Here is a 72,089-nt window from a genome sequence, read left to right on the forward strand (position 1 = left end):
TTCAACAGACCTATTTAATGGACAACAACGTCAGAGGGCTACGTCTGTGTTCGAATTTAGTACATTGCCTCAGCGGACCTACGTAATGAATAAAAACGATATAGGAAAACGTATGTGTTCGGATTCAGTACATTGCCTCAGCGGACCTATGTAATGAACAACAATGATAGTGGACTACGTCTGTGTTCGGATTCAGTACAATGATTCAGCGGACCTATGTAATGAACAACAATGATAGTGGACTACGTCTGTGTTCGGATTCAGTACAATGATTCAGCGGACCTATGTAATGAACAACAATGATAGTGGACTACGTCTGTGTTCGGATTCAGTACAATGATTCAGCGGACCTATGTAATGAACAACAATGATAGTGGACTACGTCTGTTTTCGGATTCAGTACAATGATTCAGCGGACCTATGTAATGAACAACAATGATAGTGGACTACGTCTGTTTTCGGATTCAGTACAATGATTCAGCGGACCTATGTAATGAACAACAATGATAGTGGACTACGTATGTGTTCGGATTTTGTACATTGCCTCAGCGGACCTATTTAATGGACTACTTTAGGGCACATTGTATTCAATACATTGATTCAGTAGACCTGTTATATGAACTACAATATAGTACCACCTCTTGGTTCGGATTAAGTAATTGACTCGGTGAACCTGTTGAATGGACAACAACGTCAGAGGACTAGGTCTGTGTTCGAATTCAGTACATTGCCTCAGCAGACCTATGACTACGTCTTTGTTCGGATTCAGAACATTGATTCTGCGGACCTACTTAAAGGACTACTTTGGAGCACTGTATCTCTGTTTGGGTTCAGTGGAATGATACAGAGGACCTGTTAATGGTACTGATTCGGTAGATTGGGTTAATCAACAGTAGGTAACTTTGCAGGAGAAAATAAATGCATTTATCGCATGTGATGTTTTCTCTTGATTATTTTTCGAAGCAATTCTCTTTTGACACATTGTGATATAAGTGAAATTCATTCAGCTAATGATGCCGTCATTCGTTCTTAACACTGTGAAAAATGCATCAAGCGATTCGAGCGACAGATTTGACATGACAAAAACGTATCAAAGTTGGTTAGTTATCTATCATCAATAAATAACAACATTATTTACTGTAATCGTATTTACAATGTCAGTAATATGAGAGTACAAGAAAGTTAACGCAAAAATATATAGGTTTTGCATTTCATTCCATCGCATTGAACAGCCTATCCTCAATTCAAGAGACATAATTATTCTAGTCACTGTTCAGACAGATCAACGCAGAAAATGTTGAAACACCATTAAGACCAAATGTTTGACTATTATATGCAATGCAAATTCATGACCGAGCGTTCGAGCGTTCATTAAGAATGTATAAACTGACGAGCAAACGAAACTATACTCTCAGTTAATTTTATCATGTGTGTGATTTTGAACTAAACATATCATTAGTTAGCGATATCTTATCCAATAAATATACTGTACTGGTGCTTAGTCAGGATTCAAAGAATACTTCCACATGCCTATATTGTTTGAAATATAACTTGATATAAAACTTTTAAAGATTAAAAAAAAATACTTTGCATAATATACAACTGCTGATGGGTATCTTAGACATCTTATCTTTGAAAATCAATAAACTTGTTTTTTCGGCACAAATGTTCTTTTCAAACACGGCAAGGGTATGTATGCATGTGTACGTGCGTGTATATGCACTTCACAAGAGACGTTTTTACTTAGTCTAGCTTACTTTCCACAAAGATTGTATTTAATGTTTAATGCCCATTGGTAGCCTCTCTCTAACAGATCACAATGGTAGCCTCTCCAACAGATCACAATGGTAGTCTCTCTAACAGATCATAATGGTAGCCTCTCTAACAGATCACAATGGTAGTCTCTCTAACAGATCACAATGGTAGCCTCTCTAACAGATCACAATGGTAGCCTCTCTAACAGATCACAATGGTAGTCACTCTAACAGATCACAATGGTAGCCTCTCTAACAGATCACAATGGTAGTCACTCTAACAGATCACAATGGTAGCCTCTCTAACAGATCACAATGGTAGTCACTCTAACAGATCACAATGGTAGCCTCTCTATAAGATCACAATGGTAGCCTCTCTAACAGTTCACAATGGTAGTCTCTCTAACAGATCACAATGGTAGCCTCTCTAACAGATCACAATGGTAGCCTCTCTAACAGATCACAATGGTAGTCACTCTAACAGATCACAATGGTAGTCTCTCTAACAGATCACAATGGTAGTCACTCTAACAGATCACAATGGCAGTCTCTCTAACAGATGACAATGGTAGTCTCTCTAACAGTTCACAATGGTAGTCTCTCTAACAGATCACAATGGTAGCCTCTCTAACAGATCACAATGGTAGCCTCTCTAACAGATCACAATGGTAGTCACTCTAACAGATCACAATGGTAGTCTCTCTAACAGATCACAATGGTAGTCACTCTAACAGATCACAATGGTAGTCACTCTAACAGATCACAATGGTAGCCTCTCTAACAGATCACAATGGTAGTCTCTCTAGCAGATCACAATGGTAGCCTCTCTAACAGATCACAATGGTAGCCTCTCTAACATATCACAATGGTAGTCACTCTAACAGATCACAATGGTAGCCTCTCTAACAGATCACAATGGTAGTCACTCTAACAGATCACAATGGTAGCCTCTCTATAAGATCACAATGGTAGTCACTCTAACAGATCACAATGGTAGTCTCTCTAACAGATGACAATGGTAGTCTCTCTATAAGATCACAATGGTAGTCTCTCTAACAAATCACAATGGTAGTCTCTCTAACAGATCACAATGGTAGTCTCTCTAAGATCACAATGGTAGTCACTCTAACAGATCACAATGGTAGGCACTCTAACAGATCACAATGGTAGTCTCTCTAACAGATCACAATGGTAGTCACTCTAACAGATCACAATGGTAGCCTCTCTATAAGATCACAATGGTAGCCTCTCTAACAGATCACAAAGGTAGTCTCTCTAACAGATCACAATGGTATTCACTCTAACAGATCACAATGGTAGCCTCTCTAACAGATCACAATGGTAGCCTCTCCAACAGATCACAATGGTAGCCTCTCTAACAGATCACAATTGTAGTCTCTCTAACAGATCACAATGGTAGTCTCTCTAACAGATCACAAAGCGTATATTTTCTAAAACATCCACCATTCCATTCTCCTCCCCTACTCAACTGTGACAGTCTAAACTCATCCTCTTTCAGCTGTAGCAGTCTAAACTCATCCTCTTTCAGCTGTAGCAGTCTTAACTCATCCCCTTCTCAGCTGTAGCAGTCTAAACTCATCCTCTTTCAGCTGTGACAGTCTAAACTCATCCTCTTTCAGCTGTATCAGTCTAAACTCATCCTCTTTCAGCTGTGGCAGTCTAAACTCATCCTCTTTCAACTGTACCTGTCTAAACTCATCCACTTTCAGCTCTACGAATCAAGAGACCTGAGGGTTCCTCTATAGATTTACTGTTTTTTAACCTTTTACAAAACTTTATATCAGGGAGTGACTTAGTCTAGACAGGGGCATTCAACGGTTTACTTTAACAGTTAATAAAAAATAAATTGATTCGGTTATTATTTCTAAATCAAATTAAACAAATCAAACGGCGCGTCTCTATTTGCTTCTATCACGAAGCTATTAAACTATAGTCGTAATGTAAGACCAAGGTAGTTTGCCCGTGTAATATGCTCAGTGATTATTCGTTTCCCATTACAAGAACATCGCGACGTTTACCCTTGTTGATAAGCTGCCGTTCCTTGGATTGATGTCACAAAGTCAGGGTAAATACAAGCCATACATTGAACTTTATGACATGCGTATCCAGTCGTGCATGTCACATCCGATAATAGAAGGGATATGGGACAATTACTAGCCATTACATAGCTCTTGTTGCACTTTCTTTTTAAACATGCCCTCCGCATACGAGTTAGTCGCCTGAGATGACAAGCTGCTCGTGTTGTGCATCGTTGTGTTGTCACCGACATCCTCGCGAGTATATGTCTACAAACCTACCTCCCGTCGCACGCAACCCTTTGTTGTCACTCCCCAATTAAACACCATGGACATCGATGGCAGAGATAACGACCGAGCTTCACGCCAGATCAATTTGCACCTATTAATGGCCACTCATGGGGAGAAGATTGCAATTACCTTGTAAAGCCCTCGATCGATTTATGACTTTGATCATTGGTGCATTTCGCGCGTTAACAAAGACAACAGTCAATATTTGATTAATCGTAATCCGCCATATTGATCAAATATCATGCTTGTATGATCTAAGAACGATGGGATGTGCTCATCGTGTAGTTCCTCGCTCTGCGGAGGGTCTTTGGCGGCGTAGTGATACCCGACCGTTCCTTCCGGCCTCGGACCATATTTGGGGACGACATAGATGGCGCTATCAAAACCATACTGACTCCCACACGACTGGCATTTACTGAATACATAATTCGGCTACATGGAGCGGTAAAATTAGTTTTTCCCATAAAGTTAATGAACGATAGAGCAATTTTTTAAAAGGACACGTTTCTTATTTTCATGGCAGTGATGATATCTTTATTTACGACTCGTCTTTATTTACTGTTATATGAGTTCTATTAACTGTTGAATCAAATACTCATTTACTCTGTGATTCAGAGTTGAATCTTCGATTTATCCTCGGCAGCAGAAACCATGCTCGATAATATAGAGGTCTTTTTTCAGTAACTATGTCGACCAATCAATTTTATTTTGTTTCCATTCGACTTGTCTCAGCAAGATATCCGCTTTTAAAAACAATAAATCCGTCTAGTTTTTTTTATTATAACGATTGGATATCCACTTTTATCCGTATTTATGAAGGAATACACTATAATGAACTATGGCATAGCTGAGAAAAAACATGATTGATTTTACACAATCATGAAAGTTACACATATTTACCGTCCATTGTAACAACCCAAGTTCCAGTTACCTTTCAGTTACTTAAGTGAGCGGATATCTCTGTTTAAGACATACAATTCTTTTCTCAGAAAGGGGGAGTCAAACAAATTTTTACACATTTTATTTTAGAACATCCTACATACATTTTGTTTCCTAATGTTTTCCAAACAGTTTTCACTGAGTACAGTGTATGTGAATATAGTTCACCAATGAGTTGTGTAATTCCATTTTGTGAGATGTTCACAAATTAGTTTTTACCGGTAACAATGTGCGCTGGAGGACCCCAAATAAACACAAGGGTACACAGACACGGTTCACCCACGCACTTACATGCCCATGTGTGCACATACATACACAGACACATGCACACAGACACAAGGGTTAACAGACAGGGTTCACCCACGCACTTACATGCCCATGTGTGCACATACATACACAGACACATGCACACAGACACAAGCATACACAGACACGGTTCACCCAAGCACTTACATGCCCATGTGTGCACATACATACACAGACACATGCACACAGACACAAGGGTTAACAGACACGGTTCGCCCACGCACTTACATGCCCATGTGTGCACATACATACACAGACACATGCACACAGACACAAGGGTACACACAACACGGCACTAACATACACATACATACAAAGCCTCACAAACACATGTACAAGGGTACACACAAAACGGAACTAACATACACATACATACAAAGGCTCACAAACACATGTGCAAGGGTTCACACAAAACGGTACTAACATACACATACATACAAAGGCTCACAAACTTCATAGCCGGAGAATAAGCAGGGTTGATTATCTGCCGAAACAGATTCCAGTTTGCGTAAAAACTAAATTGATGGTGAAAATTATATGAATCAATCACTGAAAACACTCTTAAATTGGGCAGTCGAATCGTTCTCTCACCCACTAATGACCACCCAGCAACGACCAAAGTCATCCATCCACTCGCTCACTCGCCACCCGCACATCCACTCAAACTCACACTTACACTCTCACACACACTCACACTCATACTCACTCGCTAACACTCACACTCGCCACCCTCACACACACACTCATACTCACTCGCTCACACCCACACACACACTCACTCATACTCACTCGCTCACACTCACACTCGCCACCCTCACACACACACACACTCACACACACACTTATACTCACTCGCTCACACTCTCACACACACTCATACTCACACACACACTCACACCCACCAACACACTCACACATTCACCCATCCACACACTCATACTCACACACACAAACATTCACACTCACCCACCCACACACACACTCATACTCACTCGCTCACACCCCCACACACACTCACTTGCTCACACTCACACTCGCCACCCTCACACACACACACTCACACTCGCCACCCTCACACACACACTCATACTCACTCGCTGACACCTACACACACACTCACTCTCACACACCCTCACACTCACTCGCTCACACTCACACTCGCCACCCTCACACACACACTCATACTCACTCGCTCACATTCACACTCACACACCCTCACACCCACACACTTATACTCACTCGCTCACATTCACACTCACACACCCTCACATCCACAAACTTATACTCACTCGCTCACACTCACACACACACACTCATACTCAAACATACTCACACATTCACCCATCCACACACTCATACTCACACACACAAACATTCACACTCACCCACCCCCCCCCCACACACACTCATACTCTCTCGCTCACACACACACTCATACTCACACACACACTCACACGGTCACACACACACACACAAACACACACACACACACACACACACACACACATACATTCACACTCACCCACCCTCACGCACTCACTCACATACACTCACTCTCATATACTCACACACAAACTCACTCACAGTCACACGCTGTCGTTGTTAAGGTCAAACACAGCTGGTTCGCGATGACATGGTCTGTATATATAACCTCCATCAGGACAATCCCGCCAAGCCTCTGTATTATCGTGGAGCATCCGGGGTCTAGTCTGCTGCCGCGACATCGCTCATGATTACAGTACGTGTAAATACCCTGCAGTGGTCGGTGACAGCAGAGGGCAGGATGGGTTCAGCACATTGAGCTACAGAGGACCGATTTGGAGGCTACTTTCTCCATTTAATGTAATCTTAACTATATCAACGTATAAAGAAGGAAAGTGATTGGTAATTAATGGTAAACAGCAAACTCTCGTTAAACCGATAACCACGGCCGCAGAACAGAGTGTGTTGGGCGTATTTTATTTTGGATCAGCTGGAAACACAACTTTAAAGTCATTGCCAACCCGAGGTGACTTCTTTAGCGTGTACACTTATTGGACAACTTTCGTCAGCTATTTAATATATCGTGACCAATCTGCTACCAATTGGGATCTTAAACTTAAATAATGGATGTTCTTGAAGAATATGCAAACAAATGGGCCAAAAGAGAAGATGACCCTGGTGAATGTATTTGCAGAGTAGGTTAAGTCACTGCGTGATGCTGTCATAGGTTGAGTGCACAAACTGAAAAAAAGGAAACCAGTGTATGTAAGCATCACTACATTAATAGTGAGTGAGTTGGGTTTAACTCCGCTTTTAACTGTATTCCAGTTATATCGCGGCGTGTCAGCTTAATGTGGGAGGAAAGCCCGAAGTGATGCAGGTCTCAGGCGTTTACCATTTCGGTGAAACCCACGAGCACGGGTATGGTGCTGACAAACCTAGAAACATAATCGGGGCGAACCGGGATTCGAACCCACAATCATAGGTTTCTGGCGTGCCTTAGGCGTGCGAATCGCGGTGCCTTAGACGACTAGGCCACCCGTGCCCCCCACTACATTAATAGCTTTATCAAAGAACTTGGTACAAATGACATATCAAATAATGCCACATTTAAGGCCAGTATGTTAACTGAGGAAGAAAGCATCAGCCATGCAAAGATATATATATTATTTTATTATTTTATATATAGATTTATTTAGCAGATACGTTGTCGGCAGACGCTTTCTTCCTCCCTTAGAATAGGCAGAATTTCCCTCTCGCTAAATTCCATAGTAAAACTGATGGAGCGTATCAATAATATCCAGAAAAGTGTCCAAATTTTCACGAGTTGAGAGCCAAACTAAAAAATAATCGTCTAAGCATTGCTTCCAAGTTTCGCGCACATGTTTGGCGATGGATTCTGACATGGAATATTGTACCTTCCTGTAAAGAATATCTTCTATATAACTCATCACAAGTGTAGCGTATGTTGGAGCGACTTTCGTTCCCATGGTCGTTCCCTTTCTTTGATGATGGAATTTTCCGTTGAAACAGAAGGTATTATTTTCTAAGTCTAATTTAAAAGCTTCCATGATGAAGCTTTCCGAAAATTCAGTGTCAATAGCCTCAGGATGTTTTTTTCCAGCAAATACACAAACAAATCCTCGTCTCGAAGATTAACCATAACAGAATCAAGGAAAGCATTCTTTATATTCACAGAAAGTATTTCAGACAAATGAAATTAATACCACCTGGATCCCCAAGAACTGTAAGCATTTGCTTGAATTTTTGCAGCCTCAGAATAGAACCAAGACAATTATGTCAAAACATTTGATTTTTCAACTTTGTACATCTATATCACACACCACAAACTTCAGGGGAAACTACATTGCTTGGCCCATGTTGCGTTTGTCACGAAACATGGAAACCATAGATATAGTTACATCTCTATCTTAGACCCGTGAAGATCGGGGGTAGAATAGGTCTTCATGCTTGCCGTTAAAGGCGACCAACGGGATCGGGTGGTCAGGCTCGCTGACTTGGTTGAAGCATTTCATCGATCCCAATTGCGTGGATCGATGCTCGTGATATCAATCACTGGATTGTCTGGTCCAGGTTCGATTATTTACAGACCGCCGTCAAAAAAGCTTGAATGTTGCCGAGTGCGGCGTTAAACAACAAACAAAGAAACAAACAAACAACATCTCTATCTTCAAAGGTTCAGGACAATTTGTCAAAAAATTGAAAGGAAATGTCATCTGAAGTTTCCGGAAAAAGCAATATGTGAAATGCTAGACATCCTCAAAGTGAATTATATGTGGAATTTGGGGATAGGACATTTAGGAAAGAAGTAAGCATCCCATTTGTGCTCCAGGTGGAGAAGCTATATCAATGATCGTATATCAATAATCTGATATCTTTCAATAATTTCAAATACACAATGCCCTTCCGCTGATTTATCCACCTGAGTTTGAAATAAAATAGAACGATGAAATCAACCCGTCTGATATTTTGATCTATGCATAAAGATTCAGAGTGATAAACACTATCTACATGACCGTATGACAAGAGGGGTGACTTCAACGTTCCAACTGTCAACTTTCTATGCAGAGCAATCTTCCAGCAGCTTTGGTGTCTACATTTCACAGCGTTTGAGGTACATGGAGCATGCTGTTACTTCCAAGATTTCAAGGACTGCTGAAAAGTAGTTAGTTTGTTGGTTGGTTGTTTAACGCCGCACTCAGCAATATTCCAGCTATATGACGGCGGTCTGTAAATAATCGAGTCTGGACCAGACAATTCAGTGATTAATATCATGAGCATCGATCCACGCAATTGGGATTGATGACATGCACCAACCAAGTCAGCAAGCCTGACCACCCGATCCCGTTAGTTGCCTTTTACGACAAGCATAGACATTTTTTACGGCAAGCATGGGTTGCTGAAGACCTAGTCTACCCCGGAATCTTCACGGGCCCTGCTGAAAAGTAGTGTGATCAGAGACACACTATTCAAGGCCTTAGTTAGACTTTCAAAAGGCTTTATGGTGGAGGGCATTTCCACATTTGACGATTCGGGGGCGTAATGATGGACTATGCAATTCCCTATTTTAACTTGTACCATATGTTTACGAGGATTCAGGTGATTAATCGCACGTGTGTTTGCGTATGTTTGTGACAGATGCCACCAGGGGACAGGATACGCTTACCATGATGCACATGATATCATCACTATATAATACAATGATTCATACTCACATGCGTATAATGCAATTGGAATCATACAATGGATTTCTCATGATTATTGAAAGGGGTTTATTTGTCAGGAAGTATACGCTGAAACGACCAAGAACGGCGTTTCTTTGGCAGAGTTTCTGCCAGTAAATATAAGCAATGTCGTGAACATTTGTGTTACTCACACTATACAACATAGACGTTAAATATATCATAAACTTACCGCCGTTTATCTGAGCCAGGTTAGTTTCACATTCGTGTGTGTGTGTGTGTGTGTGTGGGGGGGGGGGGGGGGGGGGGGGGGGGGCGTTTACCGTTAACAGTAAATCTATCAATCTTAACCTGACAAGCGTCACCTGTCAATTTCACTTCGACAGTCAAACTTCATCCGTCGATCCGTCATCTTTCAACCTGTCAACTTCAACAGTCAAACCTCATCCGTCGATCCGTCATCTTTCCACCTGTCAACTTCGACAGTCAAACCTCATCCGTCGATCCGTCATCTTTCCACCTGTCAACTTCGACAGTCAAACCTCATCCGTCGATCCGTCATCTTTCCACCTGTCAACTTCGACAGTCAAACTTCATCCGTCGATCCGTCATCTTTCCACCTGTCAACTTCGACAGTCAAACTTCATCCGTCGATCCGTCATTTTCCACCTGTCAACTTCGACAGTCAAACTTCATCCGTCGATCCGTCACCTTTCAACCTGTCAATTCGACAGTCAAACCTCATACGTCGATCCGTCATCTTTCAACCTGTCAACTTCGAAAGTCAAACTTCATCCGTCGATCATTGTTTCATTGTAACATTGTTTCTGCTGAGATTCGGTAGACGCTCATTGCTTTGAATTTGGGCAGTGATTAGTGGTCAGGAATGTAGAACTGTTTAGGGTAATTAGTTTTGAGGAGGTTACTTAACTGACGGCCAAAAGAAACTTTACCAACGATATTTCTAGGATAAAATATGACCAACACAATTTGAAGCAGCAATAACAATTGTATTGTAGAAATTCATCATTTAGAACAGTAAAATGCGAATTTACTAATTCAACAACAAAGTCCTTGACCTCCAACAGGGACATTTCTTGACAAGGGGTCATTCGTCCAGTATTCGATCAACAACATTGGTTTCAACTTTAAGGTGACGACGGCCCAGACCGTTCAATACGGAATATGACCTCCATGAGCGGCAATGCATCTTCGAATGCGGCGTCGAACTGAGAAGACAAGCGTCCTCACATCGACTGCAGGTATCCGATTCCATTCCTCACGGTGGGCAACGATCAACGCTTGTTTCGTGAAGGGAGGATGTTGACGTTTCCGAAGACGACGCCCCAGCTGGTCCCAGAGATGTTCTATGGGTGACAGAGCTGGTGATCGAGCTGGCCACGGCATGACAGGCACGTTGTTGGCGTTGAGGAAGTCTCTAGTAATACGGGCTTTATGGGGTGTGGCGTTATCTTGTTGGAACACCGTCCGTTGTTGACGCTGGATGAAAGGAAGAACCACTGGCCGTAAGATATTGTCAATGTAGCGTTGTGCCGTCAGATTGCCTTCGATGATGACAAGTTCCGTCTTCTCGTCCCCGCAAATGCCGCCCCAGACCATCACATTTCCGCCCCCGTAAGGTTCCACCTCCTGGACACAACAAGGTGCCGTACGATTACCACGTCGTCGATAAACTCGCGTCCGCCCATCAGGTTTGAAGAGTTGGAACCTGCTCTCGTCACTAAACAGCACTCGCCGCCTTTCCCTCTGTTGCCATCGCTGAGTTTGCCTGCACCACGTCAATCTGGCACGTCGATGTTCACGGGTCAAGGTCATGCCCTTGAAAGGGCGAAAAGCCCGGAGACCATAATGTCGTAGTCGTCTGGTCACTGTTTGTCTGCTGACCGGATGTCCTAAGCTGTTTGCAGCTGATGACGTCACAGTAAGAAATCTGTTCCTCAGATGAAGTACCCCTAAAAAGCGGTCATCCTGCGGGGTCGTGACCTTTGGTCTGCCGCTCCGTGGTCTGTCTGCGGTTCTGCCAGTCTGTCGGAGACGTGCGACCAGTCTGGTAATGGTCATCTTGGAGCAGTTCATGTTAATGGCAACCGCTCTCTGTGTCGCTCCAATCTGCAGCATACCTATGGCTCTCTCCCTCTAGACAGCGGTCAGTCTTGGCATGTTCGTTGGTGTTAATCATCGCAATTAATGATAGGGAACAGATCCGTGCGTAATTTATACCCGGAAATTGCACGATAATTTGGGAAAGAATGTTTTAAAAAATTGCTGACAAACACCAATATCTCCCAAAATCCACAAAGCACGTGCAAAGAACGACAGAGAACATAAAGGCTTTATTCGTGAGATGTGTTCTTTACTGTTTTTGAACAGGTTGGCATCTTTGTTTCAAAGTGGCAAATCAGTTAATGTTGGTAACGTTTCTTTTGGCCCTCAGTTTACATTTAAATGCTAGTGTCATGTGTATACCTCCGGTATACCATGCCGGGGCCATCTCGGAAGCTTGACCACTGTCGCCACTGGGTGACTTTTGCTATCACCACTGTATTTTGTATTTGATACTAACCACTGCAATCATATTATGTACAGTCACTGAATAGTGTTCTACCACTCTTTTGTGTACTGCCATTGTAATTGCTGTGCAGTAACTTGCATTGATTTGTAAACCAGGTTAATTTTGTAATACATTTGTTGATTGTATACCACTTATAGGCTGTTTGTTGGTTTCACGATAAGTTATGTTATGTACAGATTTCTGGGTTAACATATTATTTCAATTTGGGAATGGATACGAAACAATTGTACCTGAGTATATTACCCCAAACACAAAGTAGTTTGTGAGGTGATATGTTGATCTTCTGAAAACTCCCCTTGTATTCATACTTCGCAAACTCGTGAAAATAAGACACCATATTAGGATCTAAAGCAGTCTGATAATATCCCTCAGGGCATCGAAAAGTAGGCACCAGCTATTGTCTCCTGAATATATATTATTCGATGGAATGAAAAACATCACCATCATAAAATAACAGAGCTCTGATATCAAGAACTTATCACAATTTCAAAGTGCGTTCGACAATATAAGTGCACATTAGTTTCAGGTAGATGTACATCATTATAGATCTAGGCAGGGAATTGCAAAACCTTGCTATCAGGTTCAACATTGGCTCTGTGGGTTGAAGGGAATGGAGAGCAATCATTCACAACAAGAGTATAAACATCACGACAGAGGCATAAACAATGCACCAATATCTCAGACAAAGGGGTTCACGACACAGTGAGTCGCCTTTAAACCGGATGGCAGCGATTCCAGTTGAATCGGATAAATACATTTCCGGATGAACGACTCAATGATTCAATTGTTTTCGTCTCTGTTTTTGCCTTTTGCGCCAATATGGTCTATATCGGCGGATGAGCGAGACTGGTTATTCTCTGGCGTTGAAGTTTCGAATTTACTAAAGTGGCTTCGCTGTACATGGCAAACATAAATAACTCATTATGACAAATAATTGACTGGATAAACCTCCACTCCCAGATACTGTATATGCGTTGTGTTACTATCGTGAACGCCCGTTACGCCTGGTTGCCGTATATAGCAACGCCAGACCTAGACATGCCTTTGCTAATACTTGTCAAAGTTTGGGGTCATTAAGTGGATACACTTCATTTCTTTCCTTTGATCGTGTCATAATGATTTTTATTGACAAATAATTGATTTCGCTGCCCTGAAGTTCTCGCGATCTGAAGCGTGTCTGGGTCAATATGACCCAAGTTTTTATATATTTTTATAAGAAATGTTTGTTTCATTTCGTCCTAAATTAGATCAATCAATTTCAGAGAACGTATTTGCTCTCTGGTACTTTTACATAGGTCTAGGTGTTTACATGGTCGTGCTTTTATTGATGTAACTATATACAGTACGTTTGTCGACTATTACAATGAGCTCCCATGGGAATTCCGAGTTAGAATCGGTCGCCAGCTCTCTGTCTTTGTCATGCGAGGCGGCTAAATGGACTGGGTGGTCAGACTCGATGACACGGTTGATGGCGTGTCGTCCTGCTGTGGGGGCGTAGGCCTTGCCCACGATGCTCATGTCAAGCACTGTTTTGTTTTATTTTGTTTTTTTATTCAATTATTCATATGCCCTGTCATTTAGTTGGAAGAATGTGGTGTTAAACAGCAAACAATTTACTTAGCAATTGTGTTAGACCAACAATGTGTGACTTCAAAGGTTAAGTATATTCGATATAGACGCTTCAGATTCCACGTTCGACTACGATCATATTGAGCAAGTTATTCCAGGAAGCTTAACAGAGCCATTCTCTGAGACATATATGTTATCTTGTTAAATAAACGTTTAAAAGTACATTATGCTGAAGACACGATTATGTGCGAAAAGGCCAACTGACAATACTTTTCCTCGCAAAATCGAATGTACATTGCAGAGATTTCCTTCTGTGTAGGCCTTACGTGACATACATTTTATATTTGGAAATTGTGAGTGCCTGATGCTCCCGAAAAGGCAGGACTGGTGTCATCAATGCTTTTCAATTTTCCATTCATATAATTTTCGCCGCTATTTTGCCTTTTACGCCCAATGGAATCTGTTTGGTAGAATAATCGAGACTGGTTTTATATCTAAACACAAAAGCAGTTGTTAGGAAAACATAAGTATGTTTCTTAATATTCTGCGGGCCGCATTTTTTCAGAGTGGGCCCTTTGAAGTCGCCAGTGAAAACTGAACAAAACACTCTCTACTCCAGATATTTTATTTCAGATGATGTATGTTTCTTCTAAAACTGTTTCAGATGTGAGGTCTGAAAGTACACTATCTTATTTCAATGACGTCAATATGTGAATATGTGAGTGAGTATTGTTTTATGCTCCTTTCCCGCAATTTTCCAGTAACATCATGGCGGAGGTCACCAGAAATGGGCTTCACACATTGTACCCATGTGGGGAATCGAACAATGGGTTTTGGCGTGACGAGCTAACGCTGTTATGACCAGGCTACCCTAACGCTCAGACGAGGATATGTACACAATTTTCTCAATAGAACTTCTCTTAACTCGATACTCTCTGTATATCTTTTAGTTCGGTAATTTTCATTAAATCATTGTCGATACGGGTACATGACTAAACTGAGGGACAAAAGAAAGTATATAAAGATAGTCTATTGAGTAGTATATCTTTTACTTTTAGCTTTTCAAATGACGTTTCGCAACAATGCAAAGGTTTAAGACATATAAGCTTTTAATGCAAAGGAAGAAGGTTGCAGCACACGTGTTCGAGTGAGTCAGTGGGTTTGTTTAACGCCGCTATAAACCTGACTTCAGTTACATGCCGACATGTCGGCTTTGTGTGGGAGGATGGCTCAAACTGACACCGTGGGGGGAGGCGAAATGGGGTTTAACGTCTAGTTCACAATTGTTGCACTTATTCAGAAATGTGCATGTCGTAGGCGTGTACCACATTAAATTCACGTGCACGATCGGGTACCAGTGATGACAGTTCAGGGATCATAATCAGGACAACTCTAGATTCGAACATACGATCAACGTATCCTGGCACGCCTAAGGGAGGTAAGTCGAAACTGTTCGATTTCTCACATGGGTACAATGTTTGAAGTCCATCGTGTCCTCCGCTGCCATATAGCTGGAATAATACTTAATTTTAAAGGTTAACGCCAGAAAATAGTTAGTCTCGAATATTAACCGAAACAGATTCCATAATGCACAAAACGCAAAATTGTTGGAAATGTATATGAACGGATCACTGTCATCAGAGATGACGCCAGATGATCGCCAATAGGGACACCATGTCCTTCCCGACCAAAAGCTCTTCCCACTTTTGCATAAATAAGTTAGTGTGTGTTGCCTGACGCTGCACAGTAGTATTCCTGCAATGCGACGGCGGCCTGTAACACAAACAAGTTCGATGATCGATAGATCAGAAAATCCAGTGACACCACAGCGTATTTACTGATTAAACTAAAAACGCTATGTTATTTTGAATTGCGTTTGATGCACTCACTCCCTATGCAAATACAGTTTTTAAAATTAATATCAAGGCGTTAACTCGTGTAGATTTTGTAATTTCAGATACCCTAACTCTTATGTACATATAGATTCCCGACACGGAGATGCAGATACAGCGAAACACCATTAGTCCGGAAACATCTGATCCGGACCATTACTGTAAAGTGGAGTCCATGTAATTAACGGATCGTTTTCTGGCCATGATCCTTTAATACGGAAAACTTAATGTGGACGATTTGACTGGCAACCACTGCGCAGATTTATGGGGTTGATCTGTAGCACAAAATACACAATCATGTAAGTACAAAGCCGTGCAAAACATGTGTCGTACCATTGTAACGTCATTAATCAACACGCCCCTTGTACGTCAATACATAAACTGATACAACTGATAATACAAACATGCAGCATCTTCTTTTAATGTCATCTCTTGCATGGTTTTGTCTATTTCTGATATGTTTAATCTGTTTCGGTAGATAATCGAGAATGATTATTCTCTGGCGTTGACGTTGTGTTATTTTGTATATATCTGTGATGTGTATTCTCCTAACTTTGTTTACCTTTGTTAATAGACCTGGCAGATCAATGGGCAGGTATCAACGTCATTTGTAGGACAACTCGCCTTGGGAACTTACTTTCAAACAATCCGTGACGCACATGATGGCGTACTCGGGCCACATGCAACGCCTCCTTGACCAATCAGCTTGCTAGTAAACCAGTGACGTGTCACGTGCGTGACAGGAACAATTAGTGGAATCTCCAGGTGCGGCTGACAAAATCAACAAACATGACACTGGAATGTTGCATGCTAATGGCGTAGTGGTCACTGGTGCTTTCCAGTACAGCTAATGAACAGAGACGTGTTTCTAGGGTTTCAATTAAATATTAAACATTAACATTTATAACTACGTCGGATGCAAGTATTGCAATCATCATAAACATTTTGGGTTTCTTTTAAATTCGATCCTTTCCTTAGGAATCATCCAGAAAGTAATTTTGATGTATTGTTGACAAAACGAAATATTTTTCAGAAACAAATGCGTAATGCGTAGAAAAATTAATTCTCTCATATTTTAAGCTGGAAATAAACAAATATACGATGTACATATTATTTTTCAGCTATAGAAGTGAAATTGTAAAATTGTGTACGTTTAGCAATATGAAACGTCAACGTACGAGAATAACCTAGACTAGAAATGTTTGCGAAAAGACATTTCCAAACTACGATCTTTCGAATAAGCTGTGAATTCAAGGCGTGTTGATCTCTTTTATACAAAACTGTTTCATACAAACCAATTTTGACATTCGGGCGACACGCTGTACTGTGAATCTAGATCTGATGGCTCGCATGCATACCAACCACCTCCGGAAACCATATTTGGAGACACCCTGAACAAACGTCATTCTTAATGTCTTCTAATTCTTGTGAAAGAGGGGTGAAACAATATATGAAACATGCTTCGGTACACTAAGAACGTAAAAACAAAAGGGATGTTTTCTTTATCTCTACCCCAAAGACGTAAAAAGTGGGTTATTTTTAATTGACAAAGGTCAAGGTCACGTCACAGGAGTTTCAGAAGCAATGAAGAAAATAGTTTTCTTCTCGCGGTTAAGTCTGTAAAGTCCGTTCTAAGTGCCCCCTGCTATTGATAAATTAATAAAAGCGGCCTAATTATAAACCCCCCTAACTCAATGTAAACCTGATGCAAATTCGGATCCATCATCATCCTGATATTTAATTATCATTCAATATAGATATGTTGAGTGTTCAAATCAAAACATAGCAAATTGAAACCCACAACCAAGCATTGTTTCTACTTAATGTACTTGTTTCAATAAAACGTCAGTGATCATGGGCATTTTATGATGCTTTGGAATCGGACACAGCCTTTTGCATGCAGATATGGTTTTGAACAACTCAACGTAAATGTGTCTTATTCGCAGAGAGGTCATCCCCTGGGTCTATATCGTGTTCTAGCATGACGTTATAATCACAGTGCTTGTGTTTCTTCATTTCGATAGAAAGCATGACGGATAAAGGTTGATAAATTTGTGATAAAAGTGTCACCAAATGCGAGTCAGCCGTCTCCATTTCTTGGATACATGTGTATCTTGAAGACCCTAACGACTTTACGATGTCTTTATGGCTTCCGTTGAAGTTCTTTGAAATCCCCGTCGTCTCTACGTCTACACCGTCATCTCCTTCTTCATCAGGTACATTGTCTACGTCCCGCGGATTGAACACGTTTAACGCATGCGCTGTATGTTTCAATATATTCTTTTAAATCCTTGCAAGATATAACCTGTTTTTTTAATGAACGTACAGTAGTATCATGAAATATTAACGATGTCATCATATATGCTTGAAGCATACTTTGTTGTAATGTTTCTGAGTGAGAGACTGCCTCTTTGGCCTAGTGGATAGAGCGTTTGCCCCGGAAAGCTGAAGGTCGGTGGTTCGATCCCCTAACCGCGTCATACTAAAAAGACTTAACAGATTGTTACTTGTTGTTGCCCTGTCTGGCTCTCAGTATAAAGGGGATAAATAAAATGAGACATATTCCAGTGGGCAAGCACTATAAAACTGGCACCAGTCCGGACTATTACAAACAGCCACACACATACACATGTGCATGAACGTCGCTTTATAAGTGTAACAATCTTGACCGCAACATTAGATCATTTGGTGAGAGTGACGACATCATGTCATCTCTGTGTTTATTTTAACGAACAGTGTTTGGGTACATTCAACCAGGAATATTTCCTTTCAGGTATCATTGAATTTACCTGCTAGAAGAACTGTTCCTAATCTTTCCCATATTTGTAATGATAATATCGGAGATATATTTCAATACCATTAATGTCGAAAGAGGAAATATCGCATAGTATTTCTTTTAATTTCTTAAATATCTGTTAGCAAATTGACCAAAGACTGCCCATTTGTAAATATTTTATCTCAATTTCAAAAGAGGAAATATCGCATAGTATTTCTTTTTATTTCTTTACCTCGTGTTAAATATACCCAACTTATGGAACACTTTACAAGAGAAGGGATATCGTATATTTAAAAATAATGTATTGAACATTTTACGAGATATGTGATATGGTGTTAAATATACCCAACCTATTGAACAAGTCACTGGAGAAGGGATATCGTGTTAAATATACTCAACTTATTGAATGTTGAACTATGAAGGTGATATCTTGTTAAATATACCCAATTTATTTAACAATTCAGTGAAGAATTGATATAGTGATACATGTACCCAACTTATTCAACGCTTTATTAGAGAAATAATACCGTGTTAAATATTTCTCTACCCAACTCTTGAATAATTTACCAGAAGGATGATATCGTGTTACATAAACCTAACTTTTTACTTGCGAAGTCAAATCGTAAAATCGACATTGGTACCCTCCTTGTTGATCTGTTTCTTTATGCATGTCGAGTGGAATGCTCGGATGGGTAAAATCAAAAGAATGGATTTGGCTGAGACGTGTTTCAGGATACTTGCACTTTTAACTTCAGGTATATTGATCATCTGATATTGTTCAATAATAGTCAAATAACCAATTACCTTCTACTGATTTACAAAGAGTTCAATGAAGGTCACACGAAGGCTCAAAGGCTATGTCATCAGGTTTATAATATCACAGGCCTTAATAAAGCTTTCAAAATGTTATAAGGTAAACATGTGGATAACATTTCCTAATTTCAAATCAATAATAAGAATTGACTTGCCTTTGCATGTGTTTGTCATAGGTGACATCTGTGGGTCAGAATATTCGTACTTCTTCGCCAACACCTTGTATTGTCACTATTTGTATCGTACAGTGAGAATCGCACAATGGGTTTAAGCAGAGATTACTTTATGCACCAAACTTATTCCAGTTTTTATCAGAGAAGTGAAATCATGTGGTGTATGAATCGTGTTATATACTCGAATGCTAAACTCTCCTAGAAGGGTGATATCGTGTTATGTATGCCAGACTCGCCTGGAGAGGTGAAATCGTGTTATGTATGCCAGACTCTCCTGGAGAGGTGACATCGTGTTATGTATGCCAGACTCTCCTAGAGGGGTGAAATCGTGTTATGTATGCCAGACTCGCCTGGAGAGGTGACATCGTGTTATGTATGCCAGACTCTCCTGGAGAGGTGACATCGTGTTATGTATGCCAGACTCGCCTGGAGAGGTGAAATCGTGTTATGTATGCCAGACTCTCCTAGAGGGGTGATATCGTGTTATGTATGCCAGACTCGCCTGGAGAGGTGAAATCGTGTTATGTATGCCAAACTCTTCTGGAGAGGTGAAATCGTGTTATGTATGCCAGACTCTCCTAGAGAAGTGAAATCATGTTATATATCTCCCATCTCTTTACGATGATTTGTTCATGACGAGAGCCCTCATTTGGTAAATGCAGTCTGGGGTGTTAGGGATCACGATAACAACACAATCATCAGACTAAACATTTTCCAAACCAGACTGCATCGGAAACACAAATTTCATAACAGAGTCCCATCTACTCAGACTGAATGGACATCAAATGAATTTAAATAATTCACTGCCATCATTTTGTTATAGTAACCAAACCAATGGAAACCAAATCGAATGGTAAAGTGATCGGTGTGTATTGAAACACCTTTCCAACGCAATGGGACACATTCAAATTAAAACATCACAATGAGACCAATGGTGCGGCAGACCCTCTGAAACCCTTCCCGTGTCGCAATCGACCTTGCTGGTGGCCCGTGTTTAAATGTTCAAGCCAGGTCGTACATATCACCGTAAATCAACGCAAACGACCTCTGTATGACAGCATCCAACTGCTACTTTAGCAGTCCCAGGTGTTGCCTGAAGCTGTACAAACGTTCCCTAGGGCGCGGCACTGGAGAAGCATTGTCGACGGTCCACTTAACCCTAGGAGGACCTATCTGGCACTCCTCAACATCCTGAATGGGGAAATGAAACAGCTCCCGAGTGCTATGAGGCGTCGAATTTGTGATACAAATGTTCTCGAATCCGATTCGACAGGGTGTGATACAAACTTTAGGAACGTATATTGGTTGTAAATGCTGGTACCAATGGTCTATTGTGAGACTTAGAGGACTATTAAACCCAAAAAGCAATGATTGAACACATTCCAACTTAATAATCTTATATTATTTTTTATAATGATTAGTGTGACTGGAAATGAATAAATGTCACATTCTAAGGCATCTATATGTAACCATACCCTGTGGGACAGAGAAGAATAATTGATTTCCTCTATGAGTAACAATGTCTATTTAAAGACAGTATGTCTACATCAGATTTTACAATGCAGCAGTTACGCTGACGCTGCAGCCTCACATAAATTGTATTTTCTTTCTTCAGATTGAGTTTAATGTGTGTAAACTGGGTTGAAAGGTCGATAATAAATAGGACCAGGCTTACAATCAGAACTTTCAATTATATAGAAATTTGCAGTGGTCAAGTTGTTGGAACAGAGGGTCGTCGAGCCGAAAACCTGATGCGATCAAGACTAACCTCACCTGGTCGGTAAAAGCGTTGGCTCGTCATACCAAAAAGCCGCTTTCGAATTCCATTTTTAGTACCCCATACCTTTCATATTGTGAAAACGATTTAATACTCAACTCATTCCAGGTCTTGTTTCCCATCCTATGGGTGATACTCATTCTTTGTGTCTTTCGTTTTAATATGGCTGCAATATTGCTAAAAGCGGTGCAAAACTCAAATCACTCACTTTTTATGCATATTGGTTTTGTGTAGCCTTGTGGTAAAAGCGAACTTAAAACAGAACTTATTCACTTGCTCACTTCATTTCCTGGCCGTATGCGGCATATTTCTCTTTTTCATACCCAACAGTGGGGTAGTGGTTAAAGCGTTCGCTCCTCACGCCGAAGACCCGGGTTCCATTCCCCACATAGGTACAATGTGTGAAGCCCATTTCTGATGTCCCCCGCCGTGATATTGCTAGAATATTGATAAAAGTGGCGTAAAACCAAACTCACTCACTCATTTCAAAAGACGTTTGTCTCATTTCAGGAACCTGTGCGATCGGCGCCATTTTTGCTTTGTAAGAGTTGTTATCGTCTTGTTCAAGATCGTCTAGTGTACTGTATGCCGTATGTGATGTGAGGTAAAATGAGGTTTTACGTCTAGTTCGAGAATATTGCACTTGTATAGAGACGTGTATGTCGTATGTAATGTGAGGTGAAATGTGGTTTAAGGTATCGTTTAAGATTATTGCAGATTCATAGATACGTGCATGATGGTATGTGAGGTGAGGTGAAATGGGGTTTAACGTCTAGTTCAAGATTATTCCACTTATGTAGAGACGTCCATGGTGTAGACGTCAACCATTGAAACTCACCAGCACGAACAGGGTGCGAGTGCTGGCACTTCAAGGATCATAATCAGGACGACTGTAGAATCGAACACACGATCAACGTATCCCGGAACGACAAACGGAGGTAAGTCTACACTGCGAACCATGACACTTTAGACCATCTGAGTCTCAAGTTCGATTTCCCACATTAAAGTGTCCTCCGCTGCCATGTAGCTGGACTATTACAAAATCTAAAACATCAACACCAGAAAATGAATCAGTTTCGAATATTTTCCAAAGCAGATTCCATTCTGCACAAAAGGCAAAATAGTAGGTAAATTTTATGAATGGATCACTGAAATCAGTGATGACGCCAGGTGATCGCGAAAGGGGACACCATGTCCTACCCTACCAAAAGCACTTCCCACTTGCACAATTTGCATAAATAAGTTAGTGTGTGTTGCCTGACGCCACACAGTAGTATTCCTGTAATGCGACGGAGGCCTGTAACACAAACAAGTTAGATGATCGATGGATCAGAAAATCCAGTGACACGAGACCGAATTTACTGATTTTGTTGAAACTAAAAACGCTTTGTTCATTTTGAATTGCGTTTGATACATTCACTCCCTATGCAAATGCAGTTTATAAACGCGAATATCAAAGTTAATATCCAGGCGTTAACTCGTGTAGATTTTGTAGTTTCAAAAACCCTAACTCTTATGTACATATAGATTCCCAACACGGAGATGCAGATACAGCGAAACACCATTAGTCCGGAAACATCTTAACCGGACCATTACTGTAAGGGGAGTCCATGTAATTAACGGGACGTTTCCTAGCCCTGATCCTTTAACATGGAAAACTGTTAATGTGGACGATTTGACTGGTAACCACTGCGCGGATTAATTGGATTGATCTGTAGCACAAAATACACAATCATGTAAGTACAAAGCCGTGCAAAACATGTGTCGTATCATTGTAAAGTCATTGATCAACACGCCTCTTGTACGTCAATACATAAGCACCGACTTCATACAGGCCGAGACTGTTAGTTCTTTAGCCCTTTAAGTTTACAACTGATAATACAAACATGCAGCATCTTCTTTAAATGTCATCTCTTGCATGGTTTTGTCTATTTCTGATTTGTTTAATCTGTTTCGGTAGATAATCGAGAATGATTATTCTCTAGCGTTGACGTTTTGTTATTTTGTATATATCTGTGATGTGTATTCACCTAACTTTGTTTACCTTTGTTAATAGACCTGGCAGATCAATGGGCAGGTATCAACGTCATTAGTGGGACAACTCGCCTTGGGAACTTGCTTTCAAACAATCCGTGACGCACATGATTGCGTACTCGGGCCACATGCAACGCCTCGTTGACCAATCAGCTTGCTAGTAAACCAGTGACGTGTCACGTGCGTGACAGGAACAATTAGTGGAATCTCCAGGTGCGGCTGACAAAATCAACAAACATGACACTGGAATGTTGCATACTAATTGCGTAGTGGTCACTGGTGCTTTTCAGCTAAGGAACAGACGTGTTTCTAGGATTTCAATTAAATATTAAACATTAACATTTATAACTACGTCAGATGTAGGTATTACAATCATCATAAACAGTTTGGGTTTTCTTTTAAATCCGATCCTTTCCTCAGGATTCATCCGGAAAGTAATTTTGATGTATTGTTGACGGAAAAAAATATTTTTCAGAAACAAATGCGTAATGCGTAAAAAAATTAATTGTCTCATATTTTAAGCTAGAAATAAACAAATATACGATGTACATATTATTTTTCAGCTCTGTTCAGCTATGGAAGTAAAATTGTGTACGTTTGGCAATTTAAAACGTCAACGTACGAGAATAACCAGTCTAGACTAAAAATGTTTGCGAAAAGACATTCCCAACAACGATCTTTCGAATAAGCTGTGAATTCCTGGCGTGTTGATCTCTTTCATACAAAACTATCTGTTTCATACAAACCAATTTTGACATTCGGGCGACACGCTGTACTGAGAGTCTAGATCTGATTTATGTCAAGATGGCTCGCATGCATACCAACAACTTCCGGAAACCATATTTGGAGACACCCTGAACAAACGTCATACTTTATGTCTTCTTATTCTTGTACAAGAGGGGTGAAACAATTTATAAAACACGCGCTTCGGTAAACAAAGAACGTTAAAACAAAAGGGGTGTTTTCTTTACCCCTGTGCCAAAGACAAAACAAGTTGTGTTTTTTTAAATTGACAAAGGTCAAGGTCACGTCACAGGAGTTTCAGAAGAAATGAAGGAAAATAGTTTTTTTTCTCGCGGCTAAGTCTGTAAAGTCCGTTCTAAATGCCCCCTGCTATTACTAAATTAATATAAAAAAACACCTTAAACCCCCCTAACTCAATGTTAAACCTGATGCGAAATCGGATCCACCATCATCCTAATGTTTAATTATCATTCAATATAGATATGTTGAGTGTTCAAATCAGAACATGGCGAAATTGATACTCGCACCATAGCATTGTTTCTACTTAATGTTCTTGTTTTCAATAAAACGTCATTTATCATGGGCATTTTATGTTGTTTGGAATCGGACACAGCCTTTTGCATGCAGATATGGTTTTGAACAACTCCACGTAAATGGGGTTTATTCGCAGAGAGGTCATCCCCTGGGTCTATATCGTGTTCTAGCATGACGTTATAATCACAGTGCTTGTGTTTCTTCATTTCGATAGAAAGCATGACGGATAAAGGTTGATCAATTTGTGATAAAAGTGTCACCAAATGCGAGTCAGCCGTCTCCATTTCTTGGATACATGCGTATCTTGAAGACCCTAACGACTTTACGATGTCTTTATGGCTTCCGTTGAAGTTTTTTGAAATCCCCGTCGTCTCTACGTCTACATCGACATCTCCTTCTTTATCAGCTACATTGTCTACGTAGTGGACAATTTAGGTAATGTAATTACAAGGCGATGTCAGCATTAACTTATTTCCCGCGGATAGAACACGTATAGCGCATGCGCTGTATGTTTCAATATATTCTTTTAAATCCTTGCAAGATATAACCTGTTTTTTAATGAACGAACAGTAGTATCATGAAATATTAACAATGTCATCTTATATGCTCGAAACATACTTTGTTGTAAGGTATCTGAGTGAGAGACTGCCTCTTTGGCCCAGTGGATAGAGCGTTTCCCCCGGAAAGCTGAAGGTCGGTGGTTCGATCCCCTAACCGCGTCATACTAAAAAGACTTAACAGATTGTTACTTGTTGTTGCCCTGTCTGGCTCTCAGTATAAAGGGGATAAATAAAGTGAGGCATATTCCAGTGGGCAAGCACTATAAAACCGGCACCAGTCCGGACTATTACAAACAGCCACACACATACACACGTGCATGAACGTCGCTTTATTAGTGTAACAATCTTGACGGCGACATTAGATCATTTGGTGAGAGTGACGATATCATGTCATCTCTGTGTTTATTTTAACGAACAGTGTTTGGGTACATTCAACCAGGAATATTTCCTTTCAGGTATCATTGAATTTACCTGCTAGAAGAACTGTTCCTAATCGTTCCCATATTTGTAATGATAATATCGGAGATATATTTCCATACCATTAATGTCGAAAGAGGAAATATCGCATAGTATTTCTTTTTATTTCTTTACCTCGTGTTAAATATACCCAACTTATGGAACACTTTACAAGAGAAGGGATATCGTATATTTAAAAATAATTTATTGAACATTTTACTAGAGAGGGGACATCGTGTTAACTGCACCCAAATTACTGAACATTTTACTAGTGAGGGGATATCAAATATATCTAAAAACAATTTATTGAACATTTAACTACAGAGGGGATATCGTGTTAAAAATTACCAACTTATTGAACATTTTACTAGAATAATGATATCTTGTTAAGTATATAAAACTAATTATAGATTTTACGAGATATGTGATATGGTGTTAAATATACCCAACCTATTGAACAAGTCACTGGAGAAGGGATATCGTGTTAAATATACTCAACTTATTGAATGTTGAACTATAAAGGTGATATCTTGTTAAATATACCCAATTTATTGAACAATTCAGTGGAGAATTGATATAGTGATACATGTACCCAAATTATTCAACGCTTTATTAGAGAAATAATACCGTGTTAAATATTTCTCTACCCAACTCTTGAATAATTTACCAGAAAGATGAAATCGTGTTACATAAACCTAACTTTTTACTTGCGAAGTCAAATCGTAATATCGACATTGGTACCCTCCTTGTTGATCTGTTTCTTTATGCATGTCGAGTGGGATGCTCGGATAGGTAAAATCAAAAGAATGAATTTGGCTGAGACGTGTTTCAGGATACTTGCACTTTTTACTTGAGGTATATTGATCATCTGATATCGTTCAATAATAGTCAAATAACCAATTCCCTTCTACTGATTTACAAAGAGTTCAATGAAGGTCACACGAAGGCTCAAAGGCTATGTCATCAGGTTTATAATATTACATGCCTTAGTAAAGCTTTCAAAATGTTATAAGGTAAACATTTGGATAACATTTCCTCATTTCAAATCAATGATAAGAATTGACTTGCCTTTGCATGTGTTTGTCATAGGTGACATCTGTGGGTCAGAATACGCGTACGTTTTCGCCAACACCTTGTATCGTCACAATGTGTATTGTACAGTGAGAATCGCACAATGGGTTTAAGCAGAAATTACTTTATGCACCAAACTTATTCCAGTTTTTTATCAGAGAAGTGAAATCATGTGGTGTATGAATCGTGTTATAAACTCGAATGCTAAACTCTCCTAGAGGGGTGATATCGTGTTATATATGCCAGACTCGCCTGGAGAGGTGACATCGTGTTATGTATGCCAGACTCGCCTGGAGAGGTGAAATCGTGTTATGTATGCCAGACTCTCCTAGAGAAGTGAAATCATGTTATATATCTCCCATCTCTTTACGATGATTTGTTCATGACGAGAGCCCTCATTTGGTAAATACAGTCTGAGGTGTTAGGGATCACGATAACAACACAATCATCAGACTAAACATTTCCCAAACCAAACTGCATAGGAAACACAAATTTCATAACAGAGTACCATCTACACAGACTGACTTGCACATCAAATGAATTTAAATAATTCACTGCCATCATTTTGTTATAGTAACCAAACCAATGGAAACCAAATCGAATGGTAAAGTGATCGGTGTGTATTGAAACACCTTTCCAACGCCATGGGACACATTCAAATTAAAACATCACAACGAGACCAATGGTGCGGCAGACCCTCTGAAACCCTTCCCGTGTCGCAATCGACCTTGCTGGTGGCCCGTGTTTAAATGTTCAAGCCAGGTCGTACATATCACCGTAAATCAACGCAAACGACCTCTGTATGACAGCATACAACTGCTACTTTAGGAGTCCCAGGTGTTGCCTGAAGCTGTACAAACTTTCCCTAGGGCGCGGCACTGGAGAAGCATTGTCGACGGTCCACTTAACCCTAGGAGGACCTATCTGGCACTCCTCAACATCCTGTGAAGGAACTCGCCAGGCAGGGAGGTATTTGTGCTCACTGCTGGAGTGCGTGTTGTTTGACTGAAACTGAGATGCTGCACGCCGAAGCAGCACTTTACTTCATCGGCCGTCACTGAATGGGGAAATGAAACAGCTCCCGAGTGCTATGAGGCGTCGAATTTGTGATACCAATGTTCTCGAATCCGATTCGACAGGGTGTGATACAAACTTTAGGAACGTATATTGGTTGTAAATGCTGGTACCAATGGTCTATTGTGAGACTTAGAGGACTATTAAACCCAAAAAGCAATGATTGAACACATTCCAACTTAATAATCTTATATTATTTTTTATAATGATTAGTGTGACTGGAAATGAATAAATGTCACATTCTAAGGCATCTATAGGTAACCATAGCCTGTGGGACAGAGAAGAATAATTGATTTCCTCTATGAGTAACAATGTCTATTTAAAGACAGTATGTCTACATCAGATTTTACAATGCAGCAGTTAAGCTGACGCTGCAGCCTCACATAAATTGTATTTTCTTTCTTCATATTGGGTTTAATGTGTGTAAACTGGGTTGAAAGGTCGATAATAAATAGGACCAGGCTTAAATTCAGAACTTTCCATTATATAGAAATGGCGGTGGTCAAGTTGTTGGAACAGAGGGTCGTCGAGCCGAAAACCTGATGCGATCAAGACGAACCTCACCTTTATTTATAAAGAAAATGTCTTGTGTCTGGTAAAAGCGTTGGCTCGTCATACCAAAAAGCCACCTTCGAATTCCCTTTTAGTATCCCATTCCTTTCATATTGTGAAAACAATTTAAAACTCAACTCATTCAAGGTCTTGTTTCCCATCCTATGGGTGATACTCATTCTTTGTGTCTTTCGTTTTAATATGGCTGCAATATTGCTAAAAGCGGTGCAAAACTCAAATCACTCACTTTTTATGCATATTGGTTTTGTGTAGCCTTGTGATAAACGCGAGGTCCCTTAAAACAGAACTTATTCACTTGCTCACTTCATTTCCTGGCCGTATGCGGCATATTTCTCTTTTTCATACCCAACAGTGGGGTAGTGGTTAAAGCGTTCGCTCGTCACGCCGAAGACACGGGTTCCATTCCCCACATAGGTACAATGTGTGAAGCCCATTTCTGATGTCCCCCGCCGTGATATTGTTAGAATATTGATAAAAGTGGCGTAAAACCAAACTCACTCACTCATTTCAAAAGACGTTTGTCTCATTTCAGGAACTTGTGCGATCGGCGCCATTTTTGCTTTGTAAGAGTTGTTATCGTCTTGTTCAAGATCGTCTAGTGTACTTATATAGAGACTGTATGCCGTATGTGATGTGAGGTAAAATGAGGTTTTACGTCTAGTTCGAGAATATTGCACTTGTATAGAGACGTGTATGTCGTATGTAATGTGAGGTAAAATGTGGTTTAACGTATCGTTTAAGATTATTGCAGATTCATAGATACGTGCATGATGGTATGTGAGGTGAGGTGAAATGGGGTTTTACGTCTAGTTCAAGATTATTCCACTTATGTAGAGACGTCCATGGTGTAGACGTCAACCATTGAAACTCACCAGCACGAACAGGGTGCGAGTGCTGGCACTTCAGGGATCATAATCAGGACCACTGTAGATTCGAACACACGATCAACGTATCCCGGAACGACAAACGGAGGTAAGTCTACACTGCGAACCATGACACTTTAGACCATCTGAGTCTCAAGTTCGATGTCCCACATTAAAGTGTCCTCCGCTGCCATGTAGCTGGACTATTACAAAATCTAAAACATCAACGCCAGAAAATGAATCAGTTTCGAATATTATCCAAAGCAGATTCCATTCTGCACAAAAGGCAAAATAGTAGGTAAATGTTATGAATGGATCACTGAAATCAGTGATGACGCAAGGTGATCGCGAAAAGGGACACCATGTCCTACCCTACCAAAAGCACTTCCCACATGCACAATTTGCATAAATAAGTTAGTGTGTGTTGCCTGACGCTGCACAGCAGTATTCCTGCAATGCGACGGCGGCCTGTAACACAAACAAGTTAGATGATCGATGGATCAGAAAATCCAGTGACACGAGACCGAGTTTACTGATTTTGTTGAAACTAAAAACGCTTTGTTCATTGTGAATTGCGTTTGATGCACTCACTCCCTATGCAAATGCAGTTTATAAACGCGAATATCAAAGTTAATATCCAGGCGTTAACTCGTGTAGATTTTGTAGTTTCAAAAACCCTAACTCTTATGTACATATAGATTCCCGACACGGAGATGCAGATACAGCGAAACACCATTAGTCCGGAAACATCTGATCCGGACCATTACTGTAAGGGGATGTCTATGTAATTAACGGAACGTTTCCTAGCCATGATCCTTTAACATGGAAAACAGTTAATGTGGACGATTTGACTGGTAACCACTGCGCGGATTAATTGGGTTGATCTGTAGCACAAAATACACAATCATGTAAGTACAAAGCCGTGCAAAACATGTGTCGTACCATTGTAAAGTAATTGATCAACACGCCTCTTGTACGTCAATACATAAGCACCGACTTCATACAGGCCGAGACTGTTAGTTCTTCAGCCCTTTAAGTTTACAACTGATAATACAAACATGCAGCATCTTCTTTTAATGTCATCTATTGCATAGTTTTGTCTATTTCTGATTTGTTTAATCTGTTTCGGTAGATGATCGAGAATGATTATTCTCTGACGTTGACGTTTTGTTATTTTGTATATAACTGTGACGTGTATTCACCTAACTTTGTTTACCTTTGTTAATAGACCTGGCAGATCAATGGGCAGGTATCAACGTCATTAGTGGGACAACTCGCCTTGGGAACTTACTTTCAAACAATCCGTGACGCACATGATGGCGTACTCGGGCCACATGCAACGCCTCGTTGACCAATCAGCTTGCTAGTAAACCAGTGACGTGTCACGTGCGTTACAGGAACAATTAGTGGAATCTCCAGGTGTGGCTGACAAAATCAACATACATGACACTGGAACGTTGCATACTAATGGCGTAGTGGTCACTGGTGCTTTTCAGTACAGCTAATGAACAGAGACGTGTTACTAGGGTTTCCATAAAACATTAAACATTTACATTTATAACTACTGGGGATGTAACTATTACAATCATCATAAAAAGTTTGGATTTTCTTTTAAATTCGATCCTTTCCTTAGGAATCATCCGGAAAGTAATTTTGATGTATTGTTGACAAAACAAAATATTTTTCAGAAACAAATGCGTAATGCGTAAAAAAATTAATTGTCTCATATTTTAAGCAAGAAATATAAACAAATAAACGATGTACATATTATTTTTCAGCATTGTTCAGCTATGGAAGTAAAATTGTGTACGTTTTGGCAAGATAAAACGTCAACGTACGAGAATAACCAGTCTAGACTAAAAATGTTTGCGAAAAGACATTCCCAACTGCGATCTTTCGAATAAGCTGTAGAATTCCTGGTGTGTTGATCTCTTTCATACAAAACTATCTGTTTCATACAAACCAATTTTGACATTCGGGCGACACGCTGTACTGAGAGTCTAGATCTGATTTATGTCAAGATGGCGCGCATGCATACCAACCACTACCGGAAACCATATTTGGAGACACCCTGAACAAACGTCATTCTTAATGTCTATTTATTCTTGCACACAGAGGGGTTGAACAATTCATCAAACAACACGCGCTTCGGTAAACAAAGAACGTTAAAACAAAAGGGGTGTAATTTTTTTCTCTGCCCCAAAGACGATAAAAGTTTGGGGGGGGGAGTAAATTAACATAGGTCAAGGTCACGTCACAGGAGTTTCAGAGGCAATGAAGAAAATAGTTTTTTTCTCGCGGTTAAGTCTGTGAAGTCCGTTCTTAATGCCCCCTGCTATTGCCAAATAAGTAAAAGCCATCTTAAACCCCCCTAACTCAATGTAAACCTGATGCGAAATCGGATCCATCATCATCCCAATGTTTAATTATCATTCAATATAGATATGTTGAGTGTTCAAATCAGAACATAACAAATTGATACGCGCAACATAGCATTGTTTCTACTTAAGGTACTTACTTTCAATAAAACGTCGGTGATCATGGGCATTTTAGGTTGCTTTGGAATCGGACACAGCCTTTTGCATGCAGATATGGTTTTGAACAACTCCACGTAAATGGGGTTTATTCGCAGAGAGGTCATCCCCTGGGTCTATATCGTGTTCTAGCATGACGTTATAATCACAGTGCTTGTGTTTCTTCATTTCGATAGAAAGCATGTCGGATAAAGGTTGATCAATTTGGGATAAAAGTGTCACCCAATGCGAGTCAGCCGTCTCCATTTCTTGGATACATGCGTATCTTGATGACCCTAACGACTTTACGATGTCTTTATGGCTTCCGATGACGTTCTTTGAAATCCCCGTCGTCTCTACGTCTACATCGACATCTCCTTCTTCATCAGGTACATTGTCTACGTAGTGGACAATTTGGGTAATGTAATTACAAGGCGATGTCAGCATTAACTTATTTCCCGCGGATTGAACACGTATAGCGCATGCGCTGTATGTTTCAATATATTCTTTTTAATCCTTGCAAGATATAACCTGTTTTATATGAACGAACAGTAGTATCATGAAATATTTACGATGTCATCATTTATGCTCGTAGCATACTTTGTTGTAAGGTTTCTGAGTGAGAGACTGCCTCTTTGGCCCAGAGGATACAGCGTGTGCCCCGGAAAGCTGAAGGTCGTTGGTTCGATCCCCTAACCGCGTCATACTAAAAAGACTTGAAAGATTGCTGCTTGTTGTTGCCCTGTCTGGCTCTCAGTATAAAAGGGATAAATATATAAATATAAAGTGCGGCATATTGCAGAGGGCTAGCACTATAAAACTGGCATCAGTCTGGACTATTACAAAGAGTTACACACATACACATGTGCATGAACGTCGCTATATAAGTGTAACAATCTTGACCGCGACATTAGATCATTGGGTGAGAGTGACGATATCATGTCATCTCTGTGTTTATTTTAACGAATAGTGTTAGGGTACATTCAACCAGGAATATTTCCTTCCAGGTATCATTGAATTTACCTGCAAGAAGAGCTGTTCGTAATCATTCCCACTGAGACCATTAATATTTGTAATGATACCATCGGAGATATATTTCACTACCATTAATGTCGAAAGAGGAAATATCGCATAGTATTTCTTTTAATTTCTTAAATATCTGTTAGCAAACTGACCAAAGACTGCCCATTTGTAAATATTTTATCTCAATTTCGAAAGAGGAAACATCGCTTAGTATTTCTTTTAATTTCTTAACCGAGATATCGTGTTAAAAATACCCAACTTTTGGAACACTTTACAAGAGAAGGGATATCGTATATTTAAACACAATTTATTGAACAGTTTACTAGAGAAGGGACATCGTGTTAAATACACGTGAGTGAGGGGATATCAAATATATCTAAAAACAATTTATTGAACTTTTTACTAGTGAGGGGATATCATGTTACAAAATACCAATTTATTGAACATTTTACTAGAATGATGATTTCTTGTTAAGTATATAAAACTAATTAAGATTTTACGAGATATGTGATATGGTGTTACATATACCCAACTTATTGAACAAGTCACTGGAGAATGGATATTCTGTTAAATATAGCCAATTTATTGAACAATTCAGTGGAGAATTGATATCGTGATACATGTAGAGAAAAAATACCGTGTTAAATATACCCAACTCTTGAATAATTTACCAGATATCGTGTTACATAAACCTAACTTTTTACTTGCGAAGTTAAATCGTGATATCAACATTGGTACCCTCCTTGTTGATCTGTTTCTTTATGCATGTCGAGTGGGATGCTCGGATGGGTAAAATCAAAAGAATGGGTTTGGCTGAGACGTGTTTCAGGATACTTGCACTTTTAACTTCAGGTATATTGATCATCTGATATTGTTCAATAATAGTCAAATAACCAATTCCCTTCTACTGATTTACAAAGAGTTCAATGAAGGTCACACGAAGGCTCAAAGGCTATGTCATCAGGTTTATAATATTACAGGCCTTAGTAAAGCTTTCAAAATGTTATAAGGTAAACATATGGATAACATTTCGTAATTTCAAATCAATAATAAGAATTGACTTGCCTTTGCATAGGTGCCATATGTGGGTCAGAATGCGCGTACTTCTTCGCGAACACCTTGTATCGTCACTATTTGTATGGTACAGTGAGAATCGCACAATGGATTTAGCAGAGATTATTTTATGCACCAAACTTATTCCAGTTTATTATCAGAGAAATGAAATCATGTGGTGTATGAATCGTGTTATAGACTCGAATGCTAAACTCTCTTCGAGGGGTGATATCGTGTTATATATGCCAGACTCGCCTGGAGAGGTGACATCGTGTTATGTATGGCAGACTCGCCTGGAGAAATGAAATCGTGTTATGTATGCCAGACTCTCCTAGAGAAGTGAAATCATGTTATATATCTCCCATCTCTTTACGATGATTTGTTCATGACGAGAGCCCTCATTTGGTAAATGCAGTCTGAGGTGTTAGGGATCACGATAACAACACAATCATCAGACTAAACATTTTCCAAACCAAACTGCATCGGAAACACAAATTTCATAACAGAGTACCATCTACCCAGACTGACTTGCACATCAAATGAATTTAAATAATTCACTGCAATCATTTTGTTATAGTAACCAAACCAATGGAAACCAAATCGAATGGTAAAGTGATCGGTGTGTATTGAAACACCTTTCCAACGCCATGGGACACATTCAAATTAAAACATCACAATGAGACCAATGGTGCGGCAGACCCTCTGAAACCCTTCCCGTGTCGCAATCGACCTTGCTGGTGGCCGGTGTTTAAATGTTCAAGCCAGGTCGTACATATCACCGTAAATCAACGCAAACGACCTCTGTATGACAGCATCCAACTGCTACTTTAGGAGTCCCAGGTGTTGCCTGAAGCTGTACAAACGTTCCCTAGGGCGCGGCTCTGGAGAAGCATTGTCGACGGTCCACTTAACCCTAGGAGGACCTATCTGGCACTCCTCAACATCCTGTGAAGGAACTCGCCAGGCAGGGAGGTATTTGTGCTCACTGCTGGAGTGCGTGTTGTTTGACTGAAACTGAGATGCTGCACGCCGAAGCAGCACTTTACTTCATCGGCCGCCACTGAATGGGGAAATGTGCTATGAGCTATGAGGCGTCGGATTTGTGATACAAATGTACTTGATTCCGATTCGACAGGGTGTGATACAACTTTAGGAACGTATATTGGTTGTAAATGCTGGTACGAATGGTCTATTGTGATACTTAGAGGACTATTAAACCCTGAACGCAATGATTAAACACATTCCAACTTAATCATCTTATATTATATTTTATTTATTATACGACTGGAAATGAACTTGAAATATATGTCAGATTCTAAGATGACTACAGCCATGTGTATCTGATCATCCCCTGTAAGAAACAGAAGTATAATTCATTTCCTCAGGGAGTAACAATGTCTATGTAAAGACACAATGTCTACATCAGATTTCACAATGCAGCAGTTAAGCTGACGCTGAAGCCTCACATAATTATTTTCTTTCTTCATATTGAGGTTAATGTGTGTAAACTGGATCGAAAGGTCGATAAGAAATAGGACAAGGCTTAAAATCAGAACTTTCCATTATATAGAAATGGCGGTGGTCAAGTTGTTGGAACAGAGGGTCGTCGAGCCGAAAACCTGATGCGATCAAGACTAACCTCGAGCTCACCTGTATTTATAAAGAAAATGTCTTGTGTCTGGTAAAAGCGTTGGCTCGTCATACCAAAAAGCCGCCTTCGAATTCCATTTTAAGTACCCCATTCCTTTCATATTGTGAAACCGATTTAAAACTCAACTCATTCAAGGTCTTGCTTCCCATACTATGTGTGATACTCATTCTTTGTGTCTTTCGTTATGATATGGCTGCAATATTGCTAAAAGCGGTGCAAAACTCAAATCACTCACTTTTTATGCATATTGGTTTTGTGTAGCCTTATGGTAAACGCGAGTTCCCTTAAAACAGAACTTATTCACTTGCTCACTTCATTTCCTGGCGTCATATTTCTCCTTTTCATACCCAACAGGTGGGTAGTGGTTAAAGCGTTCGCTCCTCACGCCGAAGATCCGGGTTCCATTAGCCACATAGGTACAATGTGTGAAGCCCATTTCTGGTGTCCCCCGGCGTGATATTGTTAGAATATTGATAAAAGCGGTGTAAAACCAAACTCACTCACTCATTTCAACAGACGTTTCTCTTATTTCAGGAACCTGTGCGATCGGCGCCATATTTGCTTTGTAAGAGTTGTTATCGGAGGTAAAATGAGGTTTAACGTCTAGTTCAAGGTATGCACTTATATAGATACGTGCATGTCGTATGTGATGTGAATGAGGTTTTACGTCTAGTTGGAGAATATTGCGCTTGTATAGAGACGTGTATGTAGTTTGTGATGTGAGGTGAAATGTTGTTTTACGTCTAGTTCAAAATATGCACTTATGTAGATCCGTGTATGATGGTATGTGATGTGAGGTGAAATGAGGTTTTACGTCTAGTTCAAGAATATTGCACTTTTATAGAGAAGTGTATGTCATGTGTACTAATATACAGACGTGTATGCCGTATGTGATGTGAGGTAAAATAAGGTTTTACGTCCAGTTCGAGAATATTGCACTTGTATAGAGACGTGCATGGCGTATGTAATGTGAGGTGAAATGAGGTTTAACGTCTAGTTCAAGATATGCACCTTTATAGATACGTGCATGTCGTATGTGATGTGAATGAGGTTTTACGTCTAGTTGGAGAATATTGCACTTGTAAAGAGACGTGCCTGTCGTATGTGATGTGAGGTGAAATGTTGTTTAACGTCTAGTTCAAGATATGCACTTATGTAGATCCGTGTATGATGGTATGTGATGTGAGGTGAAATGAGGTTTTACGTCCAGTTCGAGAATATTGCACTTGTATAGAGACGTGCATGTCGTGTGTTTTGTGAGGTGAATGAGGTTTAACGTCCAGTTCGAGAATATTGCACTTGTATAGAGAAGTGTATGTCGTGTGTTTTGTGAGGTGAATGAGGTTTTACGTCCAGTTCGAGAATATTGCACTTGTATAGAGACGTGTATGTAGTTTGTGATGTGAGGTGAAATGAAGTTTTAAGTCTTGTTCGAGAATATTGCACTTGTATAGAGACGTGTATGTCGTGTGTGATGTGAGGTGAAATGGGGTTTAACGTCTAGTTCAAGATTATTGCACTTATGTTGAGACGTCCATGGTGTAGATGTGTACCATTTGAAACTCACGAGAACGAACAGGGTGCCGGTGCTGGCAGTTCAGGGATCATAATCAGGACCATTGTAGATTCGAACACACGATTAACGTATCCCGGCACGTCTAACGGAGGTAAGTCTACACTTCAAACCATGACACTTTAGACCATCTGAGTCTCAAGTTCGATTTCCCACATTAAAGTGTCCAACGTGTCCTCCGCTGCCATGTAGCTGGACTATTACAAAATTTAAAACATCAACGCCAGAAAATAATCAGTCTCGAATATTAACCGAAGCAGAATCCATTATGCACAAATGGCAAAATAGTGGGGAAATTTTATGAATGGATCATTGAAATCAGTGATGACGCCAGGTGATCGCGAAAAGGGACACCATGTCCTACCTTATCAAAAGCACTTCCCACTTGCACAATTTGCATAAATAAGTTAGTGTGTGTTGCCTGACGCCACACAGTAGTATTCCTGCAATGCGACGGCGGCCTGTAACACAAACAAGTTAGATGATCGATGGATCAGAAAGTCCAGTGACACCACAGCATGTTTACTGATTTTGTTGAAACTAAAACGCTTTGTTCATTTCGAATTGCGTTTGAAGCACTCACTCCCTATGCAAATACAGTTTATAAACGCGAATACCAAAGTTAATATCGAGGCGTTAACTCGTGTAGATTTTATAGTTTCAGATACTCTAACTCTTATGTACATATAGATTCCCGACACGGAGATGCAGATACAGCGAAACACCATTAGTCCGGAAACATCTGATCCGGACCATTACTGTAAGGGGGAGTCCATGTAATTAACGGGACCTTCCTGGCAATGATCCTTTAACATGGAAAACTTAATGTGGACGATTTGACTGGTAACCACTGCGCGGATTAATTGGGTTGATCTGTAGCACAAAATACACAATCATGTAAGTACAAACCCGTGCAAAACATGTATCGTACCATTGTAAAATCATTACTCAACACGCACCTTGTACGTCAATACATAAGCACCGACTTCATACAGGCCGAGATTGTTAGTTATTTAGCCCTTTAAATTTACAACTGATATTATATACATGTATCTTCTTTTAGTGTCATCTCTTGCAAATTTTGTCTATTTCTGATTTATTTAATCTGTTTCGGTAGATAATCGAGAATGATTATTCTCTGTCGTTGAGGTTTTACTTTATTTGGTATATATCTATCAATGGGCAGGTAAGAATGTCATACGTGGGACAACTCGCCTTGGGAACTTGCTTCCAAACAATCCGTGACGCACATGATGGCGTACACTGGCCACATGCAAAGCCTCGTTGACCAGTGACGTGTCATGTTCGATAAGTGGAATCTCCAAATGTGGCTGACAAAATCAACAAACTTGACACTGGTATGTAGTACATTAATGGAGTAGTGGTCACTGGTGCTTTTAAGTACAGTTAAGGTACAGACGTGTTGCTTGGTTTCAAATCAATGTTAAAAATAAAACTTCATAACAACGTGGGATGTAAGTATTATAATAATCATTAACAGTTAGGGTTTTTTCTTTAATTCAATCTTTTTTTCAGGATTCATCTGGAAAGTAATTTTGATGTATTGTTGACGAATATATTTTTTTTTCAGAAACAAAGGCTTAGATAAATTAATTGTCTTGATTAATTAATTGATGTTTTAAGCTAGAAATAAACAAATATACGATGTACATATTATTTGTCAAAGCTCTCTCTCTCTCCCTCTTAATATAAAACGTAAACGTCAGAGAATAACCAAAAATGTTCGCGAAAAGTGTAAGCATGCCCTGTCCTACAGACAGCACACACCATTTTGCATAATAAGACATTTCCAATTATGATCTTTCGAATATGCTGTGAATTCCCGACGTGTAGATCTGTATCAAACAAAACTATCTTTTTGATATTTTTATATTTGTTGCATGTCACAGTGTTTTCACAAAACAGAAAACAGTGACTTCCATGTTACAAAACAAGTGAATGGCATGATGACCAATATTTATAGAATCTGTCCAAATTTCCATTCATAAGTGCTGTACATTCAGAGATGAAGTAATAGTGCTTCAGTTCATTCTGGAAGATCTGGAACAATGGAATATGCTTTGTGTCTTCAAGAGAAAATAAGGTTTTTGCAAAGAATAATTATAAGATTTAATGGATCATTACTTCGAAACAAAACGTTTCGTTTGATGATATTTGATTTGATTTGAGAGCTGATATGTAACCAAAGTTCCAGTGCTGTCCAGATCGTTTTTACTTTGCTGCAATCTCAAAACAAATGTTCAGTCGTTCCTATGTGTGTGTCACAAAGGCTACGTGTATTGCTGTCTACATATCTTATTTTGTATAATACATTATTAGTAGGTTTGTTTGTTCGTTTGTTGTTTAACGCCGTACTCAACAACATTCCAGCTATATGACGGCGGTCTGAAAATAATCGAGTCTGCACAGACAATCCAGTGATTAATATCATGAGCATCGATCAACGCAATTTGGATCGATGACATGCATCAACCAAGTCAGCGATCCTGACCACCCGATCCCGTTAGTCGGCTTTTACGACAAGCATAGTCACCTTTTACGGCAAGCATGGGTTGCTGAAGACCTATTCTACCACGGAATCTTCACGGGTCTTATTAGTAGGTAGGAAATGGTGTAGAATTGTGTTTTGAAACCATGGCAGCTTAGTGTCTACAGTGCACCTAATGGGTATGCTGCTATAGTTTGTCCGGTCCTCCAATGATATTACTTTTTAAAAATATGTTCCCACTTTGTGGAGTGTTGATTTTTTACACAATGTTTTTAACTAAACATTTGTAAAGGTATTGAGTATTGAGGTATTGAGGTATTTCACATTTCTGTATCAAAAGATAGAAATTTGACTTTCTTTTCCAACATGTCATTTACATAGCGCATGCCTTTTCTTTACCAATATTAAAAGAATACCTGCAAAATAATCTGTATCATACAAACCCAATCTCATTAAAATCAGACCTCAGTTCTCGCTACCGCTAAACAAAGATCTGAGGACATCCCATTAGGGGTCACGTCAGAACGACCTTTCATCCGACCAATCAGAGCATCGCTTACCAGATTGTGAAAGTGAAAGTCGGAATGTGATGTCTAATCATGCAACCTCGAAAAATTTAACTCCGAACGATAGTGACGGGTTTAACGACTGAATCCATACAGTCTAGACCATTTATTAGCCATCCCAGAATGTTCTTTTGTTCAGGTTTCAAATTTGTAATCGAGAATTTGTCAAAATATGTTTCGAAGCGTAGTCGCCAATTTGAAATTAGTGCCGTAAAACACGAGAAAGCTGCCTTCTTATTGGTCATTCCATTGGTCGGTCAAAGTCCGCGCAAGGTCGGTCTGACGTGACCCGTAATGGGATGTCCTCAGATCTTTGTTCAGCGGCAGCGGGAACTAAGATCTGATTTTAATAAGATTGATACAAACCAATTTTAACATTCCGGCGACACGCTGTACTGCGAGTCTGATTTATGTCAAGATGGCACGCATACACACCAACCACTTCCGGAAACCATATTTGGAGACACCCTGAACAAACGTCATACTTTATGTCTTCTTATTCTTGTACAAGAGGGGTGAAACAATTTATGAAACACGCGCTTCGGTAAACAAAGAACGTTAAAACAAAAGGGGTGTTTTCTTTACCTCTGTCCCAAAGACGAAAAAAGATTGTTTTTTTAAATAACAAAAGGTAAAGGTCACGTCACAGTACTTCCAAACTGCGGCAATCAAGAAAATAGTTTACTCTTAGTTGATTTGCCTGTAGCAACCTTTCGGAGACACGCATACTGCCGTGTGTAAAATGTGGACATCGGGTCTTGATTGATGTACATGAATAAATATGGGGTTTCGACGACTGGTATCAACGTTACTGTCATAGTATGACTGCCAATACATATCAATCTTGTTTCTTTCAGCCACAATCCCTCTTTACATAATAACAGCGGTTCAGTCTGTGAATTCCATTCTCAGTGCCTCATGCCATTAAACAAATAATAAAAGTGGTCTGAACCCTCCTCACTCAATGTAAACCTCATGCGGAGTCGGATCCACCGGAAGACGTCGTCAACCATCATACTAATGTTTAATTCTCAATCAATATAGATATGTTGAGTGTTCAAATCAGAACATGGCAAATTGATACTCGCACCATAGCATTGTTTCTACTTTATGTACTTGTTTTCAATAAAACGTCAGTGATCATGGGCTTTTTATGTTGCTTTGGAATCGGACACAGCCTTTTGCATGCAGATATGGTTTTGAACAACTCCACGTAAATGGGGTTTATTCGCAGAGAGGTCATCCCCTGGGTCTATATCGTGTTCTAGCATGACGTTATAATCACAGTGCTTGTGTTTCTTCATTTCGATAGAAAGCATGACGGATAAAGGTTGATCAATTTGTGATAAAAGTGTCACCCAATGCGAGTCAGCCGTCTCCATTTCTTGGATACATGCGTATCTTGAAGTCCCTAACGACTTTACGATATGTTTATGGCTTCCGCAGAAGTTCTTTGTAATCCCCGTCGCCTCTACGTCTACATCGACATCTCCTTCTTCACCGGGGATATTGTCTACGTAGTGGGCAATTTAGGACGTTTTCAATACACTTTGGGTAATGCAATTACAAGGCGATGTCAGCATTAACTTATTTTCCCCGGATTGAACACGTATAGCGCATGCGCTGTGTGTTCCAATATATTGTTTTAAATGCTCGTACGATATTATTTGTATGGACACTTTCAACTTTCCTCATGAATAGGTTTTGTTAATGAAAGTACGGCAGTTTCATGAAATATTAGGGGCACGGGTGGCCCAGTCGTCTAAGGCGCCGCGATTCGCTGTGCAGAGTTGCGTCCCTTGGGCACGCCTGAAACCTATGATTGTGGGTTCGAATCCCGGTTCGCCCTAATTATGTTTCTAGGTTTGTCAACACCATACCCGTGCTCGTGGGTTTCACCGAAGTGGTAAACGTCTTAGACCTGCATCACTTAGGGCTTTCCTCCCACATTAAGCTGACACGCCGTGATATAACTGGAATACTGTTAAAAGCGGCGTTAAACCCAACTCACTCACTCATGAAATATTAATGATGACATCATATATGCCCGTATCATACTTTGTTGTAAGGTTTCTGACTGAGGGACTGCCTCCTTTGCCTAGTCTTGTGTTAAAAGCGTTGGGTTGGCACACCGAAGATGCAGGTTTGATTCCCTCAAAACCTGAACTTATTCACTTGCTCATCCTGGCCGTATTATGAGCGCTATGTTTCTCCTCTTAATATCTATCAAATAGCCCCTTTACTCACCTGAACTGTAAACAAAAGATACCAGAGAAACCGCCTCATCTGTTCACATTAAGATCAATTCATAAAGATTTAGAGTGACAAATAAAATCTCCACATGACTGTATGACAAGAGGGATGACTTCAACTTTTCTTTTCAGTCGAGCTATATTCCTGTAGCTCTAGCTGTCTACATTTCACAACTTTTGAGGTACAGTCCAGCATCCTTTCTACGAAGTTATCAAAAAGCTCATACGGCTCAAAAGTTTTTTCATCAAAGTCACAACATCCAAGGCAGCAGTAAAACTTCCAAAACGTTTTAATGGTAGACATGTTGAGGAAATTTCTAAATTTGAAACATCGGTGACAAAATTATCGGAGTGAGAGATTTCTTATGAGTAAAGGAAAGGGTTGTGTTGGTTTTATTTATTTTGAAGCCGGTGGAAATGGTGGTGAGGTGAGGGGAGGTGCACTTGGGAGTAGCATCGCGTTCAGGATTATTGCACTTATACAGTGACAGGCATACGCATGCACGTGTGTGTATGTATCTGTCTGTCTGACTGTCTGTGTGTGTGTGTATGCGTGTGTGTCTCTGTGGGGGGATGGGTGTGAGTGTGTGTATGTTTCGGTGTGTGTGTATGTGTCCGTGTGGGGGTGGGGATGGTGTGTGTGTGTGTGTGTGTGTGTGTGTGTGTGTGTGTGTGTGTGTGTGTGTGTGTGTGTGTGTGTGTGTGTGTGTGTGTGTGTGTGTGTGTGTGTGTGTGTGTGTGTGTGTGTGTGTTTCGGTGTATGTGTTGCGTTGTGTCCTTGTGGGGGGGATGTGTGTGTGTGTGTGTGTGTGTGTGTGTGTGTGTGTGTGTGTGTGTGTGTGTGTGTGTGTGTGTGTGTGTGTGTGTGTGTGTGTGTGTGTCGTTGTGTGCGTATGTGTGTGTGTGTGTGTGTGTGTGTCCTAATTCCGGGTTATATAGTGCTAGCCCACTGAGACAACTGAAGATGGAGCGGCAGAAGTGGTCCTGTCGACTGTGCAGAGTTAAGTGGGCCACATACCAATGATCGTGGGTTTGAATCCCTGTTCGGCCTGAATATGTTTCTGGGTTGGTCAAGCACAAAACCAGTGCTAGCGGGTGTTCAGCAATGCGGTAAACGCCTAAAACCTGCATCACTTTCAGCTGCTCTCCCACATCAAGTTGACACGCTGTACAATAACTGAATACTGCTAGAAGCGGAGTTAAACTTAACTCACTCACTCTGGTGGCAGGAGATGATTCACTGATGACAGTGTCGGGCATAGGCTGCATGTGGTATGACTTTATTCACGGTGTGACCACAGGTCCAGCCGGCCGTGTCTCGACCTTGCTGCGTTGCTGTGACAGGGATGCCGGGGTTGGGAGAGACGTTTTCGGTTCAGTATCTAGTCATCAGAACAGCCTCTCCTCACCACGCATCTAGTCATTGATCTGCAGGAATGTCTGCAACTACGCATTAGGGATATTCCACAAGTCATTGCGTGATTCATCCATCCCATTGCGAGATTCATCCATCACAGTGCGAGATACCGACAAATTTCCCACCTCTGTCTTCTGATGGTTTGAAAATGCACATTACTTTCAATAGGCCACAACACTATTACTTTCTTGTAAGTTGTTTTTAGCGAAAGTTGGGAAATGAGGCGATTTTTCTCCATCGAACTGAGATACGGCGATATTTTTTACAAAGACACTGAGGTGCATGTATAAACATTTAATATGTATTTGATCGAGATTCACTTACTTACTGTTTGGGATTTAACGTGCGCTTTTCCACATAATGTGTATTTCGCACACGGGCCCGCCAGGTCATTTAGTGAGGTGGTCGAAAGGGGTATTTTCATGAAGTGGGCAACCGGGGGGAGAGAGAGTTTGTGAGGTTTTGTGTGTTTATAGATTTTGATTTTTTTGTTTTATTTGCAGATTGTTTGATTATTTTAGATGCGGCCGAGTAGACCTGTTTTGATTAGGTATATGCCTAGTGCCTTAGGTGTTTGTAAGTTGTTTAATGGTTTTAGAAGAGTTGGAAGTGTCAACTGGTTGTTGTGGTTTAGTGTAGTTTTGAGTGTTGTTCTATGTTGTTGGTCATATGTGCAGTGTTGTTATACGTGTTCGGGGATTTCTGTTAGGTTACAATGTGGTCATTCACCAGTTTCATGTTTTTTAATAAGGTGTAGGTATGAGTTTAATTTAGTGTGGCCTGTTTGAAGTTATTGCCCTAATAATTCTCTTGGTTCTGTAATAGGTTTCTGATTTTTTGAGTGGCTTTTGTAGCAAGTGTTTTAATTTGCTGTTTGATTTCTGATATTTGGTTTGCCACTTTTGGAAGATTTTTCCATTAATGATATTTTTTATTTCGGTTTATATATTGGTAGGTTAATGCTTATTTCTTCTAGTTTTACTGCTGATTTGGCTGCTTTGTCGGCGTGTTCGTTGCCATACACACCGACGTGAGCAGGGATCCATATTAGTTCTATCTCTTTGCCTAGTTTGATGAGATTGTTGGCCCTTTTGAATATCTGAAGAATTAGTTTTGGACCTTTGTTGTGTTTTTATTTATAATTGCCCGGAGCCCACTCAGTGAGTCTGTAAGGACTAAGGTTTTTTGGAGTTTTTTTAGTTTGGTTGCTGTGTAAGGCTGTTACTATTCCCGTTAGTTCTGCTGCGAAGATTGATTGATTGTTGAGGAGCCTATAGGATTTGCTTTCTCTTGTAGGTTTGTTGATGTGGATGCCGAAGCCTGTACGTTTCTTGTCCGGGTCAAAGGATCCGTCTGTGTAGATGTGAAACCAATTTGGCCATTTTTTTGTGTATGTATGCTAGTGTCGTGGTTTGGGCGGTATTTGGGTCTGTTTCTGGAGAGAGTTATGTCTATTTTTGGAGTTTTCAGTTTGGGTATAAAAAAGTTATTTGGTGCTGTATTTAGTTTTAAATCGTTTAGATTGTGTGTTTAAGTAGTTTACTGGGGACTAATAGGGTCTTTTCCCGAGCTAGCTTGGAGTCTGGGGCTTATGTTATTTTTAAGTATTCTGTGGATTTGTGGGTTATCTTGGTTGGAGGCCCAAAAATGTATTGTAAGTTGTTCTCGGCGTAGGTCCAGGGGGATTTCGCCTGTTAAAGCCTGCAGTGTTGTATGCGGTGTACCCTGTTGTGTGCGTGTAGTTTAGAAGTGATTCCAGAAGGTTTTGGAGTTGTTGTGTAATTATTTGGTAAGAGGTTAGATCTAGTCCAGGGGCTGTTCCTTTCTTTGGATTGTTTAAGACGTAGAGTAGTTCCTCTATTGTATATAGTTGGTTTATTTCTAGGTTGTCGTCTTTTGGGTTATTTGTGGAATTTATTTTCTTTTTGGGGGAATTACTCACTGAAGTTGCTGTTCCTACTAATGGATGAGAAATGGTTTGCTAGGTTGTTTGCTTTTTGTTTAGGGTTTGTTGAATTATTTATGTTTAGTGGGGGTTTTTTTTGTTCGTTTTATCCCTCGGATTGCGTGTACTTTGCGCCATACAGTTCTTGGGTCTGTTTGGTGGTTTATTTCCTCGCAGAATTTTTTCCAATTTTTGGCCTTAGCCGTTTGGGCTAGATTTTGTACTTGGTGATTTAGTTGATCATGATGTGCAAGCTGTAGATGCGAATAATATCGTTTAGCTTTGTTAAATGCCTTTTTACGTTTTCTCTGGCTGTTTGTATTTCCTCGGTCCACCAAGGTACCGTAGTTTTGCCTTTTTTGAGTATTGTGTAAGGGATAGTTTCCTTTGCTATGTTAATTATGCATTTAGTTAAATTATGGCAGTATTTTTCGGGTTTAATATTTTCTAGGTCGGCTGGGTTGACCTGTTCACATAATGGTATTGTAATTGAATTTTGGTGCTTGGGGATCATTTGGGTTTTCTCTATTTATGTTTCCTACTGTTATGTGAATTGGAAAGTGGTCGCTGCCGAGTGGCCCCTCGTGCACTTCCCACAAAGTGCTTTGGGCGAGGTCGGGGGTACATATTGTGAGGTCTATAGCCGACATAGTGTCATATATTTTATTATATCTAGTTAGTTCCATATTGTTTAGGAGTATTAGATTTTCTTCTTTGATCCAGTCGGCGATTAGTTTACGTGTTGGTCTATTTTATCCTCCACGCCACAGGAGGGGTGGTGGGCGTTGAGGACCCCCAAGAAAATGGTGGATTTTTGGCCTATTTGATTAAGGGTTTCTATGCAATCACTTTCAATTCGTTTCAGTGTCCAATGGTAGATGTTTACTATGTTTATTTTTATTTTGTTGTGGTGAGCTTTTTGAATACCATTTGCTTACTTACTTACTTACTTACTTACTTACTTACTTACTTACTTACTTTAGAGATTTAACGTGCGCTTTCCGACTGATGCGTATTTCGCACACGGGCCCGGCAAGGCCATTTAATGTGTTTCCGAAAGGGGCGAAAGTGGTCTGTGCAACCCAAGAGGAGGCTTTAGGGGTTGCTTATATAGAATTTGGGAATTTTGAGATTTGGAATAGATGCCGATGGGGTAGGGGAGGAGAACTAAGGGAGCTGGGTATGGTGGATGTTTGTGTGTTTATGTAATTTTGATTTGGTGGATTATAGTGTTTTTAGATGCGTTTTATTAGTTCCGTTTTGATAAAGAATACGCCTAAGGCCTTGAAGTTTTCTAGTTTATTTTGTGGGTTAAGTATTGCTTCTAGAGTGAGAGCCTTGTTTAGATTGAGGGTGGTTTGTAATGCGGTTCGATGTGTTAGGTACAGGAGGGGTGGTGGGCGTTGAGGACCCCCAAGAAAATGGTGGATTTTTGGCCTATTTGGTTAAGGGTTTCTATGCAATCACTTTTAATTCGTTTCATTGTCCAATGGTAGATGTTTACTATGTTTATTTTTATTTTGTTGTGGTGAGCTTTTTGAATACCATTTGCTTCTAGATTTGGGGGGTTTATATTTCCTTGTAGTTTATGTCCTCCCTGACATATATGATTAGGCCATCGGGATTCATAAACACTCATGATATACTGTGGATAAGGTGTCGACAAACGTGAGGGTAGACGACAAGATAGACTAACATTTAGTCTCTGAAATCTTATTTTTACACAATATCCTTCTTGACTCTAAAAATAAAAGAGTGAGTGAGTGAGTGAGTATGGTTTTACGCCGCTTTTAGCAATATTCCAGCAATTTCACGACGGGGGACACCAGAAATGGGCTTCACACATTGTGCCCATGTCGGGAATCGAACCCGGGTCTTCGGCGTGACGAGCAAACGCTTTAACCACTAGGCTACCCGACCGCCCCTAAAAATAAAAGAATTTCCCTATGCTGATTTCAGAGGTGTGGATGTGGAATAGAGCTAGCTTGAGCTGGCTAGACTTGCTTTTGTATGCGTTTCTAGATTATTATTTTTTCATAAAATAAATATATTCCACGGTCATGGTGCAGGACTATGTGGAATAGAGCTAGCTTGAGCTGGCTAGACTTGCTTTTGTATGCGTTTCTAGATTATTATTTTTTCATAAAATAAATATATTCCACGGTCATGGTGCAGGACTATGTGGAATAGAGCTAGCTTGAGCTGGCTAGACTTGCTTTTGTATGCGTTTCTAGATTATTATTTTTTCATAAAATAAATATATTCCACGGTCATGGTGCAGGACTATGTGGAATAGAGCTAGCTTGAGCTGGCTAGACTTGCTTTTGTATGCGTTTCTAGATTATTATTTTTTCATAAAATAAATATATTCCACGGTCATGGTGCAGGACTAAAGAAAAGACAAAGGTTGTAGTTCTAAGGAGTGTGATGAAGTCTATTGGTGCACGTTGGGTCGTGTCGGCTTTTGACGAAGTGTTGCGTGGATGGCGTCTGTCTGGACTGCTGGAGTGGTCAGTGATGCCTAGTTTGACACGAGTGGGAAGTCTTGACCCCAGCAGTGATAACTCACTGGATGCCTATTGTGTAATTCCTCTGCTTTAAATAACATTGTTATATACTTATTACAACTGCTGCACAATATACTGTGTTGGCGTTTAAAATCAAGTTGGAATATCCGCTATCCAAAGTGTGCATTGAGGCCGCGAGACATTCCATGCGAACAAAGACCACTCGCATTTTTCGCATTGAATTCACGCTCGAGTTAATTTCAAGATTTACAGAAGTTGGAATTGTACAATCGACTCTTCTTTGAGCAGAGATTTCTTATGAATGTGGAAAAGGTTTTGTCGCTTATATTATACATGGATGAGCATAATGATTGATATATGACGTTATCACATAACTGGCATAGTGTTGTCTTCGGCGAAAATAAGTCACACTAATGTCTCCTTGATCCACGTTCCTTATAAAGTAAACTATGGTTATAACGAACACAGAGGATCACTATATTTTAATTCGTTATAACCGTAGTTCGTTTTAAGTTATGTACAGCAAATATACAGCAAATGACCGGGAGCTAAACAATTAATGCCTTATATCCGTCAGTTCGTTTCACAGCCGAATTAATGGGGATAGTAACAGCCCTGCACAGCGATCAAATAAATAGACACGAAAAAACCCTAATCCTTTCAGACTCATTAAGTGGGCTCCAGGCCATAAAAATCCAAAACACAAAAAGCGCCTGAAACTAATACAACAGATAATTAAAAGCGCCAACAATCTACGTAAAGTAGGTAAAGACAGAGAAATAGTTTGGATCCCTGCCAACGTTGGAGTGTTTGGCAACGAACGCGCAGATAAAGCAGCCAAACAATTAATGCCTTATATCCGTCAGTTCGTTAAAAGCGTGTTCGTTATAAACGTAGTGTACTGTATCTAGATTAATAGCGCCTCGTGATATGGTCACTTGGGTTTGGCTTGAGTTGTTGGTAACTTAGTCGTATTTGTATCACCTTTTATACGATAATCTCGATAACGCTCTTAATATGGGGTTATTTGCGTTGTGGCTCCACACGACTTAAACCCGGGTTTGAAACCCTCCATGGCTCAGTGGGGTACTTTCTGGATGTCCGAGAATATGTGTACCTCACTCATTCACTCAAGAACATCTTACTAATACCCATATTGCGTCTTTAATAATCATATTTGACGTGCATTTTTATAGGCCTAATTTCACACAACGCATGCTCATGTAAACATAGTTTCGATTTGGAGCAAAACCTCATAACTATCCAGTTTCTCTCCGCTGCCAGCATTTAGTATACTACTTCTCCTTTTCTTTTTCATATCAAATAAAATCTTTCCCAAGGGAGGTTGGAGTTCGACATCTCATATTATAACGACCAAAATATTACATGTATCTGTAACAACGTGTATCAGTTGACATAGTTTTTCACGATCTTTCTGCTCTGATTTCATGAATAGCTAAGGAACGTATTACCGTCACGTTACCGGAGCGGCGGAGCCAAGGGTTGTGGAGCTGTGGAGCCATGGAGCGGTGGAGCTGCCGGGTGGTGGTGGGCGTTATTAAGGGAAGCCTTGGATAAACTGGTTTTGCTCTCCACTCATATTTCACAAATTTACATATTCGTCTCAAGTAACACATTTCGTGAAAATTTAAGTACGTGTTCGATATCTACACTTACATCTTACAATGTGTGAAGCCCATTTCTGGTGACCCCCGCCGTGATATTGCTAAAGTATTGCTAAAAACGGCGTAAAACAATACTCACTCACTCACACATGGGATGTATTACATTCTTATCTAACCAGCTTCAGTAGACCTACTTCTCAGTACCAAGGAATGACCAGTAGGTCGCATTGGGACAAGCATGATGAGTTACTTATAGACTGACTGCGGGTCTTCATATGAATAAAAGTGCATCTTTTAGAAATGAACCTCGAATCTACGACAAAATACTGATCGATCCAGATGTACATTTTATGTTTTTTGATTCCCTAACCCTGGTGTTAACTCTTCTGTGAAATTGTCGTAAACGTCTGAATTTATCCATAGTACGAACTTGTGTTCACCCGACTAATGTGTATTTGATATATCTTTACAGCTTGTATTCCAACAGATACAGCCCGTGAAGATTCCGGGGTAGAATAGGTCTTCAGCAACCCATGCTTGCCGTAAAAGGTGACTATGCTTGTCGTAAAAGGCGACTAACGGGATCGGGTAGTCAGACTTGGTTAATGCATGCCATCGATCCCAATTGTGTGGATCGGTGCTCATGACATTAATCACTGGATTGTCTGGTCCAGACTCGATTATTTACAGACCGCCGTCATATAGCTGGAATATTGCTGAGTGCGGCGTTAAACAACAAACCAACCAACCAACAGATACCACCACCTCACAGGATCACAAACTGATATGTATTGGATATACCTTTAGAGCTTGTATTCCAATAGATATTACCCCTCACAGCCCCACAAACTAATGTGTATTGAATATATCTTTAGAGCTTGTATTCCAACAGATATACTACCTCACAGGTCCACAAACTAATGTGTTTTGGGTATATCTTTAGAGCTTGTATTCCAACAGATATACTACCTCACAGGTCCACAAACTAATGTGTTTTGGATATATCTTTAGAGCTTGTATTCCAACAGATATACTACCTCACAGGTCCACAAACTAATGTGTTTTGGATATATCTTTAGAGCTTGTATTCCAACAGATATACTACCTCACAGGTCCACAAACTAATGTGTTTTGGATTTATCTTTAGAGCTTGTATTCCAACAGATATACTACCTCACAGGCCAACATTGAGGCTGAAAGTTGCTACAGCATAAAGTGTTATTTCACTCGGGTGAAAAATCCAGGTAAAGTTTGGATATATACAAGTATATACAGACACACACACCCAAACCCCCCATCGCATGCCTGCCAATCAATAATATCTCAAATTCCGCCCCACCTGACCCACCCGACCCCAGCTCACCCAAAGCCAGTCCACCCAAAACACCAACCCAACTTTTAATCAATGCTGGCTATGGCCCCTCATCCCAGAGGCCCCATCTGGTAAGGTATACATCAAACTACGGATAACCTATACAATCTTGACCTATGCAATATCAGTCACGATAAACCAAATGGTGTTTAATATCTCTCACAGTGGCTGACAAATATGCGGGGTCGTAAATCAAATTACTGTAACCCCCTCTAGGTGCCCAGACGGAAATACTCGTAAATTATCGCAATACAAACAAAATATTTACCCACACCCAAGACTGCCACGTGACTGAATAAGGGAGAATACCAAAACCCAGATATGTATTAGAGAAGAATAGCTGGGCGTCACGCTGATTTGAGCAACATTCTAGCAATTTCACGACTTTAAACTCCCCCAACTCAACTTTAAACCATATATCATCTCCATTCTCCCTGCTACTCAGCTATAAACCATATATCATCTCCATTTCCCCTGCTACTCGGCTATAAACCATATATCATCTCCCTTTCCCCCGCTACTCAGCTATAAACCATATATCATCTCCCTTTCCCCCGCTACTCAGCTATAAACCATATATCACCTCCCTTTTCCCCGCTACTCAGCTATAAACCATATATCATCTCCCTTTCCCCCGCTACTCAGCTATAAACCATATATCACCTCCCTTTTCCCCGCTACTCAGCTATAAACCATATATCATCTCCCTTTCCCCCGCTACTCAGCTATAAACCATATATCATCTCCCTTTCCCCCGCTACTCAGCTATAAACCATATATCATCTCCATTTCCCCTGCTACTCAACTATAGACCATATATCATCTCCCTTTCCCCCGCTACTCAGCTATAAACCATGTATCACCTCCCTTTCCCCCGCTACTCAGCTATAAACCATATATCATCTCCATTTCTCCAGTTTATCGGCTATAAAAACTATATCTTCTTCATTTCCCCTGCTACTCAGCTATAAATTCTATACCATTTCAGTAACCGATTCTCGGCTATAAATCCTGTCATGAATTAACAGTTCAAACTCAACTGTTCCTGCTGGTCGGCCTTAAATCCTATACCAACTCAACTTCTCCAGCCACTCGGATTTAATTCTTTAATTAGAAGTTTACACGAAATACGGTTTTGCCAAGCTCCGACGTTCATACCGTTTGGCCCCCACTCTGTGAAGGGGGTCTTCCAAGAACAGACTATACAATAACACACACACACACACACACACACACACACACACACACACACACACACACACACACACACACACACACACACACACACACACACACACACACACACACACACACACACACACACACACACCGTTGTTCAGCCAACAATTTTGAGCTAACAGGGAACTAACCCTGTCAAGGTTGATTCTCCAAAGAACTCACACAAAGTGAAAGTCAATTCTCTAATAAACCCTACATCAACCTTAATAACCCTCTATCGACTCTAACTACTAGGCAATAAACCCCATATCAAACTCAAGACTATACGGGATTACTTTGAAAACGTGTAGTGGATTTTGACCTTTGATAAGTATTAGGTGACGAGAAGCTTATGTCCTGGTATGACAAAATGAATGAGGATTCAAATTCATATTGCATGCCTCCAGGCCTCACTACTATATATCAATTTCTTTACCTTCTGTCAGTTCGCTGAAAATTATTTCCCAAATTCCTCAATGTGTTCTCATAGCGTGTCAGGATACAAACAGTTTATTAACCTCATAAACCCTATATCGATTCAGTTTTACCAACTACTCGGCTATAAACCCTATATCAACTCAGCTTCTCCAATTACTCCACAGAACTCCACTACTATCAACTCCACTTCACCGACTGCTCAACACCCTCAAAGACGTTTCTATCAAATTGTGCAATACGCGTACTTGAAACATATTTCTACAGACAACTACAACAACCAGAACGTTTTGTTTAACTTTTGACACTGCCCCTAAAATACTAAATCCCTGCCCCTGAATCTCAAGGATCACCCCCGAGTCTGCGCAGAACACCCACTGTGATGTATGGCCGCCACAGGGTTGCTCTCTCCTTCCATGTGTGTTTACCTTGGAGTCGCAAGCAAACACTGCCCGAGACAAATGAATTACACATACGCGGATATCATTCAAAACAATTGTGTGTGGACACTTATGGCAAACATGCTACTGGGCAATTAACTGATTATACACATTAGTGTTTAATTAATAAACGATTTGGACAAAGGACATGGCACTGGATAGTGGTTTTGACGCTCGTCCATAACGGGGGTATTGATGGCGACGTCATCTAATCGACGCTCATTTAACCTTGTAAAGCGTTTTATTAGTCCCATTGTTCCTCACCACAAGAATAATTTTGTAGTTGGTGTTGTAACCAAAATGTTTGTTCTTTATTTTTTATTGTAGAAACATTAAAAAACGGACGTTACAAATCACCGCAAAAAAATATTCCAGTAAAATAATTATCAGTGAATTCGGTACTGTAAATCTAATTCACACTGCAAAGTAGACACAATTTATGGATAACAACTTTATTTACTGTGAGGCGACGTTTCGGTATAGATCCTTATACCGTTGTCAAGTAATGATCTATACCGAAATGTCGCCTTTACAGTAAATAAAGGAGTTCTTATCTATAAATTGTGTCTACTTTGTCATCCGTCAACTTCTAAGTAATGCCTATCAAACAATTTGATTCACACCTACCCACGAGGGAGTGTTCTCGTGAATTAAACTAAAATGCCGGGCAAACTAAAGTATACCCCCATGTTTGATGTTGGCTAAAAATGAAACAAACAAGAAATGGTTATTCGAAAGTGATGTATACTCTTTAAAACAATAGCTTAAAATTTCCAAAATTGTATGAAATATTAGTTTATAGTTATAGTTGTATGGTAATAATGAACGAATTGGCAATACAATACAACTGGTAGTGAAGTTTGACAGTAGATGTTATGACAGCCAACGTTCTTGAAAATCTTCATTATCCACTACTTTTAAACGTATATTTTATACGAGAATCATATTCATGGTTTGGACCATAAGTGTGCAGTGTTCGGAGCCTAATCACGTTTTGATAACACGTGTAATATTTTTGTGGTCAAATTCAATTTTCTTACAAGTGTGTGCTTTTCTTTTGCACGACAGTTTCGGTCACACGAGAATAAATATAGTGTGTCAGAATTGACGCCACCCGTTTTCTGTATTTATTTTATTTTGTGATAAATATATTTTGACGAGGTTCAATATCACCATCCAGGTACAAAATTATCTGAGGTGGGACACAGATAAGGTCCATAAACGAGCACAACTCATCCTAAATGAAGTAAGACAAGTTCTATGGATGAACAACTTCTTTATTACAATTAGTGCGACGTTTCGGTGTAGACCCTAACACCTTTATCAAGCAAGTGATGGATAGTGCTAAACAACATAGGTATATATACTTATTAACATCAATGGAGACGTGGCAATCTCAGCTACCATAGAACTTGTCTTACTTCATGACACCAATTTCTAAATGCCACTTAAAGAAGTCATCCTAAATGGATAATACTGAGACAAGACGTATTTAAGCGCTTGAGAAAAACACACTGCACCCGTCTCCACCCACCCACCCACCCCTACCAACACCCTCACCTCCACACCTTCCGCAAACCTAATCGTTCCCTAACCCTCCAGAGTTGCCTATGCTGCACGCAAAGGTTTAGCATGCGTGTCAATGCGAGCATCTTTTATGTTATAGAAAATGCTCTCGTGATTGTAAACTTTTAGATTTTCAATATCGATTTATAAACAGAATAATTTACACTAAGAAAGAATTACTCAAGATGAAACTTGTCGATGAAGATATTTGTACTTTCTGTAAAACTGCTTCTGAAGATATGTCTCATGTATATTTCGATTGCCAATCTGTTCAACAATTTTGGTTTAAAGTTGAAAACTTCCTAAATAACAACCTGCAAACAAATTTCATCCTTTCGAAACTTGATATTTTTTTGGAATTTCCACTCAAAACCATGTAGCAAATCATATCATTATACTAGCAAAAAGATTCATCTACATATCAAACATAAAACAACAAGATTTATCTTTCGAACAATTTTTTTCACTACTAAAAGACACAATTATTTTGGAAAGGTATATCGCTAAAAAAAAAATCAATTTAACCATTATGCTCATTAACGGCAAAACTTACATCTCATAATCTAATGAAGCAGTTGAAACATATTACCTGTTAATTAGTAATCATCTATTTCTTGTAAACAATTATTTATAATCTCCCTCTCAGTTTGAGAAGAACCTTAATAACGACATATCCTACACAATCTGCCTGTCCTCACCTATGAAATTATAACTTGTGTTAATACTGTCATATATACACATGTTAATACCTACACTTGTAACAATATACATGAAATGGAAGAATATAAAATAATTTATAAAAAAAAACCTGGCATAAACGTGAATATTCATGCTATATATATTCATGAGGAATTGGACTCTCGTTGATGTGTATAGCCTGAGGGACTGTTACAGAGCCCACAGTGAGGCTTCGAACGACTTTGTAACATAGTATATAAGGTGGATTAAAACACAAATGCCCTTCAGGTGTTGACATCAGCGTTCAAACAAAATAAAACAACAAATTGATACATTACTTAAAATGCATCAAAGGCATCAAATCACCAAATGAAGTATGTGTTAAATGGTTCTTATACGTCTACTTGTTTTGGAATGAAAGGGTGGGGGGCTGAGAAAAACACCCTGCATACCCCCTGTTCTGAAGCGTCCGGGAACAATTGTCCGGGAACAAGTGTCCGGGAACAAGTTTCATGTTCCTGGACACAGTGGTTGACGCATGGGTACACAACAGCTTCGCGGAAAGCGTTAAAGTTGGCATGCAGCACGTTCTTCTTGCTGGATGAGCGCCAAATGCGCATGCTCTAGGCACAGTTTATTTCAGTTGTCTTCTGGCATTCATATGGGCAAGGAGTAAATGGATATCTCTCTCTAAGTTAGCAAATAGTGAATTAGAATATTACAGAAATAGAATAGACTAGAATAGAAATAGTTGAGAGAGTTACCCATTTACATTGTTACCATACGGCAACTTCACTTTTAGTTTCAAATCCATTTCATTTGATCTTATCACATTATCATTGTTCATTACATTACAAGGGGATTTCACGTTTAGTTGATTATAAGGGGATTTCACGTTTAGTTGATTGCAAGGTAAGTTCATGTTTAGTTTAGTTTAGTCTTCCACTGCGAACCACCCCCGTCTCCACCCACCCACCCCTACAACACCCTCACCCCCACCCCCACCCCCACCCCCACCCCCACCCCCACCCCTTCCGCAAACCTAATCGTTCCCTAACCCTCCAGAGTTGCCTATGCTTGTTTAGCATGTGTGTCAATGTGAGCATCTGGTTCTGGTCGTAAGATTTTTGCCCTCAGTTTAACACACAGGAAGTCAAGCATTTCGCAAATATTCTCAATTTTGGTTTAAAGTTGAAAACTTCCTAAATAACAACCTGCAAACAAATTTCATCCTTTCGAAACTTGATATTTTTTTGGAATTTCCACTCAAAACCATGTAGCAAATCATATCATTATACTAGCAAAAAGATTCATCTACATATCAAACATAAAACAACAAGATTTATCTTTCGAACAATTTTTTTCACTACTAAAAGACACAATTATTTTGGAAAGGTATATCGCTAAAAAAAAAAATCAATTTAACCATTATGCTCATTAACGGCAAAACTTACATCTCATAATCTAATGAAGCAGTTGAAACATATTACCTGTTAATTAGTAATCATCTATTTCTTGTAAACAATTATTTATAATCTCCCTCTCAGTTTGAGAAGAACCTTAATAACGACATATCCTACACAATCTGCCTGTCCTCACCTATGAAATTATAACTTGTGTTAATACTGTCATATATACACATGTTAATACCTACACTTGTAACAATATACATGAAATGGAAGAATATAAAATAATTTATAAAAAAAAACCTGGCATAAACGTGAATATTCATGCTATATATATTCATGAGGAATTGGACTCTCGTTGATGTGTATAGCCTGAGGGACTGTTACAGAGCCCACAGTGAGGCTTCGAACGACTTTGTAACATAGTATATAAGGTGGATTAAAACACAAATGCCCTTCAGGTGTTGACATCAGCGTTCAAACAAAATAAAACAACAAATTGATACATTACTTAAAATGCATCAAAGGCATCAAATCACCAAATGAAGTATGTGTTAAATGGTTCTTATACGTCTACTTGTTTTGGAATGAAAGGGTGGGGGGCTGAGAAAAACACCCTGCATACCCCCTGTTCTGAAGCGTCCGGGAACAATTGTCCGGGAACAAGTGTCCGGGAACAAGTTTCATGTTCCTGGACACAGTGGTTGACGCATGGGTACACAACAGCTTCGCGGAAAGCGTTAAAGTTGGCATGCAGCACGTTCTTCTTGCTGGATGAGCGCCAAATGCGCATGCTCTAGGCACAGTTTATTTCAGTTGTCTTCTGGCATTCATATGGGCAAGGAGTAAATGGATATCTCTCTCTAAGTTAGCAAATAGTGAATTAGAATATTACAGAAATAGAATAGACTAGAATAGAAATAGTTGAGAGAGTTACCCATTTACATTGTTACCATACGGCAACTTCACTTTTAGTTTCAAATCCATTTCATTTGATCTTATCACATTATCATTGTTCATTACATTACAAGGGGATTTCACGTTTAGTTGATTATAAGGGGATTTCACGTTTAGTTGATTGCAAGGTAAGTTCATGTTTAGTTTAGTTTAGTCTTCCACTGCGAACCACCCCCGTCTCCACCTACCCACCCCTACAACACCCTCACCCCCACCCCCACCCCCACCCCCACCCCCACCCCCACCCCCACCCCTTCCGCAAACCTAATCGTTCCCTAACCCTCCAGAGTTGCCTATGCTTGTTTAGCATGTGTGTCAATGTGAGCATCTGGTTCTGGTCGTAAGGTTTTTGCCCTCAGTTTAACACACAGGAAGTCAAGCATTTCGCAAATATTCTCTTGGAAGTATCGCTTTCTGTTTCAATTGGTTTTTTTTTTCAGAATTGTATAACAGAAGAATAATAAAGATGACGGGATGTTTTGGTTTCTTCTAGATACTTTGTTGCAAATCGCTGTGTGTAAAACGTTTTTAAAGATTGTAATCTTAGATCTCACTAGTCACATGTGGTTTACGTCTCAGTGTGTGTCTCGAAATCACTTCGGTAGTAGAATCTAAGGATATTCTTGTTGTGAGCACAGTTATTGAGCTTTTCAATAAGTAATACAGCTTATTGAAGGATCTTTCATCTTTGTATTGGGTTTTGTAATGCAGTGTGTGTGCGCTCGTACCTGTGTGTGTGCGTGCGTGTGCGTGCGTGCGTGCGTGTGCGTGTGTGTGTGTCTAGTGCCGGTTTTATACAGCTTACCGATTGAAAAATCGTGATATGAATACCAGACTAAGATGAAGTATACCGACTCTGAGCTAACCAATACTTGTTTTACCCCCTTAATGACGAGCACCAGGCAGGACAACAACAAGTACCATCGTTTGAAATGATGAGGCCAGGGATCGGATATCCGACCGTCCGAGTTCCGGAAGACGCTCTATCAACTTCAGATGTCTAGTTTACAGACTGAGAAAGCCACGTCGTTCTTGTCATAACAGCGGTAGTCCATGCTACCTTGAGGATATGAGTTGAGACGCTGTTGGCGGGGAGGACGACTTGTTCATCAAGTAATATTTGCCAAATAACACTTCACATAAGAAAAGTAGAAAATTGAGGTGTATTTTCTTTTGAAGAGGTTGTGTATGCGCGTTATCTTCATATTCCATATGGGCGGCACGGGTAGCCCAGTCATCTAAGGCGACGCCATTCGCTGTGCAGAATTGCTTCCCTTTGGCACGCCAGAAACCTATGATTGTGGATTCGAATCGAGGTTCGCCCATATGATGTTTCTAGGTTTGTAAACACCGTATCCGTTCCCGCGGACGCCTGAGACCTGCATCACTTCGGGATATCCTGCCACATCAAGCTGAAATGCCGTATTATAACTGGAATACTGTTACAAACTTACTCACTCACTCACTCATATTCCGTATGGGTTCATACAGAATACTTTCCAATAAAGTGTTGCAAGTCTCTTTTTTTGCCATGAATATTTTGAGGTGAAACTTGAGACAAAGCGGAGATCTTGTCTTTAACATGATAATCTGCAATACAGTGGCATGTCCTGTGGGCGTCCTGTGGGCGTCCTGTGGGCGCCCGATAAATGAAGGACAGAGGTATTCAACATTCAGAAGAAACGCAGTTTTGAAGATATATGGTGGATGCAGGGTGTTGGGTTGTACTCATATACATGCTTTTAATCCAGACGTTTGATGGACGATAGCATAATTGAAGAAACGGAGACATACTCACTCTCTAACTAACTAGTGGCATGTTCAGAAGGAGGTCATCACCACAATCTTGTTTAGGTTTTTCTTTCAGTCAGACTTTTTTTTCATTACCAAGAACAATACAGTCTAAACTATATGCCGGTGTCTTCTTGTCAGCTGTACAAAACCATGCAAGAACACGTGACACTTTTTTATGGATAGAAACTTCTTTTATTTTTTGTCATGACGTTTCAGAGCTTCTTCCTGCTCCTTCCTCAGGAGAATTGGACGGAGCAGGAAGTAGCTCTTAAACGTCGTACAACGAATAAAAGAAGTTGCCATCCTTAAAAAAAAGTGTCATGTATTCATGTTCTCCCAACTTCTAAATGACTATCAAAGACTTTAAAACCAAGTACATTCTCTTGAAAGTAAACATCGCAAATTTGACAGCACTTGATATATTTGTATTCCCACGCCCAGTTCCACATTTACATTTTAAGTTTATCTCAGAATTAACAAAAGTAATATAAACTGAAGTACAAAAGAAAGTACACACCCCTAAAATATGATATATTACGCATATGGTTGAAAAAGTTGTTACATGTTTGGCGCTATAGTAATGTAATGAACAAAACCAATGAGAGCATATCGCAGAAACGTAACCTTGACATTATGATAGGCAACAAAAGCACACATTGTGAAAATGGCAATTTACTCCATTTGCACGTGCAATGTGCGTAGAAACAGTATAAAAGGCAGTGGATTCTATCGTTCATTACACATTCAACGAAAAAAACACAAGACAAATGCCACGTTTAACAGCAGCGGAGCGAGAGAGAGCCGTAGGAATGTCCCAAGTGGGGGCGTCGAACAGTCACATCGCAAGGACCCTTGGCTGCACCAGGCAAACCATTATCAGACTCCTTCGTCGTGTCAACCAGACTGGCCAGACATCCGACCGCCCAAGAAGAGGAAGACCGAGAGTGACGACCCCTGCAAAAGACCGGTACATACGCACATTACACCTGCGCAACAGGTTCCTCACCATGGCATCACCAGCGTCGACAGCGTTAGGTCACCACATCAGCAGGAACACAGTCATGAGACGACTACGAGCTGCCGGTATCCGGGCTTATCGACCATTCCGTGGGATGACCTTGACCGCTCAACACCGTATCAGCCGTCTTCGCTGGGCAAGAAGAGTCAGACGCTGGCAACGTCGTGACTGGTCACGAGTCCTCTTTACCGATGAAAGTCGATTCAACCTCTACCATGCTGACGGTAGAGTGAGAGTCTACCGACGTAGAGGCGAGCGACTGGCTCGAGCATGTGTCCAACAAGTTCATCCTTTTGGCGGAGGCAGCGTTATGGTTTGGGGAGGCATTTGCGGCGAACAGAAGACGGATTTGGTCATTCTCCACCAGACCCTGACAGCCCAGAGGTACAGGGACCAAGTGTTACAGCCGGTGGTGATTCCCTTCATGCAGGGGCAAAGGCAGGGGTTTCTTTTTCAGCAAGATAACGCCCGACCACACACCGCTAGACTCACTATGGACTTCCTGAACCGTCAGAACATTCAGCTTTTGCCTTGGCCGTCACGCTCTCCGGACTTGTCACCCATTGAACACCTGTGGGACCATCTCGGTAGACAGTTGCGACGACGTGCACAGCCACCAACCACCATACCACAGCTGGAACAGGCTCTGCGAGAAGAGTGGCAGCGGATCCCTAATGACGTCATCCGACGGTTGACCTTTTCCATGAGAAGGCGTGTCCTGGCTTGCATTAACTCAAATGGGGGTCATACGAGGTACTGAGACCACTCGCATGGCCTTCATACCTGGGACTGTCATCATTTCTACAAGTGTGATTTTTGATGAGTGACCGCCTATGGACGTTATTGTCAACTGAACAGTTTTATGTGGCCACAAATCTTTAAATCCATTCTATACATGTTTGAAAATGACTCAACAATGACATTAAACATTACAATCACAATAAAGTTTGCCCCGTCTTCTTTTACTGTCAGAATAGTGGGGTGTGTACTTTCTTTTGTACTTCAGTTTATTATAGATGGACGGGCTCACACAATTTGTTTGTTTGTTGTTAACGCCGCACTTAGCATTCCTGTAAATAATCGAATCTGGAACAGACAATCCAGTGACTGACATCATGAGCTTCGATCTCAGCAATTGGGATACGATGACATGCATCAACCAAGTCAGCAAGCCTGACCACTCGATCCCGTTTGTTGCCTCTTACGACAAGCATGGGTTGCTGAAGACCGATTCGATGAAAAATATCTCATACGTACAAAATCCTATATATTATATTTATAAAGACATTTTATTGATATTCAAGCGACAATAAATAAAAAATTAAACCTACACCAACAAAAATGTTACATACATACGTACCTACGTACATACCTACGTACATACCTACGTACATACATACATACATACATACATACATACATACATACATACATACATACATACATACATACATACATACATACATACATACATACATACATACATACATACATACATACATACATACATGCCTATGGCGCTGGGTCGCTTAGTCAATCATTTTATTTCCAATACATATAGGCCACAGGCCTTTGTGTACAAAAGTTGAGTACAGACAGGTTTTAAGCTTTCAGTTTCGCATTTCTTACTTCATTTGCATAATATAGATATTTTGCTAGATTTGTTATAATATATGTGTCTGGTGATGAGAGAAGCCTATTAAATTTATGAACGTTAGCATGACAATATAACTTTGCTTTGAGATATAGTTGCCGTAACTTGACATACGATGGAAATATAACCAGGAAGTGGTACTCGGTTTCAACACAGTCTAATTTACAAAGTTTGCATTTTCTTAAATTTCTTTTGATTTTATAATGACGTCCATTCTCAATTTCCAAAGTATGACAACTCAGTCTGAATCTCGTGAGGGTTGTTTTCATATTTCGCGAGAATGACAAATATGGTTCACATTTAACATAAGTTTTAAAACAAGCATAATGACATTTTTTAACTTGCAAGAAGTTCACTATGTCAGATCTGCTGAAAATGTCTTTCAAACGTTGTTTAAACATATTAAGAATTACCTTACGGTTTCCATACATTTCGAACCTCCATACATCTCCGAACCCAAGTTTACAAAGACAATTCCTTAATTTAGTTACCCAATTGACACGACCTTGTACATCATACAGGTACAACGTATTGTAGCAGTTTCTTGGTAAACAGAAGTCTGGCATCTTTAGTATGTTCAGCCAATATTTCACATATGTGGTCAAAGCACATACACGAGTAGGGTATTTGCCACACTCGCCCAATACAGCATTGTTTGATGCGGATAATTTTAAACCCCCAAACCGTTTACAAGCATATAACTGCAGTTTCCAATTTTTCAACATTTTCAAGCCCCCAGACCTCGGCACCACACAGAAGCAATGGCATGATCTTCGCATCGAAAATTTGGAAGTAGAAATCTGGTGAAAAAGGTTGTAGCGAATGTATACCTCTCAGGATAGTTATCCATACCCTTTTAGCCTGCAGGGCAATCCTATCCATAGTTTTAGTCCAGTTAAGCCTATTATTAAAATACAAACCCACGTAAGTATAACCGCAAGCAGCTTCAATCCTTTTCCCTTTGTAAAACCACTTTTCGAAACGTGACAAACAACCACCATTTTTTAATACAAAAACTTTGGTCTTAGACATATTAACTGACATTTTCCGAGTGATACAAAAAATCTCAAGGACGGTTAGTTTCTTCATAAGGTTAGAAACACTATCACCAACGAGTATCAAATCATCTGCAAATAGAAGTAACAGGATGTCTGGATGGAGCTGTACACCAAACGGACACTCCTCTTCCATCTCAAGAACTATTTCATTTATAAAAAAAACTGGAACAAGAACGGGCTAAGTACACAGCCTTGCCTGACACCCAAAGGACAATGGAATGCCTCAGACATACGATTGTTAGACCTTACACTTGCCTTAACGTCATTGTAGATTGACTGCAACATTCTACCCATGTTGTACTTAATCCCCGTTTATAAAGCAAACTCCAAAGAGGGTTACGGTGTATGGAATCGAACGCCTTAGAGAAGTCAATAAAAGCGACGTAAAACTTACCCCCTTTACGTGAAAGGAATCATTGTACAAGAGCATTAAGGACAAAACAGTTATCTACAGTGGAATACCCCTTCCGAAAGCCTGACTGGCATTCAGAAATAACACAAAGTGTGTCTGTCCAGAAAACTAATCTCTTGCAAAGAATTGAAGTGAATACTTTGCTAAGGACACTCAGAAGGCTTATGGCTCGATAGTTTTCTGGAACTATTGCGTCATCTTCCTTATGTAATGGAATGATAATTCCTTATGCCCAATTTTCAGGAAAAACACCATTTTCATACATACTGTTAAATATAATCTCCAAGTAAGGAGAAATAACATCTGTTGAATGTGTAAGGTATTCGCTTATGATATGGTCAACTCCAGCTGATTTATGTTCTTTAAGGCACGAATACTGTCTGTGATTTCTGATCTTGTTACAGGGCAGTCAAGAATGTCTTCTCTCAGTTCATGAGATTCACATAAGTACGGACTTTTATCGTCCCTGTCAAGAGGATCAGTATTTGTGTATAATGTTGAGAAAAATTCAGCCCACTCCCCCGCGGAGATAGAATTGTGATGATGTTGACGCCCGGACACACGTTTGACAATGTCCCAAAAACCGTTTGGAGTCACCAGTTGAGTTTATCAGTTCTACTCTATTACGCTGTCGATACTGGTCCCCCTTTGTCCTACACAAGGCCCTATACTCATTGCGTACCTTGTTGTACTTGGCTAGATGTTCAGTGCTTTGAGTAACACGAAAAGTGTTTAGTGCATGATAGCGTTCGTGTTTTTTAGTAAGACATTCGTTGTCATACCATGGAGAGTCACTATGCCTTTTACATCTATTCTCCCTGTTGAACACACAAGCGGCAGACAGAATAGCATCTGTCAGTAGAGTCACTGCAGCAGATGTATCTGAGAGTGAACATAAAGCTGCACGTTCTAGCATATCAGTGATACATGGCGATGATATTTTCATCATGAATGTCTCACGAAGTTTATCAGTCCATATGTACTTATAATGTAACTGACTATCCTCAGGTTCGAACGCATCTCCCGTATGACGAATGCTAACATGGATTGGTAAATGGTCACTTTCTGAACGGGACATAATGTCAAAGTCTGCAATATGTTGAAATATATCTGTTGATGCTAACGCACAGTCTGTGAGGCTGCATCCTATGTCCTATGAAAGTGAAGTCGCCGGAGTCTGCCCCAACCCTTTAATGATAATATGGATGTCCAGAAGTGAGCACATTTCCAGGAGAGATCTAATGAACGTATTCACCTTCTGGTCGCTAGATATTCGTGGCACATCGAACTTGGTTAAATGGATGGTAAAATGTCCATCCCCTTCCACATAGAGAATGATATCATCTCCGATGTAGTCTTGTTCTGTGCCAGTTCTGCTGTTTAAATCCCCGAACAATAAAATAGACACATCTGGATACTTTTCCAACACACTCAGTAATAAGTTCAAAAGTAAGTCTGCACCATTGCGACTATCTTTGTCATCATACCATGACGAGCCTACTGGCTGAATATAGCTAAAAAGACATAAGACATTTAAGTCACAACTTAAAATGTCCATGTCAAACCACACGGTTGCCTGTTGTGCTGGGTCGCTTAGTACAAGATCTACAACTGCCTGTGGACCTGGGTCGCTTAGTACAAGACCTACAACTGCCTGTTGTGCTGGGTCGCTTCGTACAAGATCTACAACTGCCTGTTATGCTGGGTCGCTTCGTACAAGATCTACAACTGCCTGTTGTGCCGGCTCGCTTCGTACAAGATCTACAACTGCCTGTTGTGCTGGATCGCTTAGTACAAGACCGACAACTGCCTGTTGTGCCGGCTCGCTTCGTACAAGATCTTCAACTGCCTGTTGTGCTGGGTCGCTTCGTACAAGATCTACAACTGCTTGATGTGCTGGGTCGCTTAGTACAAGATCTTCAACTGCCTGATGTGCTGGGTCGCTTAATACAAGATCTACAACTGCCTGTTTTGCTGGGTCGCTTCGTACAAGATCTTCAACTGCCTGTTTTGCTGGGTCGCTTAGTACATGACCGACAACTGCCTGATGTGCTGGGTCGCTTAGTACATGACCGACAACTGCCTGTGGTGCTGGGTCGCTTAGTACAAGACCTACAACTGCCTGTGGTGCTGGGTCGCTTAGTACAAGACCTACAACTGCCTGTTGTGCTGGGTCGCTTAATACAAGATCTACAACTGCCTGTGGTGCTGGGTCGCTTAATACAAGATCTATAACTGCCTGTGGTGCTGGGTCGCTTAGTATAAGACCTACAGTTGCTTTTAGTGTTGATGATGCATCTGTGAGCCGTGATGCACAACCCGGTACATGTGTTAGCCGTGGTACAAAAAATGGTAGATGTGTAAGTCGTGATACAGAACCTGGTACATGTGTGAGTCGTGATACAGAACCTGGTACATGTGTGAGTCGTGATACAGAACATGGTACATGTGTAAGTCGTGGTACAGAACATGGTACATGTTTGAGTCATGGTACAGAACCTGGTACATGTGTGAGTCGTGGTACAGAACCTGGTACATGTGTGAGTCGTGATACAGAACATGGTACATGTGTGAGTCATGGTACAGAACCCGGTACATGTGTGAGTCGTGATACAGAACCTGGTACATGTGTGAGTCGTGATACAGAACCTGGTATAAGTGTAAGTCGTGATACAGAACCTGGTACACGTGTGAGTCGTGGTACAGAACCTGGTACATGTGTGAGTCGTGGTACAGAACCAGGTACATGTGTGAGTCGTGATACAGAACCAGGTACATGTGTGAGTCGTGATACAGAACCTGGTATAAGTGTTAGTCGTGGTACAGAACCTGGTACATGTGTGAGTCGTGATACATATCCTGGTACATGTGTAATTCATGGTACAGAACCTGGTACATGTGTGAGTCATGATATAGAACCTGGTACATGTGTGAGTCGTGGTACAGAACCTGGTACATGTGTGAGTCGTGATACAGAACCTGGTACATGTGTGAGTCGTGATACGGAACCTGGTACATGTGTGAGTCGTGATACAGAACCTGGTACATGTGTGAGTCATGGTACAGAACCTGGTACATGTGTGAGTCGTGATACAGAACCTGGTACATGTGTGAGTCGTGATACAGAACCTGGTACATGTGTGAGTCGTGATACAGAACCTGGTTCATGTGTGAGCCGTGATACAGAAAATGGTAGAATAGTTAAGGTACAGAACCTGGTACATGTGTGAGTCGTGATACAGAACCTGGTACATGTGTGAGCCGTGATACAGAACCTGGTACATGTGTGAGTCGTGATACAGAAAATGGTAGAATAGTTAAGGTACAGAACCAGGTACATGTGTGAGTCGTGATACAGCACCAGGTACATGTGTGAGTCCTGATACAGAAAATGATACATGTGTAAGTCGTGATACAGAACCTGGTACATGTGTGAGTCGTGATACAGAACCTGGTAGAATAGTTAAGGTGCAGAACCTGGTACATGTGTGAGTCGTGGTAGAGAGCCTGGTACATGTTAGAGTCATGGTACAGAACCTGGTACATGTGTTTGCCTTGGTACAGAAAATGGTACATGTGTGAGTCGTCGTTAGTTGAGATTGATTGATGTGCCCCGATTGTACGCTTTATTTCACGCTAAGTAGGAACACCACGCTTATACTGTGAAATGCTGCGTTACAGCCCTTACATCACGTTACATACATGGCGCACAAGTACATGTACGTGTGTGTAGTGTAAGTTCTGGCAATCAGTATACGTAATCGGACACGAAAGTACAGTTATGATTCTTGGAAGCAGACTTCAACTACTGACATTTGAAAGGTAAGTGACCAACGAAGAAGTAACCTGAGTTCCTGTTCATGAAATAAACTGTCCGCGAGATAAACTTATATACACTCTTCAAAAAAGGAAACGCACAGGTAATATGTTGTTCATTGAACCTGACTAGACAAAAAATCCGGTTGGTTAGTTGGTTGATTTGTTGTTTAACGCCGCACTCAGCAATATTCCAGCTATATGACGGCGGTCTGTAAATAATCGAGTCTGGACCAGACAATCCAGTGATTATTATCATGAGCATCGATCCACGCAATTGGGATCGATGACATGCATCAACCAAGTCAGCGAGCCTGACCACCCGATCCCGCCTTTTACGACAAGCATAGTCACCTTTTACGGCAAGCATGGGTTGCTGAAGACTATTCTACCCCGGATCTTCACGGGTCCAAAAAATCCGGTAAATATTTGGATATATGTTATTGGAAAATATTGGTGGCCTGATATTCGACAAACGGCGCGTCAAAAGGCAGCCATTGTCGATTTGCAATGTCTTAAACGGCAATTTTTTCACACTTGTTCAAAAATGTCATGGAGGAAAACAGTAACGCAAAATGCACGTGCAAGTTATGGCATTCGTAACTCGTGGTAGTGGCTATAAAAAGGCAAGCATAAGCTAATAAGTTGTCATTCAATTGTCAACATTTTTCGAGACTCAGCGCTGCCGATCGGAACATCGCCATAGGACGTGTCCAAAGAGGGGAATCGCAGTCTTCAGTTGCACGCCACTTCAATGTCCACTGCGGCACCATTTGCCGCCTTTGGGACCGATACACACAAGTCAATTCAATCTCCAGATCTCAAGCAAATCGAACACCTCTGGGATGAACTCGATCGCCGTGTACGTCAACGTCAGAACACGCCGCCGACACTCGGCGGAATTCCGCAGTACAGAATTTGTACACTTATCCAGTCAGTGCCGAGGAGATGCAGAGCCGTGATTGCTGCCCGGGGCGGTCACACGAGATACTGAGTTCAGTGCAACCTTTTGGCCTTATGTGACCTGACAATGAACAGTTATTAATGCCTTTGTACAACGACAACATGTGACTATTCTTGTTTGTTTTTCATAATTGCATCCGACTCGACACATTTTTGCCGCCTCAACAGATACTTATCATTGCGTACTGTTAGTAACTAAATTCATCTTACACCTGTGTTCATTTTACACCTTCTACCCCTGACATCATCTTACACCCTCTACCCCTGGGTTTATCTCACACCCTCTACCCCTGGGTTCATCTCACACCCTCAACCCCTGGGTTAATCTCAGACACTCTACCCCTGGGTTCATCTCACAACCTCTACCCCGAGGTTCATCTTACACCCTCTACCCCTGGGTTCATCTTACAACCTCTACCCCTGGGTTCATCTATCTCCTTTACCCCGAGATCCATCCAAAACCCTATACCCCTGGGTTCATCTCACTCCTCTACCTCTTGGTTCATCTCACACCCTCTACCCCGGGGTTCATCTCACACCCTCTACCCCGGGGTTCATCTCACACCTTCTACCCCTGGGTTCATCTCACACCCTCTACCCCTGGGTTCATCTCACACCTTCTACCCCTCAATTCATTTCACACCCTCTACCCCGGGGTTCATCTCACACCTTCTACCCCGGGGTTCATCTCACACCCTCTACCCCTCGGTTCATCTCACACCTTCTACCCCGGGGTTCATCTCACACCTTCTACCCCTGGGTTCATCTCACACCCTCTACCCCTCGGTTCATCTCACACCTTCTACCCCGGGGTTCATCTCACACCTTCTACCCCTGGGTTCATCTCACACCCTCTACCCCTGGGTTCATCTCACACCCTCTACCCCGGGGTTCATCTCACACCCTCTACCCCGGGGTTCATCTTATACCCTTCTGTCCAGGGTTAAACTTACATTCCTCCACCAAGCAACACTGGCGTTCTGATGTGATTCATAGACTGTTGTTACTTGAGTATTAAAGTACCTATTTACTCTGTCGTTAAGAAATATGACGAATTATCACCCTTTAAGTTCACTTGATGTTTGTTCAAAATGTCAGTGCACTTAATGTATGTCCTTAATGACTCGGTGCCCACCAGAAAGCTGAGATTTGCACGAACCTTGTTGGGGTGTTGCGACGTGACGGCATTACAGTTCGTGTTGTTAATCAGCAGATCGTGATCTGATATCTTCAGTGAGCTGTTTTACGTGGGCGAGACGCCTGACATTCTTCGAGTCCTGTCCCACGATATTTTTCAAAAGTGGGTCCAAATTTGTGGATCTGTTGAGGTTGCGTGAGGTAGGGGTGGTATCAGTACAGGTGACAGCTTATATTGTTACCTTTGTCAACTGTCAACTATCAACTGTCTTCTTACATTTTAATGAACTATACATACTGGATGATATATAAGCATATGGCTTTCAAAATATAGGGAACCAGGTCCCATTAGATCCCGCCTGGGACCGGTCGGGATTCTAAGACTATTGTGTCAGGAATGTCGTATTCTTAAGGTTTTGATGAAAGTGTCCTCTGTATAACTATGACAGGTTATACATGTACTCAAACTGGCAGCAAGGGCTCTATACTGGCATATTCCCCTACTTCAGAGGTAACGACGACCTCTGACTATTTACTGTCATCGTCCCGAGGCAAGAGCGTCCACTAGCCTTTTTACCAAAGTCTTGTTTCCACCCTTGCCACATCAAGCCCACTTTCCTGTGCTAAATAATAAATATGATTGGACTATCGCACATATCGATAGTCCAATCAGAGAACGTTGCACAAAACATCCACATCTGGTACACCTTTGTATGAAAGTGATATACCGCTGCCTGTCTTTGTTGAAACGTCTTTTTCATCTTTTAAACCTCCAATGATTGCCTATGTTTTCTATGTCAGGGAACGTATTCGTTATCTGCTCTACTAGGTCGTCGCCTGTGGTAGTCGCCATCTTTGTGAAGCTATACGAGATAAGAACAGCGAGCTGATTGGATGTCGCGGTTTCATTACAAGGGGCACAACTCGTGATCTACGCGAGGTGGCGCCAGAATCGAGCCAGGAAAAGTGTCCATAGAAACTAAGCTTTGATACAGGCTAGTGGACAACACTTTCCTCGGGAAGTTGATTTACGATGGGAACTGAACATGAACTCGTCAGGGCAGTTTGTTCTTTATGACATACTAGTTTATAACATGCTTGATGGAGATCTAGGGTGTAGCAACTCGGTGTGTCGTTATCAGGATCCGCTGTTCAGGGGTTCGACTCCTGAAGTCGGTCAATTTTGATCCTAGGTTAGCACGATAACAGAGCTCAATGGTTTCAGCAAAGTGGTAAATACTTTCATGTTTTGTTCCTTTGGCCTTTGTTACAAGGTGATTCCCAAAGTGAAACCCAGAATTCGGCACTTACAGAACCAGACTGAGTAAATGGTCACACAGGATCAATGCATAATCAACAAAATATTCAAATACACAGATTAAGGTTTACAATCAAAAGGAGTGAGTTGGGTTTAACGCCGCTTTTAACATTTTTCCAGTCATATCACGGCGTGTCAGCTTAAGGGGGGAAAGCCCGAAGTGATGCAAGTCACAGACGTTTACCACTTCGGTGAAACCAACGAGCTCGGGTATGGCACTGACAAACTTAGAAACATAATCGGGGCGAACCTGACGTGTCTGCACAGCGAATCGCGCCACCAAAGACGACTGGGCCACCCGTGCCCCTCAATCATAAAGAGGTAAGACAATGGGTCAATTAAGTGGCAACAACAATACATATCTGGCCTTTTGTCGAATGTCCAGAATAGTTTTCGAAGCGGGCAGGGATTCGGTGTTCACAACTAGGTATCCAATCCGCACTTGGCAAATAGATTAGATGCAAGTTAGGTCGAAAAGGATCCAATTTACTTCTTTTCGCTCTTACATAGGTAATGTCAGCGTTCTAGATAGAAATTGTCCCAAGCAGAAATTTCTCGAATGATCAATCCTGATATGGTCATGTAAACAACAAGGGGCAGATAACTCAAAATGGACTACAAACCCCTAGTGGAAAGCACCAAGCGCTGACCAAAGCCACAATATTTGATAAGTTTTGCT

This window comes from Haliotis rufescens, unplaced genomic scaffold, assembly GCF_023055435.1.
Source record: "Haliotis rufescens isolate VD_foot unplaced genomic scaffold, xgHalRufe1.0.p SCAF_5, whole genome shotgun sequence".
In the NCBI taxonomy this organism is placed as follows: domain Eukaryota; kingdom Metazoa; phylum Mollusca; class Gastropoda; order Lepetellida; family Haliotidae; genus Haliotis; species Haliotis rufescens.